Source organism: Amblyomma americanum, unplaced genomic scaffold (genome assembly GCF_052857255.1).
Source record: "Amblyomma americanum isolate KBUSLIRL-KWMA unplaced genomic scaffold, ASM5285725v1 scaffold_12, whole genome shotgun sequence".
NCBI lineage: Eukaryota > Metazoa > Arthropoda > Arachnida > Ixodida > Ixodidae > Amblyomma > Amblyomma americanum.
The window spans coordinates 1,464,251-1,536,339 of record NW_027526484.1 but is presented as its reverse complement, the minus strand read 5'-3'; the positions used below and the strand labels follow the sequence as shown (position 1 = coordinate 1,536,339).

Sequence of the window (72,089 nt, the reverse complement as noted above, 5' to 3'; positions counted from 1 at the left end):
ATCGGAAAGGCCTCTCGCTCAATCGCCGGCCACTTATACCCCTGTCACACGGGCACTTTCGATCCTCATTGAGTCAATGCTCATCGAACTCAATGAAGATCGACGGTTGTCACACGGCCATTTTCAAGCGCAATCGAGCTCGATCCTGCTTGACTCGATGCCGATTCCTCAAGAGTGCTTGAGGTTCCATGCACAATCGAGAACACTCTCGCTCTCATGAAGCTATAAAAATAAACACAAGTTAACAAAACCAAACCACAATTGTTGTTGTTGTGATTGATTAAAATGTAATACAGAACATTTTTCAGGTACTATGCCTGCTTATATGCAAACATTTGAAAATAATCTCTACACCATGCTCCAAGCTTCGCCGTCAGTGTAAACAAAGATGGCGTCCTCCTGCTCGTCGGCGCGGAAACTGTGGAGCGAGCGCGAGACAGCCGCTCTCATCGACTGCTGGCAGGACCGCCTAAATAATTTGCGGCTCCAGAAGAGAAACGCCGCAGTCTATGCAGAAATCGCGGAGGCGTTGCGGGCCCTTGGGTTGCATCGCACAGAAGCAGAGGTGCGCCACAAAAACCAAAAACCTGGCGCAGATACGCATTGTACCGATTTGGCTACGGATTTGGCTGCCGCTGCCCCCGACTGCACAGTGTTGCCGGACATCGCCATGTTATGGCTCTCGGCGGAACATTTGTCGCCACCTAACACACATGAGGGAAACTTCTCAATGAGCATTGAAAATGTCCGTGTAGCACCGGATGTTTCGAGCGTGCTCGAAAATCTCGATGCAGATAGAGCTCAATGAGGATCGAAAGTGCCCGTGTGACAGGGGTATTATCCTGCTGCGGAGTGAGCTTTTTGCTCAAGAATGCGATTGGCCTTTCTTTTCCTTCGTACTTCTGCGCCAAGCATGCTCCGACTGCCCTCTCTGACGCATCGGTTGTCAAGATAAAGCCTTTGTTCAAGTCTGGCGCAGTTAATGTGGGCAGCGTGGCCAACTCAGCTTTGACAGCGTTAAAAGCGCACTCTGCACCCTCGCTCCAGGGGATCGCGTTTGGCACTCTCCGGCTAGTCAGGTCAATTAGGAGGCGCACCAACTCAGAGTAGGATGGGACGTAGTCCCTGTAATAGTTGAAAAGCCCCAGCGCGCTGCGCAGGTCCTTTTTCGTCGTTGGCGGTTTTAACCGCAGAATGGCGTGCATGTGCTCTGGGTCGGGCGAGTGTGCTCCGGACCCTTCCACATGCCCCAAATATCTGACACTCGGCTCTGCGAACTTGCACTTTGCCAGGTTACCTGTAAGGCCGACCTCTGCAATCGTCCCCAACACCCTATCCAAATGCAATAGGCGCGGCTCCCACGTATGCGAATAGACAGCCAAGTCGTCTATGTAAGCGCAGGCATATCTGTCGTGCCCTTGGAGCACTTTGTTTATAACCCGCTGAGATGTGGCTGCTGAGTTGCGCAGCCCATATGGCATTACCCGCCATGCAAACAGTCCTTTCGGTGTTGCGAACGCCGTGTATTTTTATTTGCCAGTAGCCTCGCGTCATGTCCAGGATAGTGACATATCTAGCCCCGGCTACCTCGTAGAGCATTTCTGTTACATTACCCATGGGAGGTATTTCCCAGGTATTACCCAGGAGGTATTTCGAAGCCTGAATTGGGAACAGTTGGGAATAAGAATAAATGGAGAATACCTAAATAATCTGCGATTTGCTGATGACATTGCCTTGCTGAGTCACTCAGGAGGTGAACTGAAAATCATGATCAACGAGTTAGACAGGCAGAGCAGATCGATGGGTCTAAAAATTAACATGCAGAAAACCAAGGTAATGTTCAACAGCCTAGCAAGGGAACAACAGTTCACAATTGGCAGCGAGAGCCTAGAAATTGTGCCGGAATACGTCTACTTAGGGCAGGTAGTGACAGCTGATCCAGATCATGAGAGGGAGATAACTAGAAGGATAAGAATGGGCTGGAGCGCATATGGCAAATTCTCGCAGATCATGAGTGGCAGTTTACCAATTTCCCTCAAGAGGAAAGTGTACAACAGCATAATCTTACCGGTACTCACCTACGGGGCAGAAACGTGGAGGCTAACGAAAAGAGTTCAGCTTAGGTTAAGGACAACGCAGCGAGCCATGGAAAGATAAATGATAGGTGTAACGTTAAGAGATCGGAAGCGGGCAGAGTGGGTGAGGGAACAAACACGGGTTAATGACATCCTAGTCGAAATCAAGAGAAAGAAATGGGCTTGGGCAGGGCATGTAATGCGAAGGCAAGATAACCGCTGGTCCTTAAGGGTAACGGAGTGGGTTCCAAGAGAAAGTAAGCGTAGCAGGGGGCGGCAGAAGGTTAGGTGGGCGGATGAGATTAAGAAGTTTGCAGGCAAAGGGTGGATGCAGCTGGCAAAGGATAGGGTTAATTGGAGAGACATGGGAGAGGCCTTTGCCCTGCAGTGGTTGTAGTAAGGCTGATGAGGATGATGACCCATGGGAAAGCTGTCTGCCTCCTATTCAGCATTCAGCTGGTGATAGCCAATGCACAGTGAACTGTTCCGTCCTTTTTCGCCACACAGACGATCGGATGCGCAAAGCTACTCTCCACGGGGTACACAAGGCCCCATTCTATCAATTCTGCGATCTGCCGTTCGACCTCGGATCGGAGTGCGACGGGTACTCTGTACGGGTAAGCCTTTGCTGGCTTCGCACCTGGCAGGAGGTTGATCTTGTGCTCGCCAAGCTTGCAGCGGCCCGGCCTATCCGAGTAGACTCTCCTATGTCGCGTTATTACCTGCCGGAGTTGCGTCACCGGCTCGTCTGTGAGGCGTTCACCGTCCTGTGACACGTCAGGAGCGCCGTTCTCGCGGCCGCGGGCGTCTGGGAAGGTTTCTACGTTTCCGAACTCTCCGTCCGACTCAACTATCACCCCGATATGGTTCGCACGCGCATAGTATTTCCTGATGCGATTTGCGTACACCCATCGCTCAGAGCCGTCCGTGAACTGGAGGATATAACTCTCCGGGCGCCTTCTCTCTTTAACCTTATCTGGGCCTATCAGTTTGGGTTGCATCTTACTGTGCTGTCCTGTCTCCAGGACCAGAACTTCTTCTCCATCGCTGAACTCTTTAGTTCGGGTCCGAATGTTGTACTTCTCCGCGTACGCCTGCTGCACTCGCCTGATCCGCTCGTCTACGTTTTCTGCTGCTTCAGTTATCCGCCGCCGGAGCTCAACCAGGTATGCCGAGGCTGCCTTATTAAGACCCGTAGGGGGTGTCCATTTGCCGGTCCAAGTTCTCTGCAGTATATTGAGAGGGCCTTGCGGGACTCGTCCGTACATCATCTCGAATGGGGACATCCCTGTTATCTCGTGTGGCACCTCTCGATAGGCCCAGAGCATAAAGAGGATTAATCGGTCCCATTCACGTGCATGCTCATGTATCACATGCCTGAGCATCGCCTTAAACGTCCCATTCCAGCGTTCCACTATCCCATTTCTCTGCGGGTGGTCAGGTGTGGAGAACCTCATTTGTATCCCGAGGTGTTCGGTTAGCTCTTTAGTTAAACTCGAAGTAAAGTTAGTTCCTTGGTCGCAAAAAATCAACTGTGGCATTCCCAAACGTGAGAATGTGTCCACCAGCGCCTGGCAGGTCGCTCTAGCGGTCAGTGATCTAAGTGGTATTACCTCCGGCCATCGAGTGCACAGGTCTATCACACACAGGGCATACCTATGTCCGCGTGCCGAAGCCGGTTCAATTGGCCCTATGCAGTCCATATACACAACATCCAATGGTTCCTTTGGTCGCGTCACCGGCGTTATTGGCACCCTGTCTATGGAACGCCTGTTTGAGAACATTTGACAGGTGTGACAAGTCTGACAGTGCCTTCTAACATCAGCGGCGTGCGTCGGCCAGAAAAATGCGCTCCGTATGCGCTGCTTAGTTTTTCTTTTCCGAAACGTGGCCCTCACATGGCATGTCGTGCGCCAACGTAAGTAATTCCTGGCGGGGGTTCTCCGGAAGGACTAGCTGCGTGCAAGGTCTGTCATCCACTGTGTCTCGATGTAAGAGCAGCCCTGCGTCTACCAGCATGTCATGTGTGCCCGCTCGTGCTTGCTCCCAGGCTTCTACTAGGGATGGATCTGTTCTTTGTTCGTCAGCAACTACGCGGTCAACTGTGCCGGTTCCTCCTCGGGCGGAATTACCTCGATTTGCATCGCTCGAATGCCTCCTGGGCTTTCGTCAGCTGCTACCCCATGTTCGAACTCTAGTACGGACGCGGCACTCTCACTGTCCTCGTGAAGCGCGGCTTCGCTCTCTGCCTTTGTTATTCTATCAGCCCACTCCGCTGCGTCCTCCTGCACTCTGCTAAGCCCCTCGAAAACATCGGGGGTCAATAAGGCGTCCACTCCCTCAGCGAGCTCGTCAGTGACGGCGCAAAGTACGAATGATTGCGGATTGGAGCTGCCGTCTCTCGTGACCAAACTCAGGGCAACATACATGAGATCAGCCGAGACCGTGTGGCCGAACGCACCGCGCAGTCGCACCCTTCCCGAGCCTTGCACTTTCACGTTATTAGAGACAACCTCCTTCCTCAGTACCGTTATATCTGCCCCTGAGTCAAGGCAAGCCTTGAACGGGCGCACACCAGAGATCAGCTCCACCCAAGTCAGTCTGGAGCCATGCTCAGCCGGCTCTCTTGCCCCGATCTCTGTCTACGCCTCCAGCTCACATGCGGCCCTCGCTGTCAATCTCGACAACAGCTGGGGCTCCCCGCCTGATTCCTGACCAGCCACTCCCTTTGATCTAGTCTGCGGACAGTTCCGCTGCATATGACCGAAGTGCCCGCAGCCAAAGCATTTCTCTGCAGGTCGGCGTTCGTTTCTTTGCTCGCCGCCCCATGTCCGGCTGCTTGCCTCTCGTGGCGGGCCATAAACTTCGTTCGGCGCGTCCATCGTTCTCGGGCAGTGCACGACTGTGCTCTCCTCAAACTTTTCCGCAAGCTGAGCAATCTTCGTGGGCTTAAACCACTCTCCTGTTTCGTGTTGCAGAACATATGCGCGCAGCTCGTCTGACATTATCTGTTTGGCGCGGTCCACACCAACAACTGGCTCAAATCCTCTAGCGTCGCGACATTCCGGCTACGCAGGTAATAATCCAACAAAATTTCCAGCTTAGTCACGAACTGACCCCAGCTTTCCTTGCCCTTGCGATGGGCATAGAGCCTGCGCTTGGACTCCTCGGGGGTGAGTTTCAGCTCGGTGAGCACCAGCTCTCTGATCTCTGTATAAGGGAGCACCCGATCATCCGACTTGTTGGCGACCAGAGTGCGGCTCTTCTCATTTAGAAAAGGAAGTATGACCTGGCCAGAAATGCTATCATGGATTGAACAGCTCCGGAGCATACTTTCCGCTGTCTTAAACCATGTAGGCACAAGTTCATCAGATTGATTCGGGCGTCGGTGCGAGGACTTCCCTCAGATCGTCCGCGTACTGCCCTAATTTTGTCCTACCACCTCGACCTACACCCTCGATGGTTCTAGCTTCCATTTTCGAGTCGCTTCAACTCGACCTCTATTCTCAGCTTCTCTATCTCCAGCTCTCGTTCCCCGACTAGCATGGCAGCGTCACTGCTGCCTGTAGCTGCTCTGCCCTGCCCCTCCTACGGATTGTGCTGCTCTTCCAAGTTAGATACGTTCTGTGGGCTTCCAGCCCCTGATTCCAATCCCCCAGATTCATCTGTGCGTTGAGATTCCGCCCGTGTGGTGACCGACATGATTGACCCGTAGCAAGCAGCAAGAGGGCCCACCTGGATTCCTCCGTCGCTGTCGTCCCGCGTTGACCCTGAAGGATGGTGCCCCGCTTGGACCGCACAGGGCGCCGGTACGAACCGGCTCAAGAGTCACCTTGCGCTGTCACCTGGAAGTGTTCTTATAGACGCGTCTCTTACTGTCTCGGACGCCTGCACCGAAGGGGTGTTGTCTCGCCGCAGCCGCCAACGCCGCCTCGTCCTTTCTAACGGCTGCAGCACTCTCTTGCTCGGAGACCTCTCGTTGCCTCCTCGTTGCTTCGCAGATTTGCACCAGTCTTCGTCCAAGACTCTCCTCAACTGCCGTCCCCTCTTCGACTCCAACAGCTCCAGAGGCTTCGTACCAGGATGTCGCCTCTCTTCGCTCCCACCAGCCTCCGAAGCCCGTCACCAGGAGTTCGCTTGCTTCCTCCGAAACAGCGCCCACTACTCGCGATGATCAGCCGCAGCGGCGGGGCCTCTCACCAGGGTGTCACCCTCCGCTGGCGTTCCATAATGCCGGTGTCCGGGTCCGCTCCGCAGAAACCCGCCGGAATCATCCTGTCGACTACGCCAGTTAATTTTAATGATTGGTGACTTATCGATCTATGTTAGTGATCGACAGATCGATGGTGTTGATCTTGAAGTCTTCTGATGGTTCGGTGATCCGGCGACACGTTGCGGAGCAGACTGGACAACTTCTTCGGGACACCAGCTCTTTATTGTACGGGCCCTCACAGGCGACCTGCCCTCCGATCTCCAACCTCCCCGTTCGCGCCCAAAACTCGCCTTTAAATCCCTTTGCCCAGCATTCTGGGGACCCTTTTTGTAACTAATAGCAAATGCGCTTCTCAGAGCCAATCAGGAGAATTTCGTTCAAACTGAAGGAGCCAATAGCACGCCGGTGCTGAAGTTGTTGCTTTCGCGCGGGCACAGTGCGAATTCCACGAAGACGTTGCGCATTTCCGCTTGGTTACAGCACAGAGACACAAAATCCCTAAAAACGCCAGCGGAAGCTCAGGGAAACCGAACACCCAGTCCGAACCACGCACACTGCCCTGGTCGCGCTCCCCCCTTCTGCTGCCTGCTCCGAGGCGTCCGGCCCGTCCCGCGGCCGGCCCGCCGTTGAAAGCAATAAATTTACACGCGACCCCCTCTCGAAACCCCAGGGGTCCGCGCGTCGGCCGCGTCTTGCGGCCGAGTGCGACTTTACAAGGACGGGCCTCCTCACTGCCGGTAAACCGTCGTTACCGTCATCTGCCGCGTTTGTCTCAAAACAAACCCATTTCGGCGGCGCCTGGATGGCGTCTTCTCGAGGAGCCCCCAAAACAGCTAACACACATCAACCAAGGGGGCCAAGCCACCGGCTTCGGGGTGCGCGCGCGATCGGTCCCTGAGCAACAGCTCGACAACTTAACTCCCCCGTTAAGCTAATAGCAGACAAGGCAAATGAAATGAGGGGCTCGTTTGACAGACATATTAAGTAAGCCAACAATCACCGAAACCAAGGTGCATAGGGGAATGTTTTTATATATTTTTTATTTAATTTCTAATGCCAATCAGTTGGTTTAAATAAAATTACTTATAAACCAGCAGAAAAGCAACCATGCCGCCGGTGGGATCCGAACCCACGACCACTGAATATCGCGTCCGGTGCTCTTACCAACTGAGCTACGGCGACGGCTGTCCAATCTGCTACTCTCGTCGGTATTTATGTTCATTGGGTGTAAGCGAACCTTGAGAGTGTTCACCAGCGCCACCCTCCACCATAGCGGCGGACGTAGCACGTCCTGTAATACCGCGAGTGTGACGTGGAACATCATCTAACGGCGAGGGCGGAAATTGTGCGAGAGCCCTCTTAAACTACCTATGGCATCAAGTACTATAATATCCCACTGATAAGCACAACACATAAAAAAACATTCCCCTATGCACTTTGGTTTCGGTGGCTGTTAGCTCCCTTCATAAGTTTGTCAAACGGGCCCCTCATTTCATTTAACTTATCACCTAATAGCTTAACGAGGGTCTCGGTTCTGGCAGTCTTGATGCCATAGGTAGCTAAGAGGGCTCTCGCACAGTTTCCGCCCTTGCCGTTAGATGACGTTTCACGTCACACTCGCGGTATTACAGGACGTGCTACGTCCGCCGCTATGGTGGAGGGTGGCGCTGGTGAACACTCTCAAGGTTCGCTTACACCCAATGAACATAAATACCCACGAGAGCAGCAAATTGGACAGCCGTCGCCGTAGCTAAGTTGGTAATAGCACCGGACGCGATATTCGGAGGTCGTTGGTTCGGATCCCACCGGCGGCATGGCTGTTTTTTCTGCTGTTTTATAAGTAATTTTCTTTAAGCGATTTATTAACCTAAGTACTATAATATCCCACTGATAAGCTCAACACATAAAAAAACATTCCCCTATCCACCTTGGTTTGGGTGGCTGTTAGCTCCCTTCATTAGTTTGTCAAACGGGCCCCTCATTTCATTTATCTTATCTGCTAATAGCTTAACGAGGGTCTCGGTTCTGGCAGTCTTGATGCCATTGGTAGCTTAAGAAGGCTCTCGCACAGTTTCCGCCCTCGCCGTTAGATGACGTTCCACGTCACACTCGCGGTATTACAGGACGTGCTACGTCAGCCGCAATGGTGGAGGGTGGCGCTGGTGAACACTCTCAACGTCCGCTTACACCCAATGAACATAAATACCCACGAGAGCAGCAGATTGGACAGCCGTCGCCGTAGCTCAGTTGGTAAGAGCACCGGATCCCACCGGCGGCATGGTTGTTTTTTCTACTGTTTTATAAGTAATTTTCTTTAAGCGATTTATTAACTAAGTACTCTACTATCCCACTGATAAGCACAACACATAAAAAAAACATTCCCCTATGCACCTTTGTTTCGGTGGCTGTTAGCTCCCTTCATATATATATATATATATATATATATATATATATATATATATATATATATATATCGACCACCTGGGATTCTTCAACGTGCACCGACATCACACAGTACACAGGCCTCTACAATTTCGCCTGCATCAAAAGTCGAAATCCGCAATATATATCTACCTACCTACCTATCTCTCTCTCTCTCTCTCTCTCTCTATATATATATATATATATATATATATATATATATATATATATATAATTATTATTTATTTATTTATTGCAAGCAAATGTTGGGCAAACTCTGCGCATTGTTGTAACTACTTGTGCGCACTACCTGCACCGTTTTTTATAAATGCAGCTTTCACAGTAATATTGCTCGAGTTATTGATCGAGTTAAGTTTCTGGCAAATTCATAAACGATGAAAGTTTTGTACCTGAACTGGAGGCGCCGTGCTAGTGCTGCCGCTGGAAGAATCAACCTGCATCACACACTGTACCACCGCGGTATTAGCGGGGCCTTATCACTCTTTTAGGAGGTCAGGTGATCTAACTCTTGGATAGTGCGTCAGAAATGGTACAGAAAAACCGAGTTTGTCTTTATTGATTTGGTGCTTCGCGAAACGAGGCGGCTGGCCTCGCAGGGTATCAGGTAAAATAAAAAAAGAAAAGTGGTCTGTAATCGAATCCTGATGATCGAGTGGTGGCAGGCGGTGCAAGCAGCAAGCAGCTGTCCTTCGTAATGCGACTGGTAGACCTTGGGCTTGGGATAGAAGGGGGGAGGTGAAAAAAAAGGACTGTAGTGAAAATGTAAGATAGCAAGAAAGGAAGTTCGAATCAGCACAGCCCAAAAACTGTAAAAAAATGCATGACAAGAATTGTTAGCCCGTCAGCTCGAGTGTGAGGACATCGTCCCCTGCCCATGCCATTATGGAAGGGGCGCATACTTGTCCAACCGTGGCGTGGTGAAGCTTTTCCCTCCTAGGTGCCACGTACTGTAATGATTTATGATTTAGTGTGCCACGTTTTATATTCTTCCGTATCCACTTTTTCTAAGGGCATAGTTTTATCTATGCCGCACATGCGTGTACCACATACATCTTAAATTATTTTCAAGTTTATACCTTTGATGCATTTGTATTTAATTTTGTTTGGTTATAAATTGAGCTATCCGCCTCTTATTCAGCGATTGTGTACATTGGGAAAGTAGAAACAATTCAGGAATTTTTTTTATTCACCTCGTTTCCTCCATCAACCTCTTTCCTCACCCTAACGCAAATAAATATAGTTATTGTTACTGTTATTATTTATAGGTAAAGACACAGAAAGATGTGACGTCAAAAACAAATCTGGATTGTCCATTTTCCCACCAGTATTAGTGCACGAGTAGCATCATCCACCCCCGAAAAATGAGGGAGACTGCTGACACGTCAATGGCATGGTACATTGATTGTAAAACTAGTAGGTAGTATTAAGACACATAATGGGCATAAAAAGGAACTGGCGCGAGAAGACGACGACAACGCAAACAAGACAGGACTCGCGCCAACTTCCAATGACGTTTATTTCGCGGCAAATCTCTGCTTCCCTGGTTTACTTCTTTGGCAGGTGTATCGTATCATCGAGTCACCCCTCAGTGCATTTGCTTGTGTGTTTGCTTCATGTGGTTAAAACGTGGCGACTTCGCAAAATAAAAGTTGGCGCTAGTCCGGTCTTGTATGTGCTGTCTTCGTTTTCTTGCGCCAGTTCACTTTTGTGTGCAATATGTCTCTGTGCATCAATGACACGTTCGTGCGATGCAAAGTGCTTGTTGCGCAGATTTTTCTTTCCTTGGACAGAGACATAACTGACGTTATTGAGAGCGTAGCACTTAAGAGGATGCACTCAAACAAGTGAGGTTTCTTTTAATTCTGTTCCAAGTGTGCCGGTGTAGAACACAAGTGCAGCGCAGTTCGCACGAAATGGTTACCGAAGGAAAAAGGACAAAAAAGGAAGTTGCTACACTGCTTCTGCTCAAGAACAGAGTGGCAAAGACTCGTGGCTCTAACGCCGAAGAAAGGTAAGTGTGTCGGTGAGCTCTCCTTGTACCCAAGAGACAAATATGTGAGTAATTTCCTCAATTTGCTCCGTGAAGAAAGACCAAACGATATGTGGCGATCAATGCGTATGCCGGCGTCCGGGAACCCCAGCAATAAAGCTCGCGGATTGTTTGCAACTACTAGGAAGACAATAGCAAGCTCCCTCATGTGACGTTCAATCATAATGTGAAACCTTAGCAACGCCTGAAGCAACCAAAACTGGCGTGCGAGATATGACGCACGGAGTTTACTGCAACAAAAATGATGTGATATTTGACGTTATTGACTCATCGTAGAATTGTCAAGGATTAATTGCTAATTTTCGCGCCTGCCTATTGGATGTTTGTGTGAACTTACCCTGTAAGCAACGAAACTGTATCGTAATCGGCCTAGCAACAGTAGTCTGCATTACTTGCACACACCAAACAGAGCACACTTGTTTGCTTTGCCTCACGCTAGTTGCCTCGGCTTCTCTCCCTGGTTTCGCGTGGTAAGCTTCCTCAGTTTGAGAGTTTTTTTCGTTGGGGACGAGTACTAGCGAGGACATATACAAGCCGCCGTGGTGGCTTATTGGTTATGGCACTCGGCTGCTGATCCGAAAGACGTGGGTTCAATCCCGCCTGCGGCGGTAGCATTTCGATAAAGGCGAAATGCTGGAGGCCCGTGTGCTGTAAGATGTCAGTGCACGTTAAAAGAGTCGAGGTGGCCGAAATACGTGGAGCCCTCCACTACGGCGTCTTTCATAGCCCGAGTCGCTTTGGGACGTTCAACCCGAAAAACCGTCGATATATACCGGATTACCAGCCGCCTCTTGCGCACGCGCATTGGCAGGGGCGGCGCCAGGTGGACCCACTGTGATGCGCGACTGGCGTACAGTAATCCGGCATGAGTCTAAGCTAGCATGTCTCCAGAATGCTCAAACTTTGTAGAGCCGTTGTCGATCTGTCCGCATGCATCACGCCTTGTGCCACACGCTACCTTCTCCGTCTGTTAGAGGAGCATCTTCGCGTGATGAATCTTACGACGGAAGGTTCACGATCACTTGACCGTTAATTAAGGTGATTAAAGTTAATTACGCTTCCGTAAACGTCCGACAAAGGGGCAATGAGCCTTACGAAATGTTTCAAGAAGACCAGCAGCTTCAGAGCTTATCGCGCCTCGATGATTACTACCGATCTGGAAGGCCATACAGTAGCGGTACCCCAGGAAACGCGGAGCGTGTCAGGGAACTTGGGCTGGAGGTTCGTAGGAGTAGAGATAATTATGGCTTGGTATATTGGTCAGTACACACACTCCTAAAGACGGAATTAAACACGCGGCGTGTCGCTCTATAGTTTGAGCTCCGACTGCTGACTCCTTAGGAGAAGGAATTAACAACGTGTCGCATTGTGCGCTCTTTCACTGAGCACCCCTCGTTTGTGACTTGTCAACGACAGCGCGATATGGCTTCCGTACCCGTCTTACTCTCCAGATTTAGCGTCTGATGACTTCGTTTTTTTTAAGCGAATGAGGATGCAGCTGAGTGGCCGCCGTTTTAGTACCACTTAAGAGATCCAGCGTGAATCGCAAAGACATTATGGACGGGATTACGCAAAATGACTTCCAGTCCGCTTTGCGGTTTTGGTAACAACACTGGGATGAGTGCATTGCTGCGCAAGGCGACTATTTCGAAAGATATGCTAATCGAACTTAGGCGCGTAATGTTTTTGTCAACGGAGCCATTGCGTAAACGTTTCCAAACACTCCCGTAAAAGTGCCTGTGGCGACGTTGCAGATCTCCCGCATAATGTTCGGAACGGTGCACGTGTTCGGGAGGCCAATGCCGCAAACGTGCGATGTTCTGAACAGAGGACCAACGCTCTCAGAAGGTGGCTCACAAAAGCGCTACGCAGAAAAGCCCTCCTGTCTATGCCCATGCACATCTGACATCATTATGCACTCTAAACAATCCTCAGATACTTATGCCTGGCGTCGTCATTGCGATAATAATTTCGCGAACCAGAGAGAGCTTATAACTCGCCGCACTCTTCGGCTAAGCGGCAGTAATTTTCAAATTTAAGATTCCAGATGCTCATTATCTCACTGCAAACTGGCGCCAAGCGATAACCAGCGAAAAGCAAAGCAGGAAGCTACCAGGGAAAGAAGGCCGCGTGCGCCACCTGAAACAGCTCGGGTCGACTCGTCGAGCTGCGCGTTCCGCCAAGTGGACTTACCCACGCTTCTTTACGCTTTTATTACGACTCGCATCAACGCGCATTCATATGCAGTCAACAGCAGCCACATTCATCTTCCTCGAGGTAGACGGAGGCACCCAACCAGTCGTGAAGTTACGGCCCTTAATGGTGGTGTAGCAAGACATTTATACGCAGGCCCAAAATATGGGGCTATACAAACCGGTGATGGTCACAAGGATCTTTTTCCACTCGAGCGCTTCTCATGAGTTTTTGAAGGTACGAAGAGCGCATGTGCATAATAATGTGAAAAGGCAGTTATAAATATCTGAGCCTCGCCCTATTTATTCAGTTTTTTGCTTAGTTACGCTTCCACTGCTATGAAGAAGAAATTATGAGAGAAAGTTCGTATAAAGTGCGTCCTGTTTTGCTTTCGCATCATTACACCGTTAACAAACCTTTTTCAAGGGATCATTAAATGGATGTTTTCTTTGGAGTGAAGAATTGGTAGCCTTAAGTGGCCCTTAAGAGCTCAATTTATTTCCTTCTTTCGTTGATATTTAGTTTTTCTGTGGGGAGGGGGTGAGCAACACGTGCATAGCTTCCCACAACTGAATAAAGCCTAGAGTTCACGCAAGCTCTCCGCATAACATCTCCTGGACTTGAGCACTTTTTGGGCCTTTGGAAATCAGAAGCAATCTATAGCACAACAACTGCCCGAAAGGGTATTGTTTTGAGCACAAGGCCACATGGGACTCATGCCAACGAAGTCTGTATTACGCGCCTCATGTGCACTACGCAAGTCCGTAGATCACTGTCCAGGAAAGATTCCGCGAAAAAAGTTCTTATTAAAGGCAAACTGTAATGAGAAAATATTATTTTTGTGAGGCTTTCCAGTGTATCCGAGTCAGAATAAGGCATTTTTTCACGCGACAACTTAAGTCAGTTGTCCTCAAAGTACTGCGTCCTCATTAAATGCAGAGCGCAGTCGAGAGAGATCGTATGGTCTGAACAGTAATGAGGGTCGCTGAAAAGGCTTTGAGGTGTACAGAGCTGGAGGAGCGCAAAATGCGTTTCACCGCTGCCTACCACCCGAGGTGACTGATGATGATGTCTGAGGTTTCACAGGGCACTCACTGATCGCAGCGTGCACTGCCACATAATGCCTTACAAATTTCCGCAGATTTTACTCCGTTCATTTTCTTTCAACAGACCCCAACCAAAAAGACAGAAGGCGAGTGAAACTGAATTTGTCTGATGTGGGTAGTAGCATTATGCATCCTGAGTTTTTTTTTGAATTTCCAGCGTGTTTTTAAGGCAGGCGAATTTGGCAAAAGAAACGAATTGTGAATCTCTTCAAAAATCCTATGGTTCGTAAAACCCTGGAATGAGAAAACCTTCAGTATGAGCTGATCGCTTATCACTTTTACTCATGTTCTTCAAGGGTGGCAGGAAAACAGCAATCAACTAACTCTACAAAGCCAGCGCGTTTCTTTAACTAAAAAATCCCTGACCTTGTGCTACTTGCAGAAAACCAAAAATTACAGGAACCTGAAAGCGGGCAATCGGCGCCCTACGACGATCAAATGAAGGGACATTAGTACATCAGTGGCACCTTTAGTGGGTATAAGGAACAAAAGAAAAAAATGATTATCTCGTGAACGTCATTTTCTTTCGTTGTTCACGAAGTTGAGAAAAACACAGCAAAACAAATTCAATTCAGTGCTGCTTCATTTGCTGGGATTAGGAGAATTTTGTAGCCAAAGCAAGCCGATCGCTTTTCAGTCAGCATTCTGCTATAAATTATAGGGCAAAACTCAGAATAAGCATAAAAAAGGAACTCGGGAAAACAACCTTAATTTTTCAAATTTTTCGTAGAGAACCAACAAGCTTTTGTGGCCTATGGATTGCGTGCTTGCTTCGCAACATAAAAGTGCTGGGTTCCGTTCCCAGCAGCTTTGGAGGAAATTTTATTTTTCTTTTATACCACGGTTACGTCATGTGGGATTTTTGGGACCACTGCTGCTGGTCAACGCCGACGTTGGGTTTCATTGCCGATGAGTCATTAATGATTTCGCATTAAAGAGGTGTTCACATAGGCCGAACTCAAACGCATAATAAACATACAAAACGCAGACAAACCATTCATGCATGCAAGAAAACCTTTGAAAATAACAATATACCGTGCAAAAGAGAGCAAACAGAGACAAAAATGGAGCGCAAAAATGTGCGTAAAGAATACGCTTGGTGAAACGAAACCCCTCAGAGAAAAAATGATTAATCACATACGTTTGACGTGCAGCGAATAAAGATCAGCTACTACAACTAGACATTAATTGCGAAACCATCGTGAGGCGAACGTTGAATAAAAATAAAACGGTGACTGGTAACCTACGGTGCTGTATATCGTACACAAGAGCTCGAAAGTGCTTTCGTATTTCTGTAGACAATAAAAAATAAATGGCCACATAAAGTAGTATGTGAGGATGAGAAAATAACTGCAAACTTTTCAGTTTACCGACAAGTTGTGCGCATTTTTTAGCAATGCTAAAGACGCCCCAGAAGCATTAGGCTATGGAAAAAATTAGTCGAATATCTGTAACTCGAACTAGAATTCTTTAGCATTACGCGTAGTTCGAGTTAGAAGGAGCCTCTTTAATGCAGTTGATGTTGACGTGACCAAGTCTTCAGTTCTGTACAAACCGGGTTTTTGGAGTAAAAAGAATCGTAGTAGACTAGAATTACCTGCACGATCTCGACTTTTCAGTGGCAGTTGGAGGGCAGAAATACGAATATATCGTTATATTGTTTCTAAATATTACTAAGGCGGAAAGCTGGTGGCATTTTTTATGCGAATTCCTTAAAATTCTATCCACTGTGGGAATGCCAGGAATAGGAGGTTTTTTGCTTGGCTTGACTAATGTTATCCCCAAACATACTGACTACGAATGCATACTTGTGAAGTTTTGCAAAAAATAAGATTTAAATGAACCATATGCAATCCACAACCGGTACGGTTAACTTAAGTGGCACTTGTCGAAATATTTTGCGCTTTAGACAGTGCCTCCGAGATTCCTACAACCAATCTGCAAAAACAGTAAAAAAATTCGCACCCCTAAAGGTGTAACGCTAATGCAAGCACTCTTTCCACACCGTTATTTTTACTTGTCTTTTTATAAAGGGTGCGCTGAGCACGTCAGCACCTTTAATACACCCATAAACCCTTCAAAAGTGCACGGGCAGAAGGGTGTTGCAGCTCCTTCGAGTGCAAGGGTGCGTAAGGGTGTTCTTTGACTTGTTGAACAAAGTTGCAGTAGTTGAATCAAGCGTGCTTCTAAATTATCTGAGCTATTTGAGCTTTCCCTTAAGTGACGGCTGCAGCCTTTATGCGAGCAGCTATAACTGCGATTTTTACCCCCGTAATATGATATTTAACGAAATTATTTCAGCTGAAGATCTAAGCATTATTGATTCCAAATAGTTGCTTGCTGAAATGGCATATTAAACTTGGAGAAAGGATGCGCGTCATGGCACGAAAGTATTGAGCCTTTTGTGTTAAGCTCTGTCACCTCAGTGCAGCTTCGTATAAATCAATCCAGTTATGCTTACACCTGTTTATATTCCTTCGGCTAAAATACGTGGCACATCATACTATCGTGTAACTGTGCGAACGGGTTTGCTGAAGGCGAGCATCTTTTGGCAAGCTCTATTGTTATTTTTTCGAATATATTCAGAAAAAAAATGCCGTGACCATGATGCACACTTCACAAATGTTACTCCACAGCAAACAAGCTTAGAAACACCGTGAAACACACATCTCGAAATTATGTTTATAGTTGGGGATGCCGTGACTGTAGTGCAAAGTTAGACACGCCGTCAGCAGCTTTTCGCATAAGGATTGGCTAGCTTTCTTCGAAGAGTGCACCGAAAAATAAAATGTCAGTCTTTTGAAGCAATGAAAATCTATGAAACTAAAGCAGTCGAAAAAAAGGGTGCAACTGTAACGATCCCACCTTACTATGGGTGTGATAAGCCTAAGTTTTATCCTTTTGGGAGGGTGCAAGGGTGCGAATTATAGACACAAAACACAACCCTTAAATGAGCAATTTTTTTACAGTGATATATAGCGGTCACAGTAGCAGACTGTTCTGTTTTAAATTCACAAAGGACTTTGTACCCTTCCTTCGCATTTCAATGCACAGGTTTGCGCTGAACAAACCCAGCTTACTGCGTAAATGGCTCCAAACCATGGGGCAAACGTCCTTCAGGCTCAGTAGGCACCAGTCACTTTTCTCCGCAAACTTCGAGTAAAGTGACTTCGGATGCTTCGGATCTCGAATGAACTGCGTGGGTAGCTGGGTGCATAAAACATCAATGAAAACGAAACTGAACAACCACGAAACCCAATCAATTGAACAGACATCAAGCCACCAGATGTCACTCTGAAATCACGTCTTCCCAGCATACCTTGGGCGTCCTTGGCGGATTAAGTGCAGAACGGCTAGCATTCCCTCTAGATAGTATTTAGAAACTCTATGCTTATCGTAATTGCACAAGAGGCAAAAATTTAACGCCGAAAGGTTACATACTAGGTTAGCAGGATGTTGCGTAGTCGCCACTGCACTGAAGGTGTGTCATACGAGGAAAGACAAAAACAAAGAAGCCGTTAGGATGACAGGATGAGCAAATTATTTAAAATGCCAAGACTGCGCGAGCCGTCATAATGTAAGCTTTCCGCAAAACAGCCATGAGAAAAATCCCCGCAGCAGTCAGACAGCCTGCAGGCAGTATGTTTCACGCATACGCGTTGAAACAATGCCTGTAGGATGTCGAGATACGACTACTCAGCCAAAACGACTTGGCAGCGGCCAAAACAAAGAAACATAAAAAAGAAACACAACGCTTTGAATGCTCCAAACATGCCAACGCCACACGCCATCGGAAGGTCCCTGCCAAGAAAGAAGGCGAGGGCGAAGAGCCGATCACACTTGCGCTCTTTCCGTCTTTCTACGGGAGAGGCCCTTTTTGGAACGGCGTGCCGTACGCGCGTCATGAGTGCGCGCTTTATAAAAGGGGTGAATGGCGAGTGGCTGCCTTTCGCACGCGTGCGCCTGATCTCTTCACACACTACTACTGGGACTCCCATGCAGATGCGCTCTTTGGAAATTCCCTTCTCTCGTGCTCCCATTTAGGAAGGGCTTCAGGCGTTAGCGATCGAGCTGGCAGTTTTCTGAATTTTAGTTTAGCGGAGGACAACTTTGTAAGACATGCATCAGCCTAATTAAGTATCTGCAAGCAGCCTTCGTGTCATTTTGCTAACTTGCACCCCTTCAAATGTTTTAGGAGGTTTTCGCAACATCATGAGTGTGCAAAAAGTGGTTCTAATCGTGGTGACGGTGCTTCTTTGCGGGTGCCTCCCGTGTTGCCTCGGTGGCAGTGGGTCTGACGGGGATTCCTCGGCATCAATGACGGAGCAGCAAAACGTGAGCTATGTAAGCAAGCTCAAAGAATGGATCGCCAGTGCCATGAATCGGGCGTCCCCGTCATTGACGAGGAAGCTCCTGGAAGCCGAAGTGTCGGCCGACTGCAGCGTCGGTCTTCTCACGCTGGTGCGCGGAGTCCGGAACTTGGAGCCGTGGGCGCTGCGATGTGAGTTACGCTCGGAGCAGATCATGAAGTTCAAGTGCCTTGTCGCATGCGGTCGCGTGAAGTGCGATGTTCACTCAGCGATTAACCTCACCTGTAATACAGTGCTCATTCTTTCCCTCGCGGAGTGCAAATGCGAACCTGAAGTGCGCATGCCCAAAGCCACAATTAGCATTGGGCATACGCACTCTGCTCAGTGATTTCATTAGGAATCAAACGTTATATGGCTTGCGAAACTCGTTTTGAAATAACTAATCCCTTCCTGAATATTAGCAATTGTTCAGCACCAGTACCAGTCTAACCTACATAAAGCGATATTTCGTAGTTTTAGGGGAAGAGACTTGGAAAAGTTCCAGTTCATAATGATAACATCTAGGTTGAATTAGAGGCTGGAAGGGCAGAACGCAAATAGTAGTCGAGAAATACTTTCACAGCCCTAAATAAAAAACGGGTACATCTTGCAAGGAGGCAAAGTACCTGCGTGAAAATACTATGCAGAGTAGCTAAACTTCGGACCAGGGTCGGAACGTAAATATTTTTCTCTCCCTCTCTCTTGCTCTCTCGCCGCCTGGGCAGAAAAGAAATGGCAGCAAACAAACACGCTATTAAACGACGCGTTCTGTTCACGTTCGTGCTTACTGAAAATATTTACTTGCATACGCTTTTTTAGTGAGTGTTCGCAATGCCCGGCATTGAAAAGCGCATGCTGAACATTTTGCGCCAATATTTATGTGTCCGTTTTGGTTCCTGAAGGACACGGACGCTTTCGTAGGTCATCGGTTCTGACTAATTATTTTTTAGTTATAAAGTAATTGTACTATTAATTTTTCATTAAAAACTATAAATACAGAAACATTCCCCTATGCTACTAGGTTTAGGTGACTATTGCCTACCTCTATACGCGTGTTATAACATTACAAGCCTCTCATTTTTTTTCTGTCTGCTCAATAGCTTAAAGAGGGCCACAGCTCTGAGAGCTTGATACCATAGGCAGCATACGAATGATCACGATCAGCTTCTGCTCTCACCGTTTGATGACATTCCACATGACACTCGCGGTAATGTATTAGCAAGTACTACGTCCGCCGCTATACAGGAGGGTGGTGCTAATGAACACTCTCAAGGTAACGTTACACCGAACATTAATACTCCGAAAGCAAAAGACGCGACAGCCAGCGCCATGGCTCAGTTGCTAGTCCACTGGACTCGAAATTCAAATGTCGTGGGCTAGGCGGCATGTGGTAGTTCTTTTCTGCTTTGTCATCAATTATGTTTCAGTCATCAAGTACTTATATTATTCATTTCAAATGAAAAAAATATATAAAGACAGAAAGATACATTCGTCTACTCTACTTGGTTTCGGTGACTGTTTTCTTTCTCGCCTCATGAGTAAAAAAGTGCAAAATTTCGCCTGTTTGGAACAGCGCAATGTAACAGGACACAAAAGACTGGAACGAAAGTCTCGTCAGGTAATCCAGACGGCTGTATATGCAAGCGGCTTAATAAAACACGCCTTCCTGTATAAACCAAATATTTAAGAACGTGAACCTCATGCTTTTAAATGTAGCCTGAGCACTTAATCGACAAAAATGAGAAACATCGGTGCTATATCTACCAACGCCTCTGTTCTGGGTAGATATGGTAGAAAGCTATACCGGGAAATTTTTTTTAGAAGACGCAAAATTTTTATAAACACAGTTTTTTTAGGTTAAGAGAAGCTTTTTGTGTCATAGTAATAAAAGTGTAGGCGGACGTCAAATAACGGGTGAATCTTGTTAACTACTAAAGTGATTAACTAAATTCTAATACTTAAATATTTAACTATTACCGATAGGCACCTCGTGACGATTAGAGATTTGTATATGGTCGTTAGTAATAGCCAAATCAGTTTTTTAAATTTCGTAACCGCAATTGCCCTCACCGCCGTGGCTCAATCAATTTTAATTTCGCTATTTCGACTAGTTACGTTCTCTGGAGGGGTTGCGTTGCCTGCATACTCTCCGAGAGCGCAGGCAATTTGGTAAAATCTAGCCAAAATTTCTTCAGTGACAAAGGCGAGGGTGCTCACGTTTTCGAAATTCTAAAAATTGATATCGCTATTACTAACGGACGGCTACAACTCTCTAAATGCAACCAGGTGCCCATCGCTAATAGTTTAAATGTTTACTCCTAAAATTTAGGTAATCATTCACTAGTTGGCATGATTCAGCTGTTTTCTGACGTCCGCCAACACTGGTATTACTATGCCGCAAAAAGCCTTCATTTTCCACAAAAACCCTAATTTTTAAAACAGAAACTTATAAAAAAAAAAACACCCGGTATAGAAAACAGCTGAGCAGGCGACCGAGCATAAATAAGTGATCCGCATCAACAACGCTCTGAATACGACCTCTGGTTGGCCGCGCTTTTCTGTATGTGCTTGGTCCGTAATTAGCCACATACTTTCCTGCTTTCCTGTCCCTTCAATTGCTATCCATTAGTGTAGCGCTTCGACGTGGGCTAGCAGCAAGCAATCTAAACAGCAAAAAGGCTTCTGAACGCTTCCCAAGTTCCTCTTTGGCTGCGTTTGTAAACACGGATGCAGCGAGATTATTGAACAGCGTTAGGAAGCCAAGATGCGCAGATTTGGCAAGCCCAATGTTCCGCAAGCTGTTTCGTTATCAATTTAATCGGATGTGTTCTCGTTGCTAGCTGCCTTCTGGACAGTCCAGGAGGAAATGATTTGGATTTATCGGTGTTTTTTTCTGTACCTACCTAAGTAGTGCTTTCTTTGCTTCTTTTTTGTTTTACGGTGGAAAGTGATGTTTACAACTGGTGAATTATAAAAAGGGTGTCCATTGCTTTGAATCTCAACATATCTGACATGTTTTGACTCGTTAACTTTATCTTCATTTATTTCCTTCCTTTGCGGTATAAGCTTGTCGCTAGCCGAGAAAGACCACATGGACTTCAGCAGGAACTCTAAATATATATCTGCGCTTCAGCGACAAAGGACAAAAGAGAAGCAACAGAACGGAGGCACCTCGTCTAAATTTAATGAATAAACTTAGTCTAGCTGAGGCTGCGAGGGGTGCAGTGGCACCGGACCGACCTCTCGCGTAGGACCACAATTTATGAAATGTCATCCCCTCATGGCGTACCGTTTTTCGGCTTAGCGCCGCTTAACAGTACCCTGCGGAGTGAGCAAACACAGGGTGTATGCAGCTTCGAGCAGGTAAAAAGTAAACGGGCGTGCCTGGAAAAACCCAGAAACAAGCAGGAAGCCGGCTGGGGTTACATAGGAAATGATCGAGATGACGCCAAATTCATTGAATAAGACAGAAAACGTCACTAATGGAAGCTTACTCTGAAAAATCGCTACAGGAGTGTTTCATGTGCCGCGAAGAGGTATGAAGGCTGTAAAAGAAGTGAAAATGAATGCAAAAGCGGGGAAAAAAAACACGCATGAGTAAAAACCATCTTTACGGAGCAATTAGGGTGGAAACCAGGAAGTACAGTTTCACCGTAGAGCTTGTAGTTCCTGGCATGAAAAAGCAAGATTTCTAGCTAAACCTGAGTAATGAGCAAAACGGGGAAGTATGGGCCTTTTTTATTCTTAGAAGCAATCACGAGTGCTTTAGAACCGCTTCTATCTCCGTTTCTTCTAAAGAATATACCTTTTTGGTTGGCCCCCTCCAGTAAAAAGCCTCACTCGTCAGTCTACCTTTTCTAGATTATTATCTTAGGAACCTTTTTACCGTTTTGCGTACGTAAAATTTTCCCCTTGTTCTCACATTGTTGTTGTTATTGGCGATACATGAAATGGCGGTAGTAATGCTGTTAGTGTATGCTTTTGCGTTGCTTATCCAGGCTTGTAGGTTCATTCTGCTAATTTTTTATCTTCGTTTCTGTCCCCTCACACAAACCAAGTTTTCATTTGTTTCCTTATTGCTTGTTTTGTTTTGAACATGATTTCCATTTGTTAAATCCGGCTTATACAAACTAGTCTTGGTTGATATTTTTCATATTTAGATGTTGCGTACCTTCACTGTTCCTGTGGTTGCTGTTCTGTGCATTGTTGATATGATTCAAACGATTTCACAGCGATGTTTTAATAGAAGCAATAATATTTTTATTCTCCCTGTCATGTGCAATGCAACGCAAGTAGGCCACTTAACGGCTATAGTTAGTTTGCAAGATCGTACCTGAAATACAGAGCGATCCGCATTCATATGAACAAGGAAAAAAATTAAAGGTAATAGAGATAAACTTCATAACTTGATAAAAAAGAACTAAAACTAAACCTAACAATGCAGTAAATTACTCTAAACCTTGACGGAAACTTTACCATTAAATCTTCAATAATTCAATTCGTCAGATTGCCTTTAGAAATCGCAGATAAGTTCCCATCAAGCAATCTGTTAAAAATATCCAGAACATAAGCCCAACGAATAACAATCTAAGAAAATTGTTTTCAAAGCTCCCAAGTGGTGACCTTTTCATCAACGAAAATTTGAAGCTTGGGAGTCCTAGTTCCAGGAATATATTTGCATCTGGCAATAAACAGGAACGCATAAACGAATAAAACTTCCATTAAGCACAGCCAATGATGGTGAATGGCTCCCCTATTCCAAGAAGCCATTGGACTTTCGCTCCCGCCATTGCTGTCGCCACCAAGCCTCAACGGTGCGCAAGGTCAGGGTTGGTCAGCACGACCTCCCGCTGCTCTTGCTTCGGGTTCCTGATTGCGTCTATTCTTGAATTGTTTTTGGAGATTCACACCACGTGTTGAAGGTTTCCCTTTTGTCTTTTCGTTACAAAATTGACATTCGGCTTTATAGACGATTGGGAATATTTTATTAGGAATTCTAGGGCTATAAAACTATATAATTAATCGGAAGAATTAGAGACAACATTTTAAAGAATTTTTTTTTATATTTATGTCCACTCTGCATCTTTAACTATCCGAAAAGAAGCCAAAGAGAATATTGGCATTTATTAATTTTTGTATTTAAATGTTTCTTCAGTTCTTTCTTTTTATTTATTTATTATACGCCTACATCTACTTGAGACAGAATTGGAACAGTGAATTAGAAGAAAATTAGCACGGTAGTAAAATCTCTCCAGTTGACAATTCATATAGCCTTCGTACAAAGCGGACGGGATGTATTATAAGTCCTGGGGTGCTGTCCTTAAAAAAAGGGGAATCATGTGGGCCGGCGCCACACGGCGATATGCAAAAATTCAGGGGCCACTTTGTTGACCTAAAGTTCGTTGAGGCGAAAGCCTTTAGCGTGGTATTGCTGCTTGTGTCACTGATGTGTGGTTAAGATGTTGATTAAGTACACAATTGTGTTTGAGTCTTAAATTCTGGAGACACTGCAGGGCGTTTGGGAGGCATCCGTCTGATTCGACGCCTTTCAGCAAACTCTCCCCAGCGTCCTAGACAAGAAGTACATATAAATTGTCAGGAAGTAGCGTAGTCGTTCGCACGGTCGGCTGCTGAACGGAAGGATGGTGGTTCGAATCCCATCCTGCACAAAGTTTTTTTTTCATATCGAGTTGCTGAAGAGCGTAACGAAAGGACTCACCGACGTACACGGTCGTGAGCAATAGCCATTAAACGCTGTCGCCTTAAAAGCGTTGTAGAACAAGAAAGCGTGTTAATGCCGCAGTAGCGCTTTCTTCTCCAATGTCTTTAGTGGTAGTATCGATGGCGCCGAAGAATGGCGGCGGCTTCGTTATGCTAAGTGATTCCTCGCCATTTTTGTGAAGTTTGCGCAGTCTTGAAAGGAATGGTACAAGAAAATTATTTCCAGCGCCGTGGAGGAACCGTCGCCGAGGTGCTGTAAGAACCGTGCCACGACAGTGTGATCAGATATAGTCGGCGTCATGAATTTTTGCCGTAGACATGACAGAAAGCAGTTTACCAATAAGTGGCCGCACAGGTCGAAGGGGAATAGCCGGCCTTGAAGAATAAAGGCACGCAGATTTTACGTACAAAGGCGTCATGCGACGAGTTGTCTTCAAACGAGACATTTCGCAATGAACGCACAGCTGCCACTGCTGTCAAAGGTATCCTCAAGTCTGTGTTGGGCGTGGCTGCATACACCTCGTAAATGATGCTCTCTGTGCGATCCCTTTCCGATGCTGTCACTCTGGAGACCATGGCTTTTCCCAGCTCCGCGAAATTAGGCAGAAATGGCAGCGAGACTTCATGAAACACGCGCGGCTCATGTTTGAACTCGTCGGGTTCAGTGTCTCCTTTTATAAGGAAAAAACGTGTCTCTTAACAGTTGCACGGAGGCCATGACATCCTCGGCCAGAAACTGTGCACTGTGCAGAAAGACAGCGTTTATGCACACTATGTTTTGTAGGCTTGCTTGAAAACGATGACACGTTGAGTTGCCTCATAACGGCCAAATGCCCTAAGGCAGTCACGTAGGCGCCGCCAGAGAAGTAATCGGGGGTGATTCAACATGGCTGCGTGTTCTCAGCGTCCACATCACTGGAGAAGTATCCGTCTTTCTTTGAAATTGTTCGCGTTCATATAGCTACGGGTTGGGCAGGTTCAGAGCGACTTCCTCCTGCATTTCCACGTGACAAGTAGCGTCAACTACAAGAAATTTAGAGATGAAAACCCAGAAACATAGAGCATAGAAGAACACCTTCAGCGCCTCATAATTTGATAAATACATATAATATGCTAACAAACTAACATCAGACGTCATATTTCCATCATTTTTGCAGGCAAGAGGGAAAACCCATTCCCCTTCGTCACAATAGCACTACGTGGTCGGTTACTTGGGGCGGTAATTCAAGACCAACGACGCACGCTGCTTTGTTGTGGAAAGTTCTTGAAACTCTCGGTTGCATTACATTTATCTAGCGCAAGTGGACTCTCGGAATTGTCTGGAAGTACATAATGGTGCAATGGTAGAAACTAATTCCGCTTTTGAAGGCGGCAAATGTATAAAATCTTTACAGTCGGAGTACGAATGAGTATACCGTTTATCAAACTGCGTTGTCACCCCAAGGCTAACCTTGGCCACATCCTGCATAAGTGCCCTCAGGACATTCCGCCGGAGAGCCTCCAGCTGTCGAACTCTGATCAGTGGCAAGCCACGTTGCGTGGCTCCGACATGGATGTCCAACTCCACGTCTTGAGCAGAACCATAGAGGTGATTATACAAAATTTTAGCGCCAGGACGTACTACACACATGAATGAAGAGAACAAAGCCCCCGTGTTGCCTTCTTTTTTAGGTTTAGTATCTTGGTGCTAAAATCCTTTCATAATTTCTGACAACAAATTATCCCAACAGCGAAATATTTTAAAGCTACATAGATGACCTAAATCCAAGGGTCAAGGCCTCCTGACGAGGCTGCATCCTCACAGGCTCCCACCACACTTTCGACAAAGGATAAACGTTTACCCTCTCTCTCTTTCGGAATTTGAAGGCTTTCGCGGATTGCGTGCCTTTCTTGGGCAAAAAACGCAATTTTAACAAACAATACAGTGAAACGGCACTGATAAAACTAATCGTCATTTGGCGATCACCCCTTCTAAAGGCATAATGGCGTATGAGATATTACAGTTCCTGTCTCAGGCCAGTAAAATTTGGTAAAGGAATCATTTGGCACCACTCAAAAAACAGTATTTATTATGCTCTGCGGTAGCTTCATTCCTTGGTGTCAGCAAAACTAGAGAAAATTACAACTTTGCTATTGTCAGGTAAAGCAGTAAAGCCATAGTTTACACCAAAGGCGTCTTGTTTATATCTCTTCCATGTATTCGGCAGCGGGACCAAAGAAAACGATTTTGCACCCGGTCTGAGAAATGCTTCTTTTTCACGCAGTGATAGACGCCACCGCAAAGTACCCTAGCGGAGCTTTGGCGACCACGCGGGTGGACCTAGGTGCCTTCGATGAATGCGTGCAGACCGTTGTGCGCAATGAATACGGTCACGAGACAGCCCGGGCCCAGTACTGCAACGTGGTTGCATATGGCGGAAACAAAACCGACCTGGATGACCTCATCGCCGCAGCTATGTCTATTACACATCCACGGGTGAGAATCACGCCTGCTCGCTTGTTGAGTATTGCTTAGAGGTTTCTTAGGTTACTGTACCTAATGCTCATAATTACCGGACACAAAAAAGTTAAATATTTAATACATTAGAGAAGGCATAAGAGAAGTCTGAGGCAAAATCCTCAGAACTGCACAGACACGATGTGTTTGGCACTGCATTCATTTTTTATTGTTTCACAGAGAAAAATGAGTCTCGAGCAGTAAACTAGAATAACTACATACGTCTGAAATATGCCCTTGAAGATCACCTCAGCGAGGGGTACCAACAGTTCCTTACTTTCTAGCTGTATTGTGGAGGCAAAACGTTCTCTGGACAACAATTAGTATAATGCTGCAACAATCTTACAGCGTAACACCTTAGAAGCACGCTGGATTTATGCGACGTTTTGAATCTATGCGTCTGATAGCACCTCCTATAGATAGAATTCTACTGGTACATTTCGACAGCCCGCATGTTCCCCCAGCTGCGCCTCGTCGTAACAAAAACCTGACGCATTAAAAATCAGAATGTGGCGACAATGCTGTTAGATAATGCTGGCCATTCAGTATAGTTCTAACGAAATCGAACGCTGTTTACATGTAAACAAACAGGAACAATTATTTCGTATAATATTCTGCATCACATTTATTTATTTCGCCGAAAGCACTCATCTATTGCATCAAGACCTATACCCATAAATGCTGTTCTAGGAACGAGAAAAACAGGACGGCTGTAAAACCTTCCCGTTATAAGCTGCAGTTTGCTGCGACCAGTTGTCGGCATGGTAGTGCTAATACCGTAAAACATCGTTAACAAATATTTCCTTCTTGTTTACGAATTCTGGCATAATTTGGTCGTGCAGGGCCCTAAGAGTAAGCACACACACGTCCACGAATTCTTCCGTACAATGCAGTCTGCAGAATAGACAACAGCGCGGTAAATTCTGTACACGCCGCACCATAACGCTTGCCTGCCTGCTAGCCCATGCGTTTTTGTCCGCATCTATTTACCATGCGTCTTCCCCACTCTCCGTGTCGTCAAAGTGCTGCGTGCGAGGTGCCTACCCTGTCCTTCCCCCTAGAGTCAACAACGTGCTGATTCTGATGTGGACTGGCTGTCTTAGGCCTGCAGGGCTGCGAAAACGTGCTTTGCACTATAAGGGTGGCATGAGAACGAACCTCAGTTAAATCACGCCCTCAAATAACTTTCAATCGAAAAAAAAAAACAGAGGGACCTTGAGCTCGGGACTAACTTCGACTTCCCACTAACATCTCCTGAGGAAGAAGGCATGGTCTTATTAACCGCTACGTAATAATTAGGTTGTGATATAAAATATATTGGAGTCCTGATTACCAACGTGCTCTCAGTACATATATTGCCGCCAGGCAAGCGATTAGTTTTGACGTGTGTAAATATTGTGCTGCGTAAAGAAGTTCAGTTGAAACAAACTTTCGCAAAATAATTGAAGCGAACAATTAAACGCTCAAAGCGCGCTTTCGTCGGCACAACTGATTAAAATCAGTCGTTTGAAGATAGGAAATAACACAAGTCAAGAAAACAATAAACTGTTCTCATACTCATATGAGCTACATTTTTCTTCCGAGTCAAACGAAATATAGGAAGCCTGATGCTTGCTAGTAATATTCTACCGGACAGTACAGACTACTCAGGCAACACGGCGAGCTCAAGGCGTTCGATTTATCAAATATAATAATCGAACCACCATTAGAGATTTAGAGAGCTATTTTGTTTCTTTTTGCATGATTACTAAGAAAAGGCTGCGCTTATTCAAGAAAGCCGTTTTGCAGCGCACTAGGCAGATACAGCACGGCGCTCCTAATATTGTTGTCGTCGAGAACGGTCAATGTCGACAATTCATCGGCATCGACATTGCATGCCGCACAGCCAAGTGGTTTTAGGTAGAACCATCTGGCAGCCTGCAGTTTTAGTCTCAACGGGCGCCGTAGCGAGAAACTATAGACAGAAAGATTTGGCAAGCGAAAGCTCGGGGTGCCTACGACAGGTATTTTTCTCTGTGCAGGTAGCCAAATTTCGAGGGCATATCTATGAGCAGAGGATCCCAATCATGCGATTAGGAATTTGCGTGCTCGACGTCTGCAATCAAGATGAACTGCAGCTGATGGCGAAAGCAGGTATGTATCTGCAGCACTGAACCCATGCGAGGCTCGCAGAAAAAATTCCCCGCTCCCGTGGGACAATCAGCCGTTACCATTCCTTCCGGCGAAAACATCTCATTTAGTTGCTGTGGCTAAGGACACCACGATTCGCGAACGTAAAGAACACTCAAGCGCCCAGCTTTCTGCTCAAGTTCTGCATTTGTTAGGCGTATTGCATTTGTTCTTTCAGTGCTTCCAAAGGTTCTTGACGTTACCATCACTGACTGCGTGACAGCATTGGCTCCAGATATGACAAGAACTCAGGTTATTATTTTGTAAGTATGTGCAGTTATGTGTAGCACCGCACTTTATCCGAGGTGTTCTGCGAAGAGGAGAAAGATATTTACTGCTCCTTTCTTTTCAGAGCATTTCTAGGCACTCTAGTCCTGCTCATCGTGCTTGGAACTGCCGTTGATGTGTACTGCTCACGAAGAAAGCAGAAAGGTGAAAACAAAGGTAAAAACGTTTGAATATTTACGCACGTCACCGATTCCAACTTAGATAAAACCGAATGACAAATGCCACTATGACATTACTAATAGTAGAGCAAGTGTTACGATTGACAAAAGAAATAACTCCAGAGGACTGAGAACATGAGCGCCGAATTCTTCAACCTGCATACGCTCGCCGTTTCGAGCTGATCTTCGCGTTTGAGACAATTTCTGCAATGCACCTTTCCTCGAGTCCCCTTTAATTGCCTAGTCTATCAGGGCTCGATTGCTAATCGTTAAACAGATATTGCGGCCTCTTCAAAATTGTCTCCCTTTATTCATGTCTTGATATTTCAGTATTGAAGATTACTCAAGAATTGTTTTTCACAACGTTCCGAAATATTTTTGTTTTAACTAAAACCGGATTTCACATTTCACAGGTCAATTTAGAAAATTTCTCCAAGGCTTAATAGCGAAATGACGACTAAAGTATCGCATAATTGTTATATTCCCCCCCCCCCCCAAAAAAAATACAGAAAGCATCAAGTTGTGAGACAAGCCTCGGATTTTGTGCCATTGAGAACCACGTGCATGCCCACGGAACTCGCTTACGGGCGAAAAAGTTGCATTAAAGCAGATGCGAATTAATCATAGTGCGAAAGCACACGTCCACGCATTCATGGACGTGCAAATAGGAAAGGAAGACCTGCCGTATATACTCCCTTATACGACTATCCCTTTTCGCGTTGCCGTGGAGCTTAATTCCTTAAAAACCAGTTCACGAAGCCAAACTTTTTTCCAAGGCAGTTCAGTAATGATCTTTACACGAAATATGAACTTCTTTGTATTCGGTCTCCTTTACTTCTCGCTCATTTTCATTTCAGGTGTTCTTTTATCGGTTCTGACATCATTCTCTGTGGTGTCAAATACGCGCATGATGCTTCAAATCACGACCAACAAGAGCTCTGACGCCTACAGCATGAGGTTCCTGCATGGCATCCGGTTCTTCAGCATTGTCTATATCCTTGTTGGACACAGCTACGGTGCCCCTTCGGACATTTGGGGTACGTAAGCCTTTGGCCTCTAAAAGAAACCATTGCAAGTTCTTGATAAAATAACAGCACATATATACTCTATCATTGTCGCAACAGGTGTCGGTTTGTCATTTGTAATGTAGTTGCCAACGAAAAGGCACCCTCGACAGCATAAAAGGGGCTTATGTCCAGGGCTCATTCGTATCATTATTTCATCTGACGGGATGTATTTTTGTATTTTGTAAGCTGTTTATGACGGCCACTGTCCTTAATCGTGTTGGGGTAGCTTAAGAAGCTAACGTTTCAAGTGTTTCTGAATATAGCAGTCCAGTTACCAGAGCGTAGTGTAAGCGAAGCGCGCCGGTTAGCAACGCACTTTTCCTACTACGCTTCATTGCAGAAAGACAAGCATGTTCAGCGGTTATTGGCCAATTATGTGCCACAAAAATACCGCGGGAACGCTGCATAATAAGCGTGAGAATTAGTTTCGACTAGTCTGTTATAATGAACGTGAACCGAAATATCAGCAAGTGGTCATTTTTTTTTCTTTCCTTCTCCATCGAAATGTGGCCACAGGAATAATAAAGTACGGTGTTTCTAGCCTTGTGCTCATTGGAACATAAAATGTCAAAAGCTATTCATTTGCCTTGATGCCGCAGGAACCTCAGCCACGTGAACATACATGAAATTTTGATTATGACATGAAATTGCGCTATCCTCATGCATAAAAGCTGTGGTGCGAGCGCTGTTTATGACGAAGCTTCCTCGAAGTGAGAAGTTTAAAAAATTTTGTCTGTCAATATACAGCTAATATGCCCCATGAAAAGTGACGACATTTGCACCGCCCTAACAAGGTATAAATGAAATATGCCTCGAGCGAATTGGTTTTGCAATCGGCAACTATCTTTCGGTACAACCGTGTGTAATAAAGAACGCAAAAAATTCTTTTTTCAGGCATATGCCGCGGTGGTAGTGAATTTGGCTGTGAGGCTCGGATTGTACGGGGGCGACGTTCAACACGAGCCGCGGCTGCCGCCTTTCGATGCAGCCGCAACCCAAAAACACCCGCGTGATGTGCAATGGCAGCGTGCGTTAAAGAATGCCGCAGTCGCACATTTGCCGCGGTCGCGCATTTCACTGTATTTTTATTTGCCCCACAGCTCCGCACAGCTTGCATACTGCGCGCGCAGAGCAATGAGAAAACCTTCAGCTTTACTCATACTTGCTGTTTTCCTCTCCAGCCAACATGGTGAACGCCATAGTATATGCCGACAACTGGGCGAACATATTCACAACTGTGGGATATATGAGCGTCGACTGTTTTTTCTTCTTGAAGTGCGTATTGCACGGCGCTTCAGGAAAGCCCTCAGCGGCAGATGCGGGCGGTGGTCGCATCACATCCTCCTCTTGTCTTCCTGCATCATCTACTGCTTCTTCTCCCAACCCTTTAACACTGCAGCCAACTGCAATAACTAAGAATCTGGCTAGTCCAATTTCTCCGTTCCTTGGTTAGCCGAATTTCTCGTCAACTCTCCCACGGGTTCTCAACGACACTAGGAGGTGCGGATAAGCTTGAGCCAGACGTAGGATATTCGCATGACCGCACTCCCTCGGCGTCGCAGGTCAAAGGCAAGGTTGCAAGTCAGGAGCGTGATGAAAGTTGTGCAAGTCAGCGTTTTTGATTAACTGGCTGAAACATGGTAACTAGCGCTAAAATCTAGTGTGTATCCCGACGGCGTCTTTTTATTATTCCTTATTTATTTCAGCACTACTTACTGTGTTTCAGTCAGTTAATGAAAAGAACCAACTAGCCCACAGATCTTTAATCACGCTCCTATTGGGCCCTGTTCTTTTCCAGTAACTCTAGCGTGTGTCCCGTCGGTGTCTTTTCGTTGTCCGTTGTGTATTTTAGCGCTAGTTGTCATTTTTCAGGCAGTTGCAAGTCCAGTCACGTCCATAAGCAAAGCCAAGCATGCGAGTGATTGAGATACATCCTGCACTAAAGTTTAAACACGATGCCATTTCACAGTGTCATATTGTTAGAAGATGGATTCGCAACACCTTGATAGTCGTGATAACAGGCATGTTCCAGGAGGAACGCTGCCCCATTAGGGCTGCAAGACGGTCGTGTGAGCTGGCGCAAGGTGAAAATTGCAATACATGACAACAAAATGCCGTTAGGAGAGAAGGAACCTAAACCCTAAGAAAACACCGCGCATTTGTACCGCTCCAGAAAACATGGAACAGAAACCCATGAATGCGTGAAAGCTCGTGCTCAATTACTGTACGAAAGAGAAATGAATAAAACGGAGTCGTGGCCCCCTGTGGTTATCAAAAACAATGAACACAGCCCATGAGGAGTGGCGTGGTCAAATCTGTTTTATAAGAGGGAGGTTACGGGGATAAGAAGACGGTCTATGGACTGTGAGCTGTGTTTATGTGGACTTCGATTGAACGTTGGGGAGAGGGGACCTCAAGGAATTATTTCGTTTATCCCCCTAGCCCATTCGTTGTCCTGGCAGCCGACCATGCATGTCAGACCCTACAACGACCCGCTCCAGTCGGTCGTCTAAGTCAACACTTACGTTGTCTGCAGTTATGCCAGATTTAGAAGAGCGACCTCGCATTCCCTCCACGGACGCCGTTAAAACCAGCGTAGCGATACGGAAGCGGCGGCTATCATGCAATGAGGGATGAAATTCACGCTGCCGTATTCAAATAAATGTAACTGATTCCTGACGCCTACACCATACCTATGACGACTGTCAGGATTCTAAGGCGCACAAGCGCTGAAAAATCAAGATCTCTTTTCACGTAAGAGCAACCTCGCGTTATGAGGTTGTGGGGCCGGGGAGCATTATGAAAACGTTTTCGCAACCTCGTAAATAATAAGTAAATAAGTTTATTTTCCAGGCTCAACCGGAGGGTTTCCTGGCTAAAAGCGGCCTGGGCAGCTTGACAGGGTGCCGGAAACCCCTACAAGCAGTAGCACACCAGCTGTACAGGACATTTTGCAATACCAGTCACGCATACAATAGTAGATTGAATAAAGAAAACACTCGACACATATATACACTGACTCGAATAATGTTTAAAAATGAGAACATTGAAATGGTCATACATATGTTGAAAGAAAAATACGTTAACACTCAAGCAAACGTTCAACAATCAACAAGTGGAGACATTGAATGGCATTTGAACAAAATATTTCCGCAGCTCAGCTTTTGTATACCCCGTTGTATGTTGATATGTGTTTAAAAATGGGCCAGATTATAAGACAACATTTGTAATTTATAATCGGTGCGAAAACGAGGTATATTCTATGAGTTAGTACTTCTGGTATGTATGTTAGCACGACGCGTGTCCAAAGATGCTAGGGTAGAGTAAAAATTGACAACTGATGCTGTGGAAAAATATATTTTTTGCAATGATATAAAATTATACAAAAGATCAACGCGGACAATGTTACGTTCTTGGAAGGCGTATTTGGTGGTAGTCATGTTATCAATATTAGCTATTTATCTTATTTTTTTTCACTGCGGCCCATACTAAGCTACAGTATTCAAGTTGTGAAAAAATAATGCATAATAAATTTGTCATTTACATTTCAGAGGTAAAGTTTCACGGCATCGTGAAAGGGCTCCGCAGATCGAAGAGAGTTTTTTGCAGAGGTGTTGGACGTGGGCATCCCAGTTTAAATGACACGAAAAATATACTCCAAGGATTTCGTGCTCTTCAACAATTTCTATTTGTTGATTTTCAAAGTTGAGCATACAATTGGGTGTTGCCGGTTTGTTTCTTGCGCGACTTATTATATCCTTGGACTTTGTAGGATATATGTTTAATCGAATCATCATTGACCTCCTAGATAATTTATTACATTACATTACGCAATTAAATCGTAAAGGTTAGGGCCGGAAATAAGTATTGTGCTATCATCGGCGTATATTACAAAATCAATGGGAGGATCTATGCTAACAATATCATTTATGTATGCATTAAACAAAAGGGGTCCTAGTATGCTCCCTTGTGGGACACCATAACTGATAGGCAAAAGGGAAGAAAGTTCCTTATCTACAGACACCGGCAGACTTCTGTTTTGAAGGTAGCTTTTAAGCAAACTGAGTGGTTTACCACGAATACCATACATTTGAACTTTGTTAGCAAGAACCGTATGAATTAAGAAATGATACGCCTTACTGAAATCGAGAAAAAAGCACATCGTAGACAAGTTCTCACTAATATTGTTCAAAATAATTTCTTTCATTGTTAGAAAGGCTGTTTTTGTAAATTTACCCATTCTGAAACCAAATTGTGATTCAGTTTTTACCCTATGTTTGTCAAAAAACTTTGTTATTCTTGACGAAATAACCTTTTCCAGCCCCTTCAAAAACACAGGGAGTACTGAAACGGGCCTGTAATTTGCTAATACATTTCGGTCGCCCCCTTTATAAATTGCGGACACTTTTGCCGTTTTCATTCTGTTGGGGAAAACCCCGCATTCCAGTGCAAAATTATAGATGTGAGAAAGCAAGGGACAAATTGTGGGTAAGACATATTTACGTGGTTTCATCTGCATTGTATTGATATCTAAGGCTTTGCTGTTACTCATTCCCATATACACATTATAAACCTCATTTTCATCAGTAGGCTCGAAAAATATAGTCTCGCTAACCTGACTAGAGTAACCGGCGATATTATTGTCCGTAGGATCTTGAGATGAAGAAATGTGATTGAGAAAATGTGTGTGTTAAAATATTCTGCGAGTGCTCTTCATTTTATTTCCTTGCCACTTAATAGCATAGTTTTTGCAACATAGTTATTCGCACGGCGACCTACGACATCGTTTAAAGCTTTCCAAGCAATATCTTTTTATTTTTTTCAAGGAACATTTGATACAAACGATTTTTGTCCTTTATCATTTGGAACAGTTCTCGTGCGATCCATGGTTTCCTTATCTTATTGGAAGGAGTGTATTTTACTAGCGGAAAGTGCTTCAAATAAAGATATAGGAAATGATGAAAAATAAGTCGTACGCATCATTGACGTCCGTTTTTTGCAGCACACAAGACCAGTCGAAGTTCGTAATATAGCGCTTAAATGCTGCCAATGAGGCATCTGTGATGCGCTGTACACTAATGGTCTCGTTCACGTTGTTTCGCTTAGCATGCTTATTTTGAAAGACAACAAACACCGGACAGTGATCGCTAACATCAGAAGCAATTGTACCGCAAGAGAGCACATTGGTTTGAATATTCGCAACTATTAAATCAAGTGCCGACACAGTCGTGCACGTGACACGTGTTGCTGTTTCTATTAAGTTCACAAACCCACAGGAAAGAAGCTTCATTTTAAAATCACGTACAATAACGTTGTGGTCGAGAATATTAATATTAAATTCATCACTGCACAAAAGGAAACATTTATTAAATGATGCATATTCTAGAATCTGGTCAAAATAATCTCTAAAGTTTTTCATGTTGCCATTTGGGGGGCGGTATACTACAGAAACCAGCTGGTTTCGTTTTTCCAATGTTAACACTTCATAATCTTCAGTAACTTCACTAAGATTAGGCAGGATGTGGCACCTTTTGCACGCGAGAGTATAGGTAGCAGCATCGCCGCCGCGTTTGTTAGGTCTGTTAAGGAAAAAGACTTCATAACCGAGCAGCTCTAGCATCCTGCAGCCAGGTTGATACCATGTTTCAGAGAGTATCAAAACCGTAAATTCGAAAGAGAACTGTTTTAATAACAGAATGATTTCATCTTGTTTGTTGCCCACTGAGGGCGCACTGAGGTACAAAGCAGTTTCACAGTTACGGTGCCCTAGCTTCACCTGTTGTGGTAGGACAAATTCGTGATAGGTCATTTTTGTTTAGTTCTTTTTGATTACAGAGCAGAAGGACGAGATTTTAGTTGCCAAGTGAGGTATGATTGTCGCCTGCTGCTGACTCAGCACGAATGTTTTATTGCGAGAAGTGCTTGATGAGGTCCTTCTCGCTGGTTATCGGTACAAGAGCCGAGCCGCCACTTTGCTTCAACAATATCTTTCTATTCTGTGACCAAACAGACTTCCACCGATGCTCATGCTTTTTTTTTTTTACAGCAAACGCAAGAAGTTTCTTTTGTGCCGGGCAAAGGTGCTCATTGACGTACAGAGGATCAGAATTTTCCAGGCCAACGTCAGTTTTTGTCACCCTCGTTGTTTTGGCTTTCGGGAGGACTGTATCACGTTTGGCTTGAGACCGGAACTGAACGACAATATTCGACGTATCTGCCTTTCCTGTCGGTACTCGATGACAGGCTTCAATCTCGCTTTCTTGAATTGGTTCTTTAATTGCATTTCCTATCTTTGAGACTATATAAATCACAGACTCGCTGTCATTTTTGATGACACCTTGAATTTCTAAGTCAGCCCTTCTTGAGTATGGCTCAGACAGAATCAGTCGCTTGTCCAAATCAAGCGCTTTGCTTTCCAGATTTGTTTGCATGTTTTGAAGCAAGGTTCTTGTTTTCAGCGATTTCGGCATTTACCTTTTCTTCAAGCTCTTTGATAGAGTCATGTGCAAACTCGATGCTTTTAACTAAGCCTTGCTTTTCGCTCTTCAGTTCTCGAATTTCGTTGCGCATTTCCCGTTCCAACGACTCGCGAAGTAGCTTCATTTCAGCTTTAGTTTCTTCCCGTAACTTTGCTTATCAGCTTTAAAGTCCTCTTTCATTTTTTCTGCCTCCTTTCCAGCCAATCCTAAACGTGTGTCTCCTTACAGTCACACAGCACACTCGATAAGGTTCAGCAAACAGAAACGATAGCAGCAGAAGTTCACAAGACACTTGGCAGCAGAGACGAGCGTCTAATAATAATGCGTATGATCAACGTGCTCTTTTCACTAACCTGCAATGAAGGCCGCAGTAGATTAGATGCTCGCGACTCGCTCGACGTTACTGCCAAATGCTGCGAATGTCGATGAAGGTGCTCCTTTTGTAGTGGATGGGGTCACGTGGGAGTCAACGTAGCAGGTTACGGAGTAGTCGACGATGACGCCCTCTTGAACCAGGAGGTGTAGAGCGTAATCCGTGTTTTCACAGCGGCAGGCTACGGGATGAATCAGTGCCGGCGCCTAGTGCGGCTGCGTGGGTGTGCCCTGCAGTGAAGGCCGATGAAGATTAAGACGCTTGCGACTCGCTCGACGTGACTGCCAAATGTTGGTATGGGACTGGCCGGCGACCATCCGCTGGCCAATCACGTTAGCCAGAGGGATCGTTGCTGAGGCGGTTATTGTGAAGGCCCGTGAGTTCGACTTTGACGACCGAAAGGTCGGCGGTGCCCAGTAACTAACCGTTCTTGTACGTGCACACACCTGAACAACCATGTTTATTCTTAAATTTATGTCGCAAAACTTATGTGAGGGTTTAGTGCGGGCCATGCTTGCTAGAATCCTTCCTTTATTTTGTTTTAAAGTTCTCGGTTTTAAGACCCTCAAGACTGACCAGATAGCGCTTTTACATCTGCCATTCAAGCCCAGCTTTGAGAGAGATTTCTTCTAAACGCGCTGCTTCAATCACCGAAGCGCGAATGCTTTAGAAGGTTAACTTTGTCAGCTGCCGACCTCAACCTGGTTTACCGACACTGCGCAGAGGCGGCTTTAACAACGCAACCAGGTTCAGGCGAGACAGACCACGTCGAAAACCGGAATCATGAAAGCCACCGCGTCCTATTGAATGCTTCAGCAAGCAGCTTGGTTTCACGCAAAAGCACGCAGTGAGAAGAAAGCGTGGGTTCAGTAACATAATGTGCACGTAAAAGCAACCAATATACCTTGTGCTGCACGCCATGACACATTAGTAATCTACGTAGATAGTACAAAAAACGTCCCTTGTCGTACTTTGTCCAAACAGCGCTTAAATACATTAATGTGCTTTTATTAGCCACCACTGTACCTATATTATAAATGCTTTCTTGCAGCGGATTTCTCTTAGCTTTCGTCGTGCACAGGCAAAAGAGGAATGGAGTGATCGTCTTCGTGATTGCCGTAGTCAGAAGGTTCATAAGGTAAGCGTGATCTTCCGTCCATCCGTAGACAAGTGGGTGGATGTAGATATGCATAGATATACGGATTACCTTCGCAGATATGCATAGATAAGAGTCCATACTTCTTATCTACGCATGTCTGCATCAAGCAGTCGTCAGAGGGGTCACCCCTCTTAAAGATCAGCAGACATATATGCACGGAAGGTTAGGCAGAACCGCCATCCAGGGCCATTCCATGGTTGCGAATTTACTAGCCCAGCCGCACCATCGCATTGTCTGGCGTTATGGAGTACGTTTGTCTACCCGCTGTGTACAATGTGTCACCCATATAAGCAGTCGGTTGTCTGTCATATGCAGCCCATGACGATTTCTGTCTGATATATCTTTCAGAATACCATAACCTCGCGTTGGTTCTGTGAATGCAGTCTGACTGTTGTAAATTATTCATTTTACACTAATATTTTTTTCGTGGCTCTTAGACAGTACTTATGATATGAAATAATTATTTTATTTTATTTCATAAACGACCAAAAGAACTTTTGACTTCAAGCTGCGACTTCTGAACAAGATGTGAAAGAAGCGCTACGTGAAAAAGTAGGCCGTTTCGCAGGGCCACAGGGCAAGAAAATGTGGTGATGCAATTGTAGACGTAGCGTTATTACAAAACGAAAACCATCCTTGACCCGCAAACTGGCGCTCTGAATAAAACAATTTATGAAACTACATACGCACAGCAGCGTTTTCTATACTTTGGCACTAAAGCTAAGAGTCCAACATACAGCTGGATCAACATAAAACGTTAGCCATTCACGAAGCAGAGGCGCAAGCAAGCGATAAAGTGCGAGCGAAAACTGTGTCTAGGTATTGCAAGTCTTCGAAGGATTCTTAAAATATTATTTCTGCCGAGTGTATGCATTCGCGAAACAGACGCATACTCACTTAAAAAAAAAAAGCGGCCGCCTTACTCTTTATCTAGCGAAATAGTAACCAATATGTAGCCACGCTGTTAGTAACTGGAGGTAGTTAATTGCATGGCGGCAAAATTTACTAACCCTTCAAAGTTGTAGCAATAACTAACATTTACGTCAAATCAAACTATCAAGCCCTACCAAATGACTAGTAAGCGATGCCATCTTGTCTGCAGACGCCGTGGTGGCTCAGTGGTTATGGCGGTCAGCTGCTGACCCGAAAGAGGCGGGTTCTATCCGGGCCGCCGAGGTCGAATTTCGAAGGAGGCAGAGTTCTAGAGGCCTGTGTACTGTGCAATGCCAGTGCACGTGAAAGAATCCCAGGTGGTCGAATTTTCCGGAGCCCTTCACAACGGCTTCCCTTATAGCCCGAGCCGCTTTGGGATGTTAAACCCTCATAAACAAAACTACTCTGCAAAAACCTGGTTTAAAGTACAACCTTTAAAGGGGCTCTGAAATGGGCTGTATTAAAGTTGCAGTAGGCATGAGATGTTAAAGCACGTAGATTCCCGAACATTGTGCAGCAAGAATTTTTGTTAATGTCCTTTGTAGAAGCTAAGTTATCTGAAGTCAAAATTTGAATTTCAATGGCTTCGCGCCTTTCCCTCCGAAGGCGGAACTTCCTGACCCGCCGGAGCTATGCGGCTTACTGGCCACGGCATCTGCCTTCCATCTGAAAGAATATAACCAATAGCCATCTCCCAACTGTTGTACGCAGGTGCGAGCGACGGAAAAGGGCGCGAGCAGGAAAAAGTCACCAGAAAGTAGTGGCCAAATTTCGCGCGTGATTGTGGGTCCAATGCTGCTTGTAGAACTGTATTGTTCGGCTCAATTGTCCTAGACAACACAGTTGAGTGATTGCGCGAGTTCATGGGCTCTCCTCGGAAGGTGTTTCAGAGCCACTTAACTGAAGAATGCACTACTATACCCTCTTAGTCACTGCTTCTTTGCGCAGGTGAAGGTGCATAGCACTCTTTTAAATGCAGGTTGAAGCAGCTACCACCAAACGCCTAAAAACTACTTGCATCCCATGGTGCTAGGTTTCCAGTATGATGTGTTGGTGTTATGTGTTATTTTGCACTCTGGAAAAAAATCCGCAAGAGCTATACATTAAGTATGAAGAACACCTGACACCAATAAGAGCGACCGCCTGTGTGCTGGACACAACAAACGTACAGTCGTCAGCACGCTTAACACGAATGACGGAAAGCGTGGCCGGGAGCGGCTTGGATTAACGCCATCGCCGCGATGTGTTGCGCGCTCTTGCCGAGATAACATCACGGTATTTTTGCGGTGGCTGACGAAAGCTGGAGCGCAGCCGGATTTGACTACTCACCTTGTTATTTCGCTTGTATCTAGCCGGCAGGGTGAGTCGCTCACTTGACTGTTTCGCGACTTTTCTCTACTGGCCGCGGCTCACGCGGGCACAGAACACACGTTGCGGTTTGCTCATCTCCAAAAAGCGCTGAAGTGGCGTGTCTTCACACCGCTCGAGCGCTTTTCCAGGTCGGCCTCAAAGCCTGTGATCTAAAGAAATGAAGATTCGGAAGAGCAGAGCAAACGTGGGTTTTTGGCGGTTGTAAAGATTGGACAATAAATTTTCAAATACGGTGGCCTCCTTGCGCTGGTCCTTCATTTCTCACATTCTAGGACAGCGTGTGTCGCTGTGCTCTCGCAGGTTAGTGTCTGGCTTCCTGTTTCGCCCACGCTGCACTGGAGATCCAGTGCAGGTGCGCAAGAGCTGCTCGTGTCATGAGCAAGAGACGTCGATGCAATTCAAAGTAAAATTTTAATGTCTGATTATTAGCGAGAGGCGCCAACTAAACCGAAACGAGCCGATTTTGAGCACAAGCACAAATTAGGAACAAACCAGCCCTGGTTCCAACGAGAAATAAAGGCTAGAGCACTTGTTGACAGTAAAAAGAACATTCTGCCTAATTGACAATGCAGTAGCGCGTGCTCCCGCGCTCTTCACTGCGTCCATTCGCTCAGGCAGGGAATTGTCGAGCGCGTTAACAACCTCTCTGCCAGCCCGCACGATCTCCCATTGTTCTGGTAGGGCAATCCAGAGGTAGTCCGCCGTTGTGCAACTCGAGCCCAAGCGCCTCGAAAGATTAAATTTCTTCATGCCCCAAACATTTTCAGTTAAGTTTAGATCGGAGCTGCGGCTGGGCCCCTCAAGCTGCATGATCGCTTGGCGATCCAGAAAATCTTGCGCAACTCGCGCGGCGTGGATGGTGGCTCGGTCATGCTGAAGAAAAAAAACGACTTGTCAGCATCGCATGGCTATAAAATGCACTAAGGACTTACCGGTGCTGTTCAGGACGCCAAGTCTTTGGGGTTGGTCTCACCGCGTAGAAAACGTCGCTTCGTCTGTAAAAACGACGTATTCCCAGTCGTCCGGCGTCCACTATTCGCGTTCTTGAGCGAACTGGAGTTGCTGGTGGCGATGCGGCGCTTCCAACACTGGCGTCCTAGCGGCGACCCGGTTTTGGATGGCCGCTTTACGTAGTCTTCTGCGCATGGTGTCCGTGCTAGCTTGTAGCCCAAACTCATCGCGTATTTACGCGCTGTCAGGAAGGGGTTGTCCACTGAAGAGGCTACAAAGAGAATATCTTCTTCAGGGGTTATTGCCCGCTCCAGAATTGTGCGTGCAGCATCCTCTATCCGTTCTTCGTCTCTGAATGCCCGGACAATTCGGATTAACCGTGGAAACTGGCCGCCCAACTGTAGCAGTTATTTCTCGCTGCGACATTGTACGGGCCATGTAAACTATAGCGAGGCGCCCTTCCTTCGGCACTCTGCGCGGAATCTTTAGCACACACTTGTTAGATGCATGACTTTATATAACACTGGTCTAGCGTCATCCCAAACTATCGTAAATTTCATTGGGTGTTGCCGCGCCTATATCGGCGTTAGCGCGTTCATGCTGTCTCAACCGGCTAGCTGCCTGAAAACTATCCACTTCGAGCTGCCATATCGCTTCATGCTGTCGTATTATAAATTTCTAGACTTCTAGGCATAAAATTCCCCGAACCGTAACAAGTGGTCTGTGCCCTTGATGATATTCTTACACGAGCAACGCCATTTTACAGTATTATTTCTTCTTGATGCCAATCTTCGCGGAAAATCAAGTGCCATGCATGCCATTTCAGAGTAACTTGGTAAAGACCGCATCAAGAGTGCCCGGATATGAGCACGTGGCAACAGTTCACTTAGTTCGCAGAATATTCCAAAGAGCAATCAATTATAAGGCAATCGGTATCCTCCAACGGCTTATACCATTGGACTCGTTGCATCTCTGGCCAGAGGCTTCCTAGTTTGCATAATAATGCCACCACGGCATCCAATATCTGTTGTCCTCAGCTGCTGGCTCAGGAGACCCGGGTTCAATCCCGGCCGCGGCGGTCGTATTTTGGTGGATGCGAAATGCTGTACGGACGTGTTCTGTGCGACGCCAGTGCACGTCAAAGAACTACAGATGTGAGAAATTATCCGCTGCCCTTCCACTGCGGTGTCCACAACCTGAGTGGCTTTCGTGCGGCATCCATAGCCTGAGTCGCTTTGGGCATTAAATATTATAAAACCAAACGAAGTTTTCCAAAAGAGTCAGATTTTTATCCCAACGGATGCTTATATAGCGCCTCTCGCTAATAATCAGACATTAAAATTTTACTTTGAATTGCATCGACGTCTCTTGCTCATGACACGAGCAGCTCTTGCGCACCTGCGCTGGATCTCCAGTGCAGCGTGGGCGAAACAGGAAGCCAGACACTAGCCTGCGAGAGCACAGCGACACACGCTGTCCTAGAATGTGAGAAATGAAGGACCAGCGCAAGGAGGCCACCGTATTTGAAAATTTATTGTCCAATCTTTACAACCGCCAAAAACCCACGTTTGCTCTGCTCTTCCGAATGTTCATTTCTTTAGATCACAGGCTTTAAGGCCGACCTGGAAAAGCGCTCGAGCGGTGTGAAGACACGCCACTTTAGCGCTTTTTGGAGATGAGCAAACCGCAACGTGTGTTCTGCGCCCGCGTGAGCCGCGGCCAGTAGAGAAAAGTCGCGAAACAGTCAAGTGAGCGACTCACCCTGCCGGCTAGATACAAGCGAAATAACAAGGTGAGTAGTCAAATCCAGCTGCGCTCCAGCTATCGTCAGCCACCGCAAAAATACCAAGATGTTATCTCGGCAAGAGCGCGCAACACATCGCGGTGCTGGCGTTAGTCCAAGCCGCTCTAGGACACGCTTTCTCTCATTCGTGTTAAGCGTGCTGACGACTGTACTTTGACATTGACACGGTGGCATCAGAGCCTACTACGTTTTCGAAGCAATATAATCAAACGAGCATACTCATGCGATGCGCGGAAAGCCTAAAATCACAAAGGTGACACAAACTAGGCACGTTCACTGCGCATGCGCAGGTTAATTCTTTGCTCGCCATGGATTCCTCGTACGTCTGGCCCTCTCTAGCCTCTTACCTCTGTCAGCTAAGATAACATCCTTAACTTTGCAACCTGCTATTGCAGAAATGGCAAATGTGCACAAACGTATGACGCAGAAAAAATATTCTATTGAAAAAACATGCCATTCGCACTACTATATGTGCCATTTATATAATACGACCTTCTGTTTAAGAATGGTTGCTAACCGTTACAGCAGTAACAAGCAATCGAAGTTAGTAAAACGTAAGTGCCGACTTTTACTAACTCTACTTTTAAGACGGCACAACAGATTTAGCAACCAGGTAGTAGAAAGCAGTCAGAGTTGATAAAAAAGTAGTAACGCGTAGTTGGTAAAAAGCGGCACTCTCTAACTGATTACTTTTTAAGAGTATAGAGTGCATAGACAGTGTGCGAAGCACGACGCGCATGCTATAAAAGGGCACTGATGACAGCTCCATCCAATTCTTCTTTCCAGAAAAAAAATCTCTGATTCTTTGTTTTTATGCTAAACAAGCCCTCTTTGCCCTTAGTGACCCTTTAAACACGGTTTCTTCGATATCTTTGCGCTGACCGCATCCTTCACTTAAGGAAAATGAACTACTGAGATTCGAGATAATGGCGCGTGTGGTGCCCGAAGACCATCTGACATTTCCTCCTGCGCTGGAGGCCACCGGCGCCACTACGCGCGCCTTTGTTGAAGGCGCTCCGACGTTTACGGGGCTCAGCCCGGATGGCAACGACTCCCTGCCCTTCACAGGAAAGGGCCGCGCACAGAAGCGGATGCACCGGAGCTTCGCGCGCTTGCTGGAAGCCATTCGCGTCGCCCAGTGGCCCTCGTTTTTGATAAAGGGAAAATGAAGACTAATCTGGAGTTGGCTTGTATCGATAGATTCCAGCTTTTCAATGACAAATGCGCCGCATTAATTGAAAACAAAGCTTTTATAAGCTAGCAAAGACAAAAAGAAATAAATACAGGTACCACCACCACTGTCTCTTTTTGGAAGCAGATTGCGCTACGTAAAGAGAGTTTTTCTTTTTTTTTTGCACGCAAATCCCTATGGTTGAATGAAAGCAATATTTGGTTCCGATCAGCGCAGACGATGTCTTTTCCCGGTCTTGGAATCTCAAGTTTAAATCAAGTGGCGGATAAATTTTTTACCACTTTTCTTAGCGATTAATGCGTCTTTCTTTGACTGACGGACAAGCATCTACATCGCCAGAAAGACCCATAGCATCTATTTTTTCATAGAACAAAAATTGCCTCGAGTTGTCATCAGCGCCCCTTTAAAGCCTTGCGCTCTTAATATATAGAACGTTGTACCCAAAAGGAGTCCAAATGTACCCGAAACATAGTCCATATGCATCTTTGAGTGGTTAAACTCCACAGACCACACAATACGAATGTCTACTTGGCCACTCCCTTACCCGCCACCTCTCCAACAGATAAGTTCATAACCTGGGGCCGCATTCGGAGTTTGTGTAATAATAAAAAGGGTCATAATCTGCCACAGCGGCCGCACCTGATTGGTCAAAACGCCGGAAGCGGATATCGGTTCAGTTGCGACTGTGAGTGGCGGCAGGATATCACTGCGTTGCGGTTGCCACAGGGAAACGTCCAGCGGCGCTTTTGCTCTTTGCCGACATATGGAACGAGACCAATGCGAGAGCAGAAACATTCAGCCACAAGTTTAGCTGCCCATCGGATTCCACCGTAAAGGGGTAATATGAAAGCAGCTTTATTTGCCCAGTAGACTTCGGCGAACAGAAACAATAGTTCAGATACTCTTTTCTGCACCGTAAAAGTCGGAGGTGTGCTTAAAGAAGAAAATATTGTACGCAATACGAATACCTTTTCAGTAACAGAAGGCAGCCGCTACAGCCGTCGATAGCCTACGGTAAATAAAAGACAGCTATCTTGCTCGCATAACATGGCGTTTTAGATTTACCTTGAGGGTAAAAGGGAACGGAGAAGAAAATTTGTAGCATGCACTCACTCACTGCGCAATGCGCGCTCCGTGTTGTGCTGAACCAAGATGCCGTGACGAATTGCCGTCTGCAACATAGCTGAACGTAAGTGGTCGCTGTTATCGGACAGTTGTGCAGAGGGTAATTTCCGTTTTTCATTCCTTTTATGCATGTACTGCAAGAGCCGCGAAATGCCGCATATAGGTTTTTAATTTTCTGCCGTCAACAAATAAAAGGGGTCAGCTAAAAAAAGAATTTGCTGTATTTCTCTTCATAAATGCGCTGGGAGACTTCGCAGACCAAATTTTCATAAGTTCGCCATGATGCAAGGCGCCGGCATGCCTACACTGGCGCATGAAAACCAACTTGCAACCTAACTCCTGAGAAAAATACAGAGCCACACCACCGCGGCTACCGAGAACAGTAAGGGACGCCGAAAAACCACCTCTGGCATGTCAAACGCGTCGGTGTAGCAGCGCGTCACTGTCGAGTGACCATCCGTGCACATGAGCGGTTTCACGCTGGCAGGCATTACACACGATCATGATGCAAGATGCTTAAACAGCTAATACAGAGTTCTAGAATGGGTAATGCACGTTTGCGCGAAGTAAACGCAACTATTTCGAGGGTCATTATGCTTTATGTTACATCATATAACCTACGCAGACGCGATAACTCCGGTGATAGTGGCACCATTCGGTTTGAATGAAGAGAACAATTTCTGCAACAAACCGCTGCTCGGTAGGCCTAGGAGCTACAGAATTATCCAACCAAATAAAAAGCAGGCCAAATTTATCGTCCATCCAATTTGCTATAGGCAAGATAAGACGAAGCGAGAGTCCCGTAACCTGTTTATAGCCTGTTCACGCGCCGAAAAACACAGTAATACCGACGAGTTCACTTCGAAGCGAGACGCTCGGCTTCAGAGTGTGCCGCCATGTTGGCTGTCCTTGAGCATCTGCTGTAGAGGAGCGTACGCTATGTGTCTGACTTCACCGTCCGATTTCTTCAACCCTTTTTGCTGCATCCGGACCACCACATCCGCTTCCGGCGTTTTGAAAAATGAGGTGTAGCCACTGCGGCAGATTATGACGCTTTTATTATGACCCATACTCGGAATACGGACCCTGATTCTCGGTAAAATTGAGGCAGTGGTACAGCCGTACCCTACATCGCGTGGCTCTTCCTTGCTGTGTTTCACGTCTATCTCCAGTGCCTGCGAGGGCGCCAGATGGACCTGCCCCTTGCTGAGCAGCTATAGGTGGCTCCAACAGCGGTTGTAGAAGTTTGACAGGCATGTGCGCTCTCCAGAGGGTCCCCGTCTCGACGCAGCATTTCATAAAGTCAGCATTAAGGACTGGCTATTCTTTCGTCTAAACGCATTGCCTGCAACGAGTCTTGGAGAATCCCATCGCAATTTTTCTACCGTTACCACCCATGTGTCCCTGCTCATCTGCTCCTCATCCACTTCATAGTTCTTCCCTTGCATGTAATATGCGCCGCTGCGCCTTTAGCTCTCCAAGACGCTTTTTCGGTAGTGGGATATTTGAGATTCCCATCGTGCACTCAGGCGATTAGTGTGACCGCGATTACTGATCTTTGTTTTATTTTCTATCAAACAACCAGTAGTATTGATACGAAGATTTAATCAATTAAAAAATATTTCCGCCGTTGATGTGGTTTAGCAAAATGAGTTTCAGGGCCCGAACTGACAAGGCAGACCTGTTAGGCACATAGCACAAAGCGGAAACTGGACACTGAGACAGCAGCGTTCATTTTCCCTTCACACTTCGAGCCTTAATTAGCCGACTGTAACTTCTGATTTTAAGCACCTTGAACCGCGAATCTGCTTCAGCGATTGATTACACTGTGCATTTATTTTTTTTTCAGAACCATGGTTCCGGTGTTCTTCTGCCTCATGTGCCTGTTTTTGCTGCCTCTTATCACCTCCGGACCAGACGCTAAGGCGTACTTCCGCAAGCTCAATGACGAATTTCAGAGGCAGTGGCTGTATCTGCTTCTTCAAGTCCAAAACTATGACTTCGAAGTCACTGTAGATACTGTACGTTTGCCTCTATGTACGGGGACGTATAATCTATACCGGCCGCTGCAGAAATCAGAAAGCGCTGCATGCATGGAAGATAACTCCATAAATTCGCTAGATAGATCAAAGTTTGAGCTTTGTCCTATGTTTTACCTCACAGCTCCTCGAGCCAGTCTCAATACCTCTGTGAGTGCGTCGGTGGCTTCACTGATTTGTTGTAGAGTGCAGAAAAGCATCAATACAGTGCCGGTGACGTTCTACGCTATGAAGTTTGACCTCTCACTCCTGGATTACATTCACGCACCGCAAAATAACAGGCAATACCAGAATAAGCAGCACGTGGCATTCTCAATAAGCTTGCACTGAATTAGTATGACAGGTTTTCAAGGTTGCGTCTTAGATTTACAAAAGCGCGCCTCAATCTTTGCTGCTTGGCACTCCGCGTTAGAAATGCTAGGCATCTGATATATTCAATATATGTTGAAAGTAAGACCGTCTCTCCAAACAGCAATCAGTTAAGCGCCCCGAAAATGCCAGAACACAGTGGATGTCAGCATATCCCCGTTATGCTTTGATTACAGCCAATTTTTGGACACTTGTGGTACCTGTCTCTGGATTTCCAGTTCTTCCTTGTCAGTTTGCCGATTCTGTTGCTGCTGAAGAGGTAAGACAAGCTTCTATATGCTTATTTTCAGTCATACCCCAATTCAGTCATTACAGAAGACGCGTAGCCCGTGGTGCAGTATTAGCAAAAAATCTACTTGTTAACGTTGCGAATGAAGTGACTGAAAGCGTGCCGTTTTCCTGTTTCTCTTTGAAGTGACGAGAGAGAATGGTGATTGCAAGGAAGGGGGGGGGGGCTGCTTTCACTTTGGTCTCAATATCAAAGAGAAAAACAGGAAACACGCGGTGGTGGTCCAAATCAGGTCCTATGGTGTCGCCTTGAGACGACAGCGTGCTGCTTCCGCTGATAGTTTCTTTGGAACAATGAAGCGTGCGAAACTCTTCAAACACTCTGCAGCTATTTTTGGCTCCGACTACTTGTAACCTGCCAAAAGATCTTTCGGATTCGCAGAAATGGCTTTGGCTTTATCTGCACATAAAACATTTGATTTGATGCTTTTTTTAATCACTGCGCCAGTGATTTCTCTGAAATAACGTCCATTTTTCTATTGTGTGTTTATGTTCTTGCAGGCACGCTGACATTGTTGGACCATTACTTTTTAAATATCGTGAATGTAGATTAGTAAACAGCCGGTTAATTATTAGTACGTGATTTGATCAGAGTTACCGTCTGAGCATTTCAACTAGTATAGCGGCAACGAACGGTTCTCTTTTTGTTTTTCATACTACTCACCTCCTCCTTAGAGTCCTTCAGACTAGCAGTTTTGCGTGCGATTTATGTCTCCGTCTTTAATTTGATACTTTTCTCCGGGAGAACGAATGTTGTACTTTTTGAGCTCAAGTGCTATCACACCTTTCTGTTTTTCTAGTTATATGAGCTTTGTTTTCAATAACTCGCCAAATACTACCAAATGCTGTTAATTATGCGGGCAACAGGCCCCAAAACTGCTCATCTAAGCAGTTGACTCGCGTCTTCTTTACTTGTATTCAAAGAAAAGAAACAAGTTTGTTTTACCATTGATCACGTAGTTAACAGGAAGCCGATAGAAGCCTACAAGGTTGCTTAAAGAGGCTCTGAAGGAGCCTTACTGCCATCTGCATTGGCAAACGTAGTCTCGGTGGCAACTTGCTCTTTTCACCGCTCTTTCTTAATGAATTGCGTTGTCTTCTTATTAACATGAACAGCAGCTGCGTCATTTTTTTAAAGCGCGCCACGTAAAACACTAAGCATACTGAACAAATGAAGAAAGAAGCAGCAGAATAGGCATAAAAATTTATTATAGTGATCCTTACATGCAGATACTTCAAGTTTCACAGGGCAGGACAGCCCACCTTTAATGCAATATAAAAATCACTGGCAAGTAAAGAGCACAGTAGTCACCCACAATTTCTTTTATATTAGTGCCAAGTTTACCAGCCTGAGTGATGCACAGGTCGGGCTGCTGAGAAATATCTTGTTTCATTTTTCTTTTCCCCGCTGCAGTCGTCCAAGGATAGCCGCGGCTGCCTTCGTGCTGTTGTCCTTCGTAGGCTGTTCCGTGGCAACATGGCAAGTGGCCGGCAACGAGATGACACCATTTATCGTTCCATTGACCGAGTCAATAACGTGAGTAAAAAAAAATGTTGGGAATTTCATTACCTAACATGACCTGCTCGGAACAAAAGCAGTCAATTCGTTGCCTTCTACCATACACATGCAACAATATCCAGCCGACGGCAAGCACAAGCATCAAAAATTTTAATAATCCCTGGCGTTTACTTCCACTTTCAGGGTACATGCTCGCGTTTATTCAAGACGAGCGATCATGCGCGCATTTCTTCATTTCAGGAAACAGAAAAAAAAGTGGTACGGGTTTAACGTGATGAGGGTTTAGCGTAGTTAAACCGAGTAGACCTGCGAAAGCAGGTGTTCATTATTGAATTAGAGAAGACACTTAAGCTCCGCCTTAAGGGTGTGACGCGATAGCTTTATTGGGTTAATATCCATATATGCTAAACAGGTTATTCTTTACTTAACATTCATAGATCGCGGTGAGTCCTCGTACCACTACCATCTCAGTGGCGCAGCGGTTAAGCGATGAGCCACTGCTCTGGCAGGTGGCTGTTTCTCTGACAGCCACCGGTAGGGATTGTACGACCGACGTTTCTCTTCCCGAGCAACCTCTCGCGACCAATCAATAATTTAACTGCCACCTGTCTCCCATGGGCGACAGCTGGCGCGACGCTCCTCCGAACTCACCCGAGCTTCTACCCATTGGCTGCAGCTTTCGCAACGTCACTCGGAGCACGGGACAACACCAGACAAGATTCTTGCTCGGGATTGGTACCGCTGAAGTAATTGTTTCGCACTAGTAAATGAACACAGGACGGCGGTGGCGACTACTAATTTCACTGAGGGTTTCTAGATGAAAGTGTACAATAGCGAATTCTGTCTGGAAAATAACGAAATAGTCGCGGAGATTCCGCATGCATGCAAGATGGACACACGGTAACAATAATAACCGCCGATTAGTGAAATCTAGTACGAATGAAACAGGCAAAAAATGACGGTTTAGCCCGAACGAAATGCTAGAATCTATGCTGCGCTACATAAACAGAGACACTTGTAGTTAAAGAAATTCGCACTGCCACTTGGCGTACTTTCACTTCAGGCTAATACCTTTCTGTTATCTTAACATTTTCAGAAGTCGTGGGCGAAAATTTCTTCTGTTTTGAAGCTCTCTTGCGTGGAAAGTATAAACAAGTTCATTATGCACCCAAAACCAAATTAATATCCCAATGCTATCGCACTATAGCATACGCGTAGCACTGCGTACAGAGCGACAGTGTATCGAGTAATCTAGTAGAAATCGGCTGATAAGCAGCCTTTGCATAAGAAATGCTAACCAAGGTAGCGAACAGTCACAGGAAAACTGTTTTTATAGCGAAGGCTGTAAAAGCTTAGCTGAAGCCAAACACAGGTTGTGGGCTCAACGGCAGCCGTGTAACGGTAGCCGTGCTCTAAAAAGTGCTTTTTTTGTTCAGAACCGTGTAGGGGGAGCCGCGGTTTCAAGGGGAGAGGGTGACTGTTGAGCAGGGGGCGCTGAGAAGAGAGGGCGCTGCTTTTAGATTTTTGAGGGGTTTCAAGACTGCCTAGGCGTGACGGTCGGCATCATTTGATGTCGGCGCTGATGACGAAGCACAGAAAACGTAGGAGGCTGGGAATGCGATATTTCTGTTGCGTATAACTTAATAATGAGGGATTTAACCAGGGCCACCCTGATTCAGAGCGGTGGAAACAGCACGTATTGAACTAACGCAAGTGCCACATTGAAGGTGATCAAACGGCGAAGGCGGTATCCGCGCGAGAACCATCATATGCTATCTAGGGCATCAATACTGGCAGAACCAAGGCCTTACTGACCCTATTCAGTCGAGAAGGCTAGGGGAATGAGGGACTCGTTAGGATATGAAGGAAGCCATAAGTCACTGAAATTGAAGAAAGCGTGAAAGAATTGTGTTCTTTAATTTCTCGTTTTGGTCAATGACAAATTAGTAGTGTATTCATTTTATGCTGCGGAGTAAAATGATTAGTAAGCCGAGGAAAAAAATATGCCGCCAATGCGATACGTACCGACGACCGCCGTATGTCTCTTACGGTGCTCTAGGAATTGAACTATGGCGGCGGCCGTCCAACCTTCTACTTTTATGTTTATGGTGGCATTTTGGTGGTATATATTTTGGCATTATATATGCTCCTTGTTGCCTAGTCTGCTGAGTGCTCATCATAGCCACCCTCGTCCATAGCGGCCTTATCGAAAATTCTATACATGACAGCTCCGTACCTGCCATAATACACATGCTATATACTGACTTCCACTGTGTAGGGTTGAAATATGGAGGTACCAGGACTCGGCAGAAATTTAATATAACCCATCAAGGAGCATGTATGCCGTCTATGCATGCATATTGTAGAATCTGAAAACTTGAAAAATTACTAACATTGTTTATTAACAGTGACTGAAGGGGATACAGATCCGCCCATTTAATGAACAGTTAAGAGAGACACCAATACTTCTTTATGTTTCGTTTTTCTTTTCCGCAGGACATTCCTCAGGACTGGTTTCCACTACTACTTCTACCCATTCTACCACGCCGTGTGCTACTTCGTCGGCTGTATGACATATTTCGTCGTCGGAATATTTAAGGAGAAAAAGATTTCAAAGGTGAAAGCTCGCCCATTGTTTATTTTCGGGGAAAAGTTGCTTTGTCGGCATCCAAGATTCCCGAGCGAATTGTTCGCCTCATTTGGCCCACTCCTCAACATTCTGTTTTTTAGTTGAAGCCCGCCTCCTCATTAACATTCAGCAAGTTGGTTGGTGGTTTTCAGTATGGTACCGCATATAACCGTAATCTATAATGCTAACTCGGAGTCCTTTCACATACATGCAGGCCTCACTATGACACACACAGCTGCTCTTTAAAGCAAAAAGCAAAATTTTAAGGACTAATGGTGGGCTTCTCTGACACACCTGGCAATAAGCACGTAAGTAGGGAGCCTAATCACGACCACCAGCTCACGAACGTGTTGAGCAAGAAACGAAGGAGCTCCAGCTTTGCCTGTACAGCCTTCCAAGTCTCCGGCCAAGGGACCGTCCGTGAGTTAGCTTGCTCTGGTAGCGCGTCAGAGAGTTCAGTGTGACATTCATTTAAAGCAGAGGAAACCGATTCTTTCTGTAGCTGGAAGAGCAGCTAAGGGACTTCAGCTCCAGCATGGGTTTCATGTCCAACATTCATGGACAAAATTTTGAATATTCGAAAACTGTAATGTATTGCTAGCGAAATATTCAAGGTAATGGTCCACTCTTCTAATATATAACAAAATCTTTCTTTTATAGTTTTTCCATCGCTCGCATCAAGCAGTTAAGACTGCCATAGAAAGCCAGAGGCTAACACTTTTGACGATAGCAAAAAAAGTCAATACTGCCGAAGGGAGAACTGCGGATATATTGATTGCTATAGTGAAATCTTACAATCTATGAAAAAATTGCGCTGATAAACTCTTCTTTCCGTTCAAAAATTATTTTGTACAGAAATGTTTGGTAAGATTCTCTTGAAGAATTAAGGTTTTTCCTTCTTTACGCAAACAACATCTTCAGTTTCATACTCAAAATGTGGCCGCAATGAAATTCTCTCCTTAAAATGAGTAGAGACCACTCCTTATGTAAATTTAAAGGGCATTCCTGCTGAATCGGCCCCTTTGCTTGCGGTCGCTGAAACTGTGTACTTCCGACGTCTCTTGTGCCACCTTCTGTAAACATTTATACACAAATTTTCTGCGACCACACGTTTTACAATGATCGTTTGCATTTCATTTTGATCTAAAACTCTCTGTTTTCAGGCATGCCAGTTCGCGGCCTGGTTGTTCGCAATAGCCTGTGGGCTCTTCTGCATCTTCATTAAGGTACCCTGGTACCAAGTCAAAGACCCGACTACTGAGTTTGGGAAGTTATCTCTGGCGTTCTTCGACCGGATCCTGTGGTCCATTCTTATGTCCTGGGTCACTATCGCCTGCGCCACTGGACGAGGAGGTATGTCTAAGCCCTATATGCTGCCATCATTTGTCTCCATTCTTACCAAATGTTCCACAAACGATGAAGTCAGTTGAGAACAAAGAGAAAAATTCCGTCTTAATTGAATAAAATTAAGTCAGGCGAATCTAATACGCCCGACAGAAAGTTGATTTCAAGCTAATTAGGGTTTCCTCATTAGGTAGACGGTTTCTCATTAGCTAATGAGTAAAGCAAGAGCTAATGAGCTAATGATTTCAAGCTAATTTCAATCCAACGTGATGTGGCGAGTTCCACACATCGTCAAAGAAACTCAAATATATTTAGAAGTGGAATAAAGGCATAAAACCCAACTTGAGACAGAAAGGCTGGAAACACTGGAGGAGATCAATTGAAAAGGCTCTAACAGAAATGGCTAGCCCTTCAGTCCGGAGAGTGCATTTCCACAGTTTTATGTAACACCTTTGCCGAAAGTACAATTAGGCAACGCGGTTTTTTTCTGATGCGTGTATATGAGCGCTTATGACAAACTTCAGTTACAAATCTACGTTACGAACGAAAAACCCTTGTCTTCACCTCTGGAGATCGTTTGGTATTTAGGGGTGCCGTAACTGCATGCTCCACAATACGTCTCAGAAGCAAACGCCGTTGCCTGGTTACCTTTGACAAAAGGCGATACAAACGCAGCAGTTTCAGCGCACATATTTAAGTGCCAGCCAAGAAAGAACGCGGATGGTGCAGCTGTACACGGTAAAACAATCAAAGCAGACAACAGAGACGTTCGCTGAAAGTTCAACAGAAAACGGAGAGAGAAATTTTGTGCCAGTGATAGTTTATCAGAGTCTTTTAAACAAGAATAGCGGATGGTCATTCGAGCGGGTTATGCTACATTATTTGGCGAAAAGAAAATCGTTGCAGACCATGGTATCTCTCTTCGCTGAGCCGTCGCCTCCGAGGGGAACTTTTAAAGAGGCGTTTCAAATGACCTAACCTCTCTTATACCCTTCTGAAAATAGCACGCTTAACTGCGATTACGATGACCGTGGTTTTCGCTACCCGTGGTTACTGCTGTTCACACTGCGGACCAAACTGCGAGTACACCGCTAACCACGGTTATCGAGAACTGAGCTTGACGACGTTGGTTTGCGTCTCTAACCGAATGGCGGCCTCTTCGGAAGGAAAGTGCTCGTCGGCGTCCTAGTAACAGCTGGCCCGTATCAACAACGTACATTCTTCACACCAAATCACCTTTTAAGAGCGACACATTAAAATAGGCAGTGTCTATAGTGCCGTCATATATGGCGCTTTTACACATCCTTCGAGACCGACCGACGGGGCCGCAAAAGAGCACTGCAGCACCGTACCACGGTGCTCAGGCTGCGCATTCTATCGCCCTAACGTCGAAAAATGACCGCTCCTTACCGCATCATGAGAGCAGACGACAAGTTCCCAACATTCGCAGTGCCGGATGCCGCGAGCTTACCTCAGTGGTGCAACCCGCGAGCGTGGCGGACGACGACGCTCTGGCAGTGCGCTACTCTCTAGTCGTCGCTAGGCATAATTGGTTTCATATGGAAGCTACAGCGGACAGCGCTTTGCAATTCGTTAGCGCGATAGCAAACGTTCTACTCATGGCATAGTTTTAGTAGACGTTTTTAGCGTACCAGAGACGTACTATCGGAGATGTATACCGGTTTACCGGACCCCTCTTGCGCATGCGCAGGGACATTGTTGGGATGAGGGGGGCCACTGCGCGTGCGCAAGAGGGGTCTGGTAAACCGGTATATGTCTCCGGTAGCACGTCTCCGGTATGCTAAAAACGTCTGCTGTCAGCCCCACTGTCTCGTACTAAAATAAAGATGTGGTCTATTCCAGCGACGCCGTAGCAGGGGCGCTAGCGCACAAGCAGACCTGGCGAGCCGCGGCGCGCCTTTGGCCGCCATACTATGTAGCTGTGAGGAGAAACTTGCTAGTATCGCAGTTCTCACTGCAACCAGCTTCTCGATACGGGTCAGCCGTCCTTAAGAAGAATTCCTTTTTGACATTCTTTTATCCCAGGGCTTATTATTTATTGGGACAACCCTTTGAGTGCGAAGGTACTATTTCGATGGGTCAACCCTGAGCAAGATCTTGGTATGTTTGCACGTTTGCGGTGTTTGCGGGTTTGTGCCAAGGGAAAGTAACAAATAATATAAATCAAATAAATATCCCTGACTGAGAGTCAAACCCACGGTTGAGCGGACAGGTAAGCTTCGCAGGCCGCAGCGCGAGAGCCCTATAGGCTATCGCCGCAGCGTTTTTTCTTTATTGCATGGATATAGTGCGGAAAAGAAAAATCTGAGTGCGTATGCCTCAAAATACCAGGCTGTGTAATACGGTCCCACCATACCCCTGCACGTCCCCACCTTCCCTTACATCAATACTCTGGGAGGCACACACATGCATCTTGTCAGGGGAGACAGCTAGGCTGCTCTTCTATAGGGCAGCATATACTCCCCACAAGAAAGCGCACTGCCCACGAAACAAAGATTTCGACGATCGCGGTGATTCGACCGCACACACCTCGTGTTGAACTGCAACACCCTCTTGCGCAGTGCATTGCACGTGGTGTTGTTCATCGCAAATACTACTGTCAAACTTATTCGCGCTTTGAGCTATCTGGTGGCGGAGAGATGTGCGTTGCATGCGTTGGTGTGGAACACGTTGCGGCAGATACACAGCACTTGAGGAATACGCGTTGACGTTGGCAACATTGATGCACAAACCTGGTACTGGAGCATAGGCCGCCGGTGTGCACTAGGTGAATTTTCATTGACGATGCAAAAGTTGAACACGCGCATAACTGGCACCCTGTGTCAGCGGACACCTCAATCGTGCTTTCAGGTAAGCTGCGGTGGTGTCCACCTGCGAAAAACTGTGCTTTCGCAAAGTACTTCGTGCTTAGCAATGCTAAACCGCCAGCAACGTGTTTGCTTGGCGCGGACGGCTTGTGGGAGGCGCGGTGGCGTATGATGATTGAGGCAGTGCTATCAACGGGTGGCACTGTCGAACGGCACTCTAGATACTGCGTTGTAAATAACAAAGATATCTGAAAATGTAGCCTCGCTCTGCCGATGATCTTCTCACTTAGTTTGTTCCACCCAAGCGGCCATTGGCTGCGCTAACCAAGAACCGAGGACAGCCGTGTGACATCGGCGAGCTGCGATTCGCGATAATTTCAGTTCTCTAACCACTGTTAAGCTTAACCGCGGTTAGACTGCCCGTGGCATTAGATGCCCCGCGTACTACCGATTACAGTTCTGTCGGACTTGAGTGGTGCTCAGCAGCACTATATAGACCAGGGTTCTCCCAACTTTTCGGCAAGACTTATGCAATTCAGACTTATCAATGCTTTAGGTTTTAGAAATTTTAGATTTATCAAGCAGATAAAGTTGAAAAAGTACAATAATATAAAACACAGACCTACGGCATAAATGGCAACCTTTTATTTATATTTAATATTTCAATTCAACTTCTCTGGGCAGTACACAACCTATGGACACAAATGTACAAATAGCTAGTAACACAAACAGAAATTAATATTTTTAGAAATGCAAAACGCACACAATATAAATACGCGGCCATATGAGCAGAAATGAAATGTCCAAATATGCGCGGCGTCTTGTGGTTGCTAGCTCCGTAGGAATGTCAGTACAAAGATATTCCCTTCAAGGGAGACAGAGAAGCACAAAGGAGAGGTGTAATGCGAACAGTGCAGCTGATGTGAACCGTGGCTACAAACCTATTGTGCGCATAATTAGCAGAGGCTTCAAGTATTCATCAGACAAATTGGATCTTTACTTGGATCTCACGTACTTCATCTTTGAAGTGTAACAAATTGCTTGCGGCTGCAGGTCCGATCCGTCAAAATGAGCGAACTGAAAACAGAAACAGTTTTCTAGCATGATCGAGTGCTAGTCGAAAATAATTGCCAATAAAAAGTCTGACGCGATGGATGCGCGAGACCAGGTTTCGTGCGTGGTCGCCGCGCGGGCTTGGGGCCGTGCACCCGTGGTTGGGTTGTGACCCGCCCCGACGCGGTTGGAACAACTCCGCAGGCTGTAGTTTTATGGCGCCTGCAGTAAAAACCTGAGCGGCTATGGCGACCTTCGAACGCCGCAAATCCGTGCTTGACATCTGCTGCGTGTGTCGAGATACGTCGAATATTTGCTTGTCAATTCACCACGGTCCGTTTTTTCTTCCTTTTTTCCTTAAAGATTACAAACCGGCAAGATATAAAAGACCACTGCTTAAAACGTCATGTTTATTTCCTTGCTTGAGAATCTCCGATAGTGGCTGCCTGGAATAAAAGTATGTATGAACTTAGCTGGCAGAGTTAATAGGGTTTAGTAGGACTGGAGTCTGCAGAAGGGACTACGAATGAAAAGAAAGCGACATTAACAATGGACCAATCTTTAAAAGTATGCATTCGATGTGGACCGACACCGCTTCATGGATCTACTCCAATTAGATTCTTCTGAATGCTTGTTGGACTTTTTTATTGGGAAACTGCCTGCTCCTTTTCTTTGTTTCCTGTTGATTGTTTGCTTTTGTTACAAATGTAATAAAATCTTGCTTCATACCCGAGTTGACTCTTGTTCTGATGATTTCTTTAAATGATACATGCTTGCCTGGTACATACCCGCTGACCTGCCTACCCACCCACAAGCACTCTATACATACGTGTGGTAAAAAATGTGTACATGAAAATTCGAAGGGCAATAAAAATTAATAATACTTTTATTATTATATTACTAAACAATAAGAACTGAAGGGACACAAATTTATGGAAGGGTAGAGCCAACTTTTGAGCCTTTCTGCATTTCTTGCTGCGTGTAATCTTCACGATGACACCACCTTAACACGCCGCAAGCTTTTTACGGTGTTCACAAAATCGTCCAATAACCCCTCTAATAATCGTTATTTCAAAACTTGCGCATTCGATAAAACGAAATATGAGAAATTCACGTTGGCTTAAAGTACTCAAGATAAGAATTTCGATGCAATAAAAGAGTTTTGTGAAATTTGCACCCAAAAGGTCTATTGCTTGTTAGTTTGCAGGCCATCAATGTTTTTAGGAGGTTATGTACGCTTCAGCTTGTATTACACAAGTGCCGAAGTCGAATGTGCCTTTCATAAATTCGCGGCTTGGAACAGCGTCACACAGTGCAGAACACTAACAGAAATTAAGAGCACAATTGAACTCACAGTGGGGCCTTAGAGCATGTGTTGAAAGGATGCGAACCTTGTAAGATTTCTGGCGACAGCCGGTGGTCTGATTCAGCTGCGTATTCGGCCCGGACACCTGCAACCAGGGTCACTGCACGGCGATAGGCATCTTGGTTCGCACGGCCGGTCCTCGCGTGGTTTATTGGATTCGAGACGGAAGATTCCACTGCCGTTTGTAAACAACATTGTTCCCGGTAGATCGACCGTGCGGCACGGAGGCAGTTAGCGACCGCCAGAACTGAGCAGGGGTGACTCACCCCTTCAACTGTGCCTGCTGGCCGGCGCCTCGCCCATTCGGACTTCCCGGAAGACGTGTCCGACTTGACAGCGGGAGAACTGTCGTTCGGACGCGAAGACAACGCTCTCTCTGGTGGGGGCGATTGTCCAGCGGCACCCTCTCTCTCCGGCGAGGCATGTGACGGGGGCGTGTCCCTATGTGAAGTGGTGTGTGCGTGTGTACGACACCGCAAGTTAGGCCACGCCCAACCTGGCGAAGACCTCCTCGAACCTGGGGAATCCTAGGGACCAGACCCTTTTTAAACCGGACGACGAGTGCCGTGAGGAAGGAATCCTCGATCATCCTCAGATCTTCTCAGATCCTCAGACCTTCCCCCATCACCCTCCAATGGGTTCCAAAATCTCGTAAAATATGTAAAATAAACCACCTGTACAGTTTCCTTCATAACCAAGTCCGACAACGTCATTCGGAGAAGGGACCTGCGGCGCTGAAAGAGTCAGCTCACTCAAGGACCCCTCGTCCCCAACAACTGGTTGGCAGCAGCTGGGATGGACCGTGCGACATTGTGCTTTCTCAACCGGTAAGCGTTTCGGCATTTTGATATAGGATTCGCCAGGCTTCAGATGTTGAGAGAATAATCTAGAATCACTGGGAAGTGTATGTCAATTGAGAAAGGGTAATCTCACGACATTTTGAAGATAGCATTGCCAAAGCGGAGAAAGCGTTGTCATGGACCTTATGAAATTGTCAAAGTCGGACTTGCTGTTGTTATGCGAGGAACTGTCAATAGAAGTACAGGAAAAAATTACAAAACTTTAAATATGCAAGACAATTAAAAAACACGTAGATGACGATCAGCTGGTAGATACGTGGAATTTGGTACAGGAAGAAAAAAGAAAAAGGGAAGCGGAATGGGAAAAAGAGAAAGAACGGCAAAAGTGGGAAGCTGAAAAAGAAAGAAATATAAAGCGATTGCAGCTTGAAAGCGAAAATCGAAAAAAGGCGACAGTACGAGAGCCGGGTCTCCTGAAAGAGTAAGCTATGTACAATCATATAGAATGAACAGATTCATGCAGCCCTATGAAAGTGGAAGGGACATAGGATTTTACCTGGGAAACATTGAGAGAACTTGCGAAAGGGAGAACTTTGCTCGCAGTACATGGCCGCAACGGCTTCTGGCACTCTTGCCATGTGAAGTAGCTGAAGTCATAGCGAGACTTAGCACACAAGACGCAGCTGACTACGAAAACGTCAAAGCCAGCCTGCTAAAAAGGTACCGGCTGTCAGCCGAAGCTTTCCGACAGCGATTCAGGAACGCAATGAAAAACGATAGCGAGGGCTATCCGGATTTCGCGTATGGCCTAAAGACGAATCTGCTAGAGTGGCTAAAAGGAGCCGAGGTTTGTGAAAGCCGAGACAAAATCATCGAGTGTTTTTGCCTTGAGCAATTTTACCGAAGCATTCCCCAAGTGGTGAAACTGTGGGTTCAAGACAGGGAAAAAAGTCGACACAGTTGAAAGGGCAGCTGAGCTAGCAGAGGAGTACGTTTCGCGCAGAAGCTTGAGCACTAAAGAGGGTGCGTCACACGCTCGAAACGCGATGCGAAAAAAGGGCCTTGCAGAAAGACTCGAAGTGCTAGAAGTTCGGAGATATCGGAGGCAACGAAGGTAGCGCCAGAAAAGCTTGAAGAACAGGCGAAGAGACAGGGAGCTGACAAAGCCGCGAAAAAAGAGTTTGAGGCTAGTAGGCCATTTCGTTGCTACAACTGCAATGGTGTCGGGCACTTTGCAGCCAAGTGTACAAAGCAACGTTTGGTGTTCTCGTGCGTCGAGGATAACGCCGAGAATATAGAGCTCCTTAAGCCATACCTGCACGAGCTGCACGTTAACGCGAAACCGTGCAGGGTGCTTCGAGATAGCGCCGCGACGATGGACGTTGTCCACCCGTCTTACGTGTCAGTGGACGATTTTGCGGGAGAAGTCTTGTGGATAAAACAGGCAGTAGAAGAACACAGTGTATGCCTTCCCATAGCTAGAGTGAGAATTTGTGGACCGTTTGGAGAGCTAATCACTGAGGCCGCAGTTTCGAAGGCCGTGCCACTTCAATATCCTTACCTCTTCTCAAATCGATCAGACCAATTGCTACGCGAGAGAGGCCAGAAACTCGGAAGCGGGGTGATACAAGCTTTCACAAGATCGAAAACTCGTCAGCTCGCATCTCAGCTAAGTCAGATTCCCGAACCTCAGGTAGCCAGAGACGCACCAGCCAGCATATCGTTGCAATCAAATGAGGAGGGAAGGAAACCAACGAGGAATGAAATCCAGACAGCTGACCGAGCAAATGAGCGACGAGGGACTTCAACCACTAAGTCGGTAGAGGAATCAGAAAACGCTGAAGGATCCGTTTTATCTCCAACATCGCGCAGTTTTGATCGCCTTCTGCAGGTGAACAGGGAGTCCCTAATAAAAGAACGGAAGCAGGATCCCACTTTGGAAAGACTGCACCTTACAGCTAAAGAGGGCATCGCGAGACGCAACATAACGATGCATGAGAAGGGAGGCTTACTATACCGACACTACCAGGACAGAAAAGGCAAAGCATTTGATCAGCTGGTCGTGCCCGAAAAATACAGATCGGACATTCTGAGTCTCTGCCACGAAAATGGCTGGGCAGGACATCTGGGAATCAATAAAACAAAGAAGCGGCTATTAATGGAATATTATTGGCCGGGTTGTTTCAAAGATGAAGAACGCTACGTAAAATCATGCGATGCGTGCCAGCGCGTGGGCAAGCCGGGAGAGACATGGAAGGCTCCACTGAAAATTGTTCCATTGATCTCGGAACCCTTTCGCCGGCTTGTAATAGACACAGTAGGCACTTTGCCTACAACGAAATCAGGCTATAAGTACTTGCTTACTATGCTATGTCCCGCCACAAAATTTCCCGAAGCAATTCCGTTGAAGGACTTGAGCTCCACAGAAATAGTCGACGCCCTTTTGTCAGTGTTCGCGAGAATAGGATTTCCGGCCGAAATCCAAGCCGATCAGGCGACGGTCTTTACAAGCGCCTTGACGACCACATTCCTAGAAAGATGAGGAATAAGATTGTTACACAGCTCGGTGTACCATCCGCAGTCCAACAGTGTAGAGAAATGGCATTCGGTGCTGAAGCGGGTGCTACGTGCTCTTTGTTATGAGCATAAAGCAGACTGGGAGGATTGTCTACCGGCCACACTTTTCGCTTTACGAACAGTCCCCCATGAAGCTACGGGGTTTACCCCAGCTGAACTCGTGTATGGAAGAGCCCTCCGCTCTCCCCTCCGAATGCTGAGCGAAATGTGGGAAAGGACAGGAGAGAACCAGACAGTGGTTGAGTACGTGCTTCACCTACTGGACCGCCTTAACAACACGAAGGAATTAGTAAATCGAAATATGAAACCTGCCCAGGAGGCCGCCAAGGTCTATTATGACAAAAACGCGCGCCTTCGAGGTTTCACCGCGGGCGATCGCGTGATGATCCTCCGGCCATCGAAAAAAAAACAAGCTGGAAGTTCACTGGGATGGTCCAGTAGGAGTGTTCCAAAAACTTTCGGAGACGAATTACGCGCTAAGGCTTCCAGGCAGGGGAAAGCAGGTGAGAATCTATCATTGTAATCTGATGAAGCCGTTCGTGGAACGCAGCGGGATCGTCAATCTGACTCTAAATGAACCAGAAGAGCTGGACAGCGAGAGTCAGGGTTGGAAGGGAGGTGCTGACGCTAGTGACAACGTGGAGAACATTCTGGCTCACTCCGTGAATGCAGATTTCCTAAGCGGGACACAGGTCGACACGCTAAAGCAGTTGTTGAGCGAATTCGCTTACCTGTTTAGCAGTCGCCCGGGAAAGACACACCTCCTGAGACACGAAATCGAGCTCACCTCTGATGAGCCGGTACGGTCGAAACCCTACAGGGTATCACCGCGGCAAAAAGAAATAATGGACGCGGAAATTCAGTGCATGTTGGAGTTAGTGGTTGTAGAGCCAGCAGAAAGTGACTATACCTCACCGCTAATTCTTGTTGAGGCCCCAGGGAAAGATCCTCGTCCCTGCGTGGATTATAGAAAGCTGAATACAATTACCAGGGATCAGCTATACCCGATTCCCAACATAGAGGAAAGGATATAAAGGTTGAGCGGCGCGAAATTCATTTCCACCCTCGATCTCGTACGAGGATATTGGCAAGTTCCACTCTCAGAAAGGACGAGCAGGTATGCCACTTTCATCTCCCCAGCGGGCACCTTTCGACCCTTAATGCTTAGTTTTCGGTTTAAGAATGCCCCCTACAGCTTCTCGAAACTCATGCACATCGTACTGAAGGACATGCAGTGCTTTGCACTCCCTTATTTAGACGATGTGGCAATTTTTTCGGAAACCTGGCAAGAGCATGTAGAACACCTAAGGACCTTGTTTTCCAGTTTATGACAGGCTGGACTGACACTGAAGGCAGAAAAGTGTAGATTTGGTTGCGCACAGGTGACGTACTTGGGCCACGTTGTAGGCCAGGGAACTAGGAGCCCATCCGAATTAAAGATTGCCCCGATCGCAGCATTTCCGGAACCACGGACGAAAACGGACATTCGCTCATTTTTGGATTAGTTGGGCACTACCAGCGATATATTCCTAGCTACTCACAGCGGGCTAGTCCCTTAACTGACGCCTTGCGAAAGGGAGCACCTACTAACGAAAGTTGGGATAACCAAAAAGAAAACGCCTTCAAAAGCCTGAAGGAAGCACTCGTGTCCCGACCCTTCATTAGACCCCTGACTATGGGAAAGAGTTCATAGTCCAGTGTGATTCCAGTGATAGAGGGCTGGGTGCTGTCTTAAGCCAAGTTGGCTACGACCATGAAGAACACCCTGTTCTGTACATCAGCCGCAAACTGACCAGTAGAGAGGAAGCGTACAGCACTTCCGAAAAAGAGTGCGCGTGTTTAGTTTGGGAAGCACAGAAGTTGTCGTGTTACCTGTACGGAGCAAACTTTGTATTTGAGATTGACCATTGTCCTTTAACGTGGCTGCGACAGATGTCCCCCAAAAATGGTTGCTTGCTCAGATGGTGTCTGGCTCTCCAACAGTACAATTTCTCGGTGCGTTATAAGAAGGGGAAACTGCACGGAAAGGCTGATTGCTTGAGCAGACTGATGTAAGCGGGAGAACTAAGAGGAATCTCCTCCTGTGTGAGTTTTTTTTTTACTTTGTTCCGAGTAATCCGGCTGTGGCAGTTTCAAAAGGGGATGTTTCACGCTCAATCGGCACAAAATTAACCCAAATGTGAACACAATTTTTTAAACGTGTGTTGTTGTCAATGGAAGAAGCCTGGTGATTCTTTGGCGAAGTCCGAGCGCTTGCGGGTGGGGCAGTGCTTTGCCGTTTGGAACGTCCCACCTGCGCTTTCCTTTGTTGGTGGTGCTTTGGGTTCTGCCTTGGGGGCGATGATATTGCAATCCAGGGGACCAACACGGACGCCATCTCATCTCTTCCTGCCCAGCGGTCGTCAACGCTGGACATTCGAGATTTTTCGGGCCGCGGAGGAGCTGTAAGGTTTCTGGCGACAGCCGGTGGTCTGATTCAGCTGCGTATTCGGTCCGGACACCTGCAACCGGGGTCACTGCACGGCGATAGGCAACTTGGTTCCCACGGCCGGTCCTCGCGTGGTTTATTGGATTCGAGACGGAGGATTCCACTGCCGTTTGTAAACAACATTGTTCCCGGAAGATCGACCGTGCGGCACGGAGGCAGTTAGCGACCGCCAGAACCGAGCAGGGGTGACTCACCCCTTCAACTGTGCCTGCTCGCCGGCGTCTCGCCCATTCGGACTTCCCGGAAGACGTGTCCGACTTGACAGCGTGAGAACTGTCGTTCGGACGCGAAGACAACGCTCTCTCTGCTGGGGCCGATTGTCCAGCGGCACCCTCTCTCTCCGGCGAGGCATGTGACGGAGGCGTGTCCCTATGTGAAGTGGTGTATGTGTGTACGACAACGCAAGTTAGGCCACGCCCAACCTGGCGAAGACCTCCTCGAACCTGGGGAATCCTAGGGACCGGACCCTTTTTAAACCGGACGACGAGTGCAGTGAGGAACGAATCCTCGATCATCCTCAGATCTTCTCAGATCCTCCGACCTTCTCCCATCACCCTCTAATGGGTTCCAAAATCTTGTAAAATATGTAAAATAAACCCTCTGTACAGTTTCCTTCATAACCAAGTCCGACAACGTCATTCGGAAAAGGGACCTGCGGCGCTGAGTCAGCTCACTCAAGGACCCCTCGTCCCCAACAACCTGCACAAAGCTGAGCAATGCTGCACAAAAGTCGCCATGCCCGGACCGGATTTCGTTGCCCTCCTGCTGTTCAGGAAGCTACATACGCCTGTAAAATGCTTCTTTAACTTTTTTCCGAAAGGTGGAAGGACGATATGCACAGCCGTTATGACACTTTTAAAGAGAGAAACCTTGCATCAGGAAGAAAGCTTTTTATACTCGCTGCTGCCCGTCATGTCGATGCCCGAAGCAGTCGAAGCCTTAATTAGTTCGCAGCGCCAATACATTCAGTGGCAAGATGGACAAGAAACTAGACACGCCGCATGGAATGAAAAATTGACAAGACCGGCGAAAATAATAAAATGTTCGGAAATAACCATAATTCACAGCAAACTCCTCATGCGATTCATCACGACACTAAGACGGTGTGAATGCCACCAATTGCCTTCTTCTTTGAGGAGCAGAGTCAGTATTCTAAAGCTGTGCATTTCCAGTTGTCAATTTCGTGTCCATTTGGTCCTCGGTCATTGGTTATTCAGATATGCCCGCGTTTTTTAAGCGTCTGTGGGATGCGACACAGCCATTGGATGTGGGCGACCGGACGTCACCATTGGCCGCCTATCGCAGCCAATGGCAACCGGAGGTCAGGACCAATCACCTGCTGTTGACAGAGCGCTGCGATGCACCTCACCACTATAGCTGTATACAGCAGCCAATCGCAGCCGATGGTGGTGTCCAGTCGCCAACAGCTCAATGGTCGGGTCGCACCCCATGGACGCTTGAAAGCGGAGGGTATATCTGAATGACCATTCACAGAGGACCAAATGGACGTGAAATGGGCAATGAAGAATGGACAGCGTACAGAATATGGCCCCAGGAGAATGAGCTACAATTACCCAGCGTAGTCACCAGAAATGGTGCCTAGTTGCTTTTTCCTTTTTTGCCCACATGAACGTGCAGTACACTCTAAAAAGGTACTCACATCCTGAGGCGAAATCCTCATCTTTCTAATAACTGTGCTTTGTTACAACATGCCCGAGAGCGCAAATCTATATAGGTAATGTAGTCGATGTTACATGTGCGGTGTCATTAAGTGGATTTTAACAAGGGCTTCAGGTGTCGCAGTCTGAGAAAAATTAGGGCGCCTTAGAGGTCAATTACAAACCGCTTTAGCGCTCCAGTTGTGCCATATAATTCTTAACATCTTTTTTAAGTAATCAATGGCAAGGCAAAATCACGTCTACTTACAGAATGTGCGTACTCTCACTCTGGAAGACAGCTGTAAACGTGTCTGTCGACTGAGCCTCTCGCTCTGATTTTGCACAGCGATGGAATTAGGAGCTGGTCTTTGTTTATTATCGTAGTTGTGCTCATTTCTTGTTCGTTTAGTCAATTCTAAATGGTAGGCGCAATGTCACCATCTATTGCTGAGAACGTAAACGCGGGCGAAGACCATGCGAGCAGCACGGAGGACATCTTGATGGCCGTCTCACCTTCGCACCGAGGGATGACGCCAGCACTCGTTGCAATAAAATGGCCACTTCTTTATATTTTATCCAACCGGCCCCACAACGGAGGAACCGAAATCCCATTCACATTGAATAACACACGTCTATTGGAAATCAAACAGGGTTTGATGGCAGTCTACGAGTGGCTTTCTTTTTTCTTAAATACGACTGAAAAGAATAGGTATTTTCAGAAGCGCGGCTGTTCACGACTGTAAAGTGGAAGGAAGGCTTTTTTAGGTCCTTCGAAAACATTACTACAGGCCTAATTTCCACAGTGCACCATGTGTGTTTTCATAACCCCTGTATCTTCTCGTATATCTAGAAAGGACAGTAATTTACGACGCTAGTGTATCCCTTTCAACTGCAGCGAGTGCTTCGAAAATGCATTAACACGACTGTGCTCTTTTCTCTTACCATCTCTGCTCATACATATGTGTATTCTGTTTTATTTACTATATTAAACGAAATCATTTTTGTATTTCCACCTGTCTTTCCGCGAACGCAGGCTTCTTAAACACGTTCCTGTCGTGGAGCTTCTTCACGCCCCTGAGCAGGCTAGCCTTCGGCGTGTACATCATCCACGTGCCCTTTGTACAGCTTTGGTTGCACATCTCCAGGGAGAGGTTGTTCTTCTCGCACTTTTTTGTGGTAAGTAACCTGACCTAAATATTTTATTTTTGTTAACAGATATGCACATGTGAAAAATTGAGCCCATTTTAGGTCGAGACGTGAATTCGTTTTTTTTGAATTTCTTCACCAGTACGCGCGCATGACTTTTGAGAACCAAGTTTCGTTTATAATGCTACTGTATATTGTGTTCTTTTAAATCAGGTTTATTGATCTATTAGAATACTGACACTAACGAGGCGAGAAAAATTTACTGCACTCACCTACTATGCCGCGTTAATAAATATTTCGTATGACCGCAGGAAGTAATGAATTATGTTGTACATGAGAGAGTGTATTAGTTTAAACAGAGAGAACGTGCACTGGCTTGTGACTGGTGATATGTCCACCACTAGCACTGCCGTGAGCAGAGCAAAATGAGGTGAGAGGAAGGCAAAAGAGAAAGGAAAGCTGCCTGGAAGCTTTCAGACTGCCGACGTTGTACGCTGCATACGAGATGCATCTATTAACCAATAAACATTTAAAATATTCCAATTGAAACGATATTTCTATTATTCATCGTAAATTGTAAGCGCGTAATATGTGGCGCACAGCAGCATCTAAAGGGCACTAGAAGGTGGTACTCAGTAGATGTCTTGAATGTCTTGAAATATAGGCTGAACAGGCGCATACCGACCTTCAAGGGTTCATGCAATGTGATGTTCGCGGATATATTTAATTCACTTTCACCCCGGGCGCGTTGTCTAAGATCTAACGGTGCACTTTTCAATGGGCACAATGGGCTGTGCGCGTCAGTTATACGCTGAATGCAAATACTGTACGCAGATAAAAAAAATTGCAATATGTTGCATTCATAATCCTGTATTCCGTTCATAAACTTGCTCTTAACTGCACTCTATAATTCCGATTTCCCGACTGGACACAGTAAAATACCACCTAGCTCTCCGACATGCTCAAGTGTGACTGGTTAGTAAACCCGACCCAGTTTGGCGAGCTCCCAGAACTCGGCGCTCTAGCGCTTCCTTCAGCGCGATGGGGGAATTTATATACCACAATTTCACCTGCCCGCTTTTGTTAGGTTCATGAAACCGTTAGTGTATCTTCTCTAGTATAAGTCTAATAAATGGGTATAACTCATAGAGCGTTCCTGCTCCCTTCGAGCCACCAGCGTCAGTGCTGCGCGAGTGTGACTCTGGCAGCGCGCACTAGCTTTTTTACAGCGCTAGCTGTTACAAGAACGATCTTGCGCATTCGCGTCTAGTGTCGCCACCATAACACGACCGTGAAGGGCAGAGCGCAATCGTAGCAAGAAAGGAGGAACAGAAGGGGAAAGGGAAAGGACTGCGTATGCGGCTCAGTCAGTCGCCGGAGCGGTCAACGATGCAGCGGCGGAGATTTGGAGCACCAGAGCAGAGAGCGACGCAGTTGCGTAGATGGGTAGAGGGCGCCTCGCCAGAAGCGACGGAGCGGCACTGATGTCACAAACGGTGCCGGATTGTCGCTGTGGCAGCTGAGTAGTGCAATGTATGAAGCAAAGCAACGCTTGGGAACGTCGGCAAGCCAAAGGGGAGCTGGGGTAGTCTGTACAACGTCGCAAGCGAATGCAACAAAAGGGGAATGTCGAGTATACAACTGCGCGGTGCGTCAAGACCCCAAAGTGGGGGCTCGGGTTGCGGCGGGAAAGCAGTAGACGCCAAAAGTTTGAAGCGCGAGCTCGGGATGTTTTGCGAAATCGCGAATGACGCGAAAAACCCGAAGTGTGAGCTTGCCGCCCTGCGTCGGCTACTGCAAAAACACAGCAGAGCTAGGCAAGCTTGCGAAAAGCTCAACGCAAACGAAAAAGTTCAAAAAAGCAATAAAAAAGCTATCTGAACAATCTCTTGCTTGCATTCAAGTGGCACACACTGGGAACAGCTAAACTAAACTTTTTTGTTCCATAGCATATTTGGTGATACCAGTTCACTAGTGTTGCGCCTGAAACCTTTAGAGAGATATTCACATGCACCTTTCAAACTCAATGTTTGGCTCGCTCATCTGCATGCTTAAGGTGTTTACGAAACAAATTATAATTCCCGTTATTTCAAGCACTGATTCATTTTGTGCCTTGCTTCCGTTTATTGACAGATGTCCTTCTTCTTCACTATACTTGTCTGGAGCTTCCTGCTCAGCTACCTGCTGTTCATCATCTGCGAGGCACCGACGGGAAAGCTGGAGAAACTCATCTTCGAGCCACTACGTAGAAGGATGAGCAAGGAGGCTATTGGTGTGCTGCCACATGCTGATGGTGCTGAACACAAATTACCGAGGGTAGCCCCGACTCGGCGAGCTGAAAAGGTAGCCTCGCTAGAAAACAGCGACGACAAGAAGACGTCTAATGGGTGGCATTACGAAAAGGGGAACCTGACAACGTGTCATCTCTGAATCTCTAGTTGCACAGATCGTAATGAACAAACTCAGGACCGCTATGCTTCTCGAGAAAAGTAATGCAAGTGCTATGTCCTTAGTGCCGTTGAAAGTCCGTTATAAAAGATGGGATCACAAATCCCGCCCTTTTGTGGCTTAAGGATATAATTGCTTCTGGGGACTGCATTAGAGGAAGCTTTTTATCGAGACAATGAAGCAGCCACGCTGGAGTAGTCTTTGTTTTTTTGTGGTCACATTCACACTTTCCTAGAGGCCACGAGAAGGGTTTTTTTGTTGTTATGGGCGCTTCCCGTGTGTAGGAACCTGACGTGCTTTCAAATAAATCTTGTTGGAAGTAACCACTTGCGTTTTCCTGTGCTACTTCTTCGCCTTTGCCTTTTCTGGGCTCTTTCAGCGACCCTGAACTACCGACAAGCCCGGACACCCTGAATCTGCCAAGACTATTGGCGACATTCATGACCTGGAGGTGGCGGTTAAAGAAATCCTATATTGAGCACATAAAGCAACGCTATCTAATAAGGCAGCGTTATGTATAGGGCTCCTTCAGTGAGCATCCTAGATACAATCGCGCTTGCTTTCAAACTGCACAGAAAACTCACGGTTGTTTGCCGATGATGGCGAACTCCCATGAGCCAGTTGCTCTCCAGTGTAAAAATAAACGAACGACAAGGAAAAAATTGCTGTCTGGTGTTCCAAAACAGCCGGTGGGCAAGAGGAGCGTGATGAGGTCGGCGTGCACTTTATCGAGAATTTAAAGTCAGTGATATTGATGATGAAGAGCTGAATGACCAATCTAAAAGAGAATTTTATTGTATTTAGCCCTACGGGCAGGCAAGATTCAGTGATTTTAATGCTGCTTGCACAATAAAGAAGTAAACAAGAAATGAACAGTCACCGCTGCTGGAGCTCCAGCTTTTAAAGGTGCACCCTTTTGCTTTTATTTGCACTCAAGAATTTTATTACCATGTACTGCTTTAAATTTTAATGCAGTTTTCTAATCATGGTTACCGGTGGAAAGTGATAACAATTAGGTCGCCTTTTTCCGCACACCCTTTTCTAAGGACAGGTAAGCGCACCTTGTGCCCTAAGTTTATTCGTAAGCAGTGCAGGAACTTGGAAGGCATGTAATGAGTATAAGACTGCTATGATAGAGTTCTTTCTGTCTGATACTATGTAGTTCTTAACATTTCCCCTACTGCTTGAAGAACGCGCGGACACGGGGCAATAAAGAAGTACTAAAAGAATTAGAGCCAGGTGAAATTCGAATGAAAAGATACTTCATTATATATTATCTATCATATTTCATCCCGTATCTCTTTCTGTGGATAACCAATAGCATATCCCTAAGCGCGCACGGCGTTATAATGCGGGCAATTACAGATACAGATATTAAGAAAACGCTTCGCGCTTGATAAATTCCCGTTTTCCACGCGTGATCAGCGATTTCTGATCAGCGACGTTATTCCTCAGGAGGCAAAGGTTATTCAACATCACTTGTATTTTGCAAATAAACGTCAGTTAGCTACCTGCAGAAAAACATATTTTTGAATGCTTGCAGCAGTGTCAGCGTTTTTTGTTGTTCTTTGTGCAATATAACTGAAGACCGAGGACAAGCAGAGTGGACAATGTTACAAGAACAGCCAAGGAGATAACAATTGCCAGTACGTCAAAATACAACGAATAACGATCTTCACAAAGGATCTGACATGCGGACGAGGAGCATACCGGCAAAAGGGGGTAACAGGAATCGCTCGAAAAACCGCACTTTCCCAGAATAAAAAAATCAAGGCGCCGACAGTCAAGTGGCACGAAAAACGTTTTTGTAAAGCAGCCGAGT

General features: G+C 46.2%; 1 protein-coding gene across 1 annotated transcript; it reads left to right on the top strand.

Annotated features, from left to right (window-relative positions):
* The first annotated feature begins 18,143 nt into the window (after positions 1 to 18,143).
* On the top strand, positions 18,144 to 70,582 carry LOC144111899 (nose resistant to fluoxetine protein 6-like). The gene is made up of 15 exons (XM_077644930.1): positions 18,144 to 18,580; positions 26,414 to 26,625; positions 28,668 to 28,779; positions 28,994 to 29,078; positions 29,168 to 29,259; positions 30,119 to 30,298; positions 31,510 to 31,603; positions 38,232 to 38,318; positions 47,565 to 47,736; positions 48,300 to 48,382; positions 49,826 to 49,948; positions 52,427 to 52,547; positions 53,723 to 53,912; positions 67,707 to 67,849; positions 69,953 to 70,582. Exons 1-15 carry the CDS (start codon positions 18,292 to 18,294, stop codon positions 70,247 to 70,249), a joined length of 2,280 nt encoding a protein of 759 aa, XP_077501056.1. The 5' UTR covers positions 18,144 to 18,291; the 3' UTR covers positions 70,250 to 70,582.
* Positions 70,583 to 72,089: the final 1,507 nt, after the last annotated feature.

Bases quoted from the DNA above. Each gene is read 5' to 3' on its own strand.
- LOC144111899 (XM_077644930.1), top strand. From the start codon at position 18,292: ATGAGTGTGCAAAAAGTGGTTCTAATCGTGGTGACGGTGCTTCTTTGC. The intron at 28,780-28,993 runs GTATGTATCTGC...TTGTTCTTTCAG, and splicing joins GCAGCTGATGGCGAAAGCAG to TGCTTCCAAAGGTTCTTGAC. The intron at 30,299-31,509 runs GTACGTAAGCCT...TTTCCTCTCCAG, and splicing joins TGCCCCTTCGGACATTTGGG to CCAACATGGTGAACGCCATA.